Consider the following 61,881-nt stretch of genomic DNA (forward strand, 5'->3'; position numbering starts at 1 on the left):
ATGGGGGTGCAGGCTGGGACTTGGGCTGTGCCGAGGGTGGAGTCGATGGAGTCGACAGTGGGCTTCCCTCGGATTCACCCCTTGCCCATTTAAGCACCCAGCACCTGGGGCCCAGCCTGTCGAGCATTTGCTGAGTTGGCGGCTGGGCATTGGGGCAATCCTTTCTTTTGGATGGAGGGGAGGTTGTAGTCTCTGCCTACAACCTCCTAACGCTGGGGTATCTCGTTAAAGGGATGCTGGGGGAGTGGCCATGTCCGTTTGCCCGGGGGTCACAGGGCCGAAGGCACTCTCTCAGATGGCAATCCCTGCGGGGGTCACCCTATGGGATGTAAGTCTTAGGAACCCCCGCCTGGATTGACCACACGTCACTCCTGGAGGGTGGGACAGAAGTATTTAGATTGCCCCATGCCCAAGTCAAACCTCTTTCATCTGTATTCAATAAAGTTGTGGTCTGTTTTGACCCCAAACCGGTCTCATTGGTCTCCATGGGCGTAGGCAGGGGGGCAGGAGGGGGCAGTTCCCCCCCTAGAAGCAGGGCCGCTGGTGGCCAGCCTGCCCCGCTGCCCGCCGCCGCCCAGTGCCGTCTCCCTTCTCCCTGGCTGGCTGTGGGGCGGGTGGAGGGAAAGCCCCAGAGCCGCGCAAAGCGTTTGGCTGGCTTTCCCTCCACCCGCCCCACAGCCAGCCAGGGAGAACGGAGACGTCCCTTCTAGCTGGCTGGCTGTGGGGCGGGTGGAGGGAAAGCCAGCCAAACGCTTTGCGTGGCTCTGGGGCTTTCCCTCCACCCGCCCCACAGCCAGCCGGCTAGAAGGGACGTCTCCCTTCTCCCTTGCTGGCTGTGGGGCGGGTGGAGGGAAAGCCAGCTTTCCCTCCACCCGCCCCGGCGATCGTGGGGGAGGAGGGGACCGGAACAGCCCGATTTTGGGCTGATCCTGGCGCCCCCTCGCCCCTGCCGATCGCGGAGGGGGAGGAGGGGTTCGGAGCAGCCTGATTTTGGGTTGATCCTGGCGCCCCCTCGTCCCTGCCGGTCGAGGAGGGGGTCGGAGCAGCCCGATTTCGGGCTGATCCTGGCGCCCCCTCACCCCTGCCGATCACGGAGGGGGAGGAGGGGTTCGGAGCAGCCCGATTTCGGGTTGATCCTGGCGCCCCCTCGTCCCTGCCGGTCGAGGAGGGGGTCGGAGCAGCCCGATTTCGGGCTGATCCTGGCGCCCCCTCACCCCTGCCGATCACGGAGGGGGAGGAGGGGGTCGGAGCAGCCTGATTTTGGGCTGATCCTGGGGCCCCCTCGCCCCTGAACAACCATGGCTTTCCTTGCTCCACTGTGGCCCCTCCCCCGTGCCTTGGCCCCGCCCCTTGCCCCCCTAATTTTGATCCTGGCTACGTCCCTATTGGTCTCTTAATATTTGGGTTGGGGTATGGGAAGTCCAATGCCTGGTCCTGCAAGGGGCAGTTGGAGCCTATGCAGTTACAGATTGGGTAGGGGTGTATTGATGAAGAAGCAGGAGCCAGCCAATCAACACCATCTTTTGAACCATTTATCTGGAATATGTTTTTCTCCAAACTACTATATCAGACGGGGGGAAAACCAGTGACAAATCGTTATCATTCTTGGCTTTTTTATCCATTTGCAAGGCATTTTGAACAGAGGGCAGCAAGGTAAAAATATTTTTAATCTACCCATCACTGTAAAGTGCCTTCCCCACACCAATGTGAATGGTTCTGAAATACGGTAAGCTCTTTTGTCCTTCCTTTCCCCACTTTCCCCCATAGATCTTATGCCTGGCACAGCCAAGGTGGTGCCTTCCACATGTCAATGGACTACAATTCCTATCATTCCTGACCCTTTGCTATGCTGATTGGGGCTGGTGGAAGTTGTAGTCCAACCATGTATGGAGGGCTCCACATTGCCTAACCTTGCCTTATGCTCACCATAACCTGATGCCATCTACAATCATGTAAAACAGGAGGCTCTCGTCTAAAATATTCATCCTCCTCTGTTATGTAGGGACCAAATAATTCCATTATATGGTGCTAACAGTAAAATGAGAAAACATAATTATCTCTATAGAAAATTATTGTTGTTTGGAAAGCCCCAAAGTTTGAACAAACGAGGGCAGTTTCCTACATGATATAGTAGCAAGTTTTTACAGAGAACTGCAATTAATTCTGGATCTCTGAAGAGTGCATTGTGTTTGCAATGCATTCATATTTTAAATTTGTATATGGACTTGAAAACAAATACTCTAGTTCTCAGGCTCTTTTCAACTTTCCAGTCTCTGGATCGTCACTGATCTACAGTGCAAAACAAAATATAGTGGAATTACTTCTGCACATTATGTTTCCTGGCATTTAAACTTTTCTCTTAATGTGAACAGTTTTTATTGTTGGCAAATGCCTCTCTCTGGGGCCTTTCAAAGCAGGGAAGGTCATCCTGCCTTTTAAAAATTGCTGTCAACCTCCTCCTGCCACAAACACACACTTCACCACACTGTTACCACTAACAGACAATGTTTCATGTGTGAATGTGAATGGGGCAAAGTGTTTGCATCCATGTACCGTTCTGGCAATATTGTTAGCTGCTACTGCTGTTTTTCTTTTTATTTATGTATTTAGCCAGAAGATGCCTTCAGTGTTTCCCACCCTCATTGTGGCATCTTCCATATAAAAATAAGGAGAATTAGGGGGGTATAGCACCCAGTAGAAATGGGAAGTATGAATGCCCCTTCTGCCAGGGATGCGGGTGGCGCTGTGGGTTAAACAACTGAGCCTAGGGCTTGCCGATCAGAAGGTCAGCGGTTTGAATCCCCGTGACAGGGTGAGCTCCCGTTGCTCATTCCCAGCTCCTGCCAACCTAGCAGTTCGAAAGCATGCCAAAGTGCAAGTAGATAAGTACGTACCGCTACAGCGGGAAGGTAAACGGGCCGGCGTTTCCATGTGCTGCTCTGGTTCGCCAGAAGCGGCTTTGTCATGCTGGCCACATGACCTGAAAGCTGTACGCTGGCTCCCCCAGCCAATAACGCGAGATGAGCGCTGCAACCCCAGAGTCAGTCACGACTGGACCTAATGGTCAGGGGTCCCTTTACCGTTACCTTTACTGCCAGGAGGACAAAGATAGTGAAAGCGGAGTTTGGAGTTCTCTCCCCCCCCCCTTTTGAACTAAAAAGAAAATTACCGAAGAAGACCAAAAGCACTCTTGAACTAGTTTAAGAATAAATTATAGTGAGTGTCACAGTGGCCTGGGTGGGCAACTTCAGAGTAACGACTCCACACAGCTCTGCATTTTATCCTTTTATTGGTGCTGTGTATGTACAGTGCTCAAGGCAGTTTTATTTACAGATAGTGGTGCATGCTGACAGTCTTCCTCAGTACCTCCGAATGGCGATTCGCGCGTTTCCCCCCAGCAAAGTAATCTAGGCATGCTGAATCTCCGCCCCCTGCGCTTTTTACGCAATTCCGGAGTAGCTGGGATTGGCCTCCTCCCTACCGTCTCCCTGCTTCCTTGTTCCTTTCCCCGGCGGTGCCTGTGCTCCACTAAGGTACTCGTGCTCCCGTTTCCACTTCCTGAATCGCCACTCGAAGTCTCCCCCTCCCTGCTGGGGGAGGAGCTTGTATTCAGTATGGGAGGGGGCTCCCGGTATCTCTTATCCCTCACAGTGAGCTAACTGCTTTTAGGGATACTTTGCCTCCCTTTTCATTTCTGAAACAATTTTAGATAAGATGCAAATATACTAAATTGTGATTTTGTACTTGTTGTGTACCTTTTCTTATGTGATTTCATGGAAGAAGAAGAAGAAGAAGAAGAAGAAGAAGAAGAAGAAGAAGAAGAAGAAGAAGAAGAAGAAGAAGAAGAAGAAGAAGAAGAAGAAGCAGCTTGATGGATTTTGACAGTGCTCAGGAGGCTTGTAAGACTGTATACACTAGGATGTTTAAGACGCAGGTACAACTGCCGAACCTCCCTTATTATTTTTGCTACTGCCAGGAGGTATAACATTGCTACATTTATAGTCTTGAAATGTTGTTGTTGTATGCTGTTACATTTTGAATATATTGCTGCTGTTACTATGAAATTCTTCTCGGTAGATTTTGTGATGTTTCGGTCTCAGTGTTGTAAGCCGCTTAAGCCGAATTTGTGTGTGTATGGAAAAGGTAGCATACAAATAAAGCAATGCTGATATTCACTGATGGAAATAATTGAATTCTAGATTATTTACGAATTAAATCACCCTAGATAAGCAGAGGGGTGTGCTTTGCGTAGTGAAATACGTTGGCTTGCTTAAGTTGGTAAGAACATAATGCCTTCTCATTTCCAACCCCCCCCCCCCCCTGAGATCTGGATTGCATGGATTCATCATCCCTAAGGGTTGGTGGTCAGGTGACCCTTCCTTGAGCCATGCAGCAGGACAGGCCTAGAAGACGGCTATTTTATGAAGCAGTACGTCAGCTTGGTAACGACATGAGGCTCAAAGAGTGTTCTATTTTAAGACATCTCTACCAGCTACAGATTGGCATCTATCACAGTCACAAAAATGGTATGCATTTGGACATGCAATTCGGATATACCAGTAAGTCAGTGGCTATTCCTGATATATTTGTAACACACGTTTTAGATTTCCCATCAAGAGTGAACATAGTTCCCCAGCCCAGGACAGTTTCTCCTCTCTTAAAAACATAAAAAAGAGCCCTGCTGGATCGAGCCAGCATCCTATTCTCATGAAAGCCAACCAGATCCCTATGGGAATCCCAAAAGCAAGATCTGAGTGCAACACCACCCTCCCCACTTGCCATTTCCAGCATAGAATCATAGCATTGCAGAGATGAAAGGAGTCACAAGGGTCCTCTAGTACAGCCTCCTGCAATGCAGGAATATTTTTGCCCAACGTGGGTCTCTAACCCATAACCCTGAGATTAAGAGTCTCGTGCTTTACCAGCTGAGGTATCCCAAAGGCTAAAACCAAAGAGATATTCATAGGCTTGCTGCCTCAGATAGTGGAAGTAGAACATAGCCTAATAGGCGAGTTGCTCCAGCCTGTTGATCATTTTGGTTGTCCCTTTTCTGAAGTTTCTCTTGGCTTGTAGTAATATGGGACACCTTTTCTAATTCGCCTTTGTTTTGCTCCCCCCCCCCCATCTATAATTGGAATTCTTTGCCTCCTCTTTCTACACCAACTCCCATTTCTGTTATGGTGCTCCTTCTGCTTTACAACAGCCAGTCTCTTATTTTTCAGACCTCCTCTCCCTTTTCAAGTTATACTCCTCAAAATTGTTGTCTTGATAAGGTGTTTTGTGAACCACCCTACCACCATTCTTCCTGCTCCTCCACAGTCATCAGACTCAATCCTCAAAACCTACAACTCACGATTCCCTGGCCCCTTCTTCTCCCATCTTTTTAACAATGCCATTTCCTTTTTAGAAATGGTCCCTGCAAAATTCCAAAGCTGCTGTCTAATTTCTTGAGCTGAAAGTGGGAAACAAGTGGAAAAAAGCAGCACTGGAGTTCAGAGAAGGGGTTACAGTTTGAAACTGGAGATATACCCTGTTTCTCCAAAAATAAGACGTAGCCATAAAATAAGCCATAGCAGGATTTTTAAGCATTCAAGGAATATAAGCCATACCCCGAAAATAAGACATAGTGATAGGCGCAGCAGCAATGCCGGCTGCGGCAGGAGGAGGAAAAAATAAGACATCCCCTAAAAAAAGACATCCCCTAAAAATAAGCCATAGTGGGGGGGGGGGTTTGAAGAAAAATAAATATAAGACGGTGTCTTATTTTTGGAGAAACACGGGCATGACTGCTTTGTACAAGGAAACTTCCCACTTCTTACTATATTGTTAACAACAGCCATAGTAGTGGTGGTGTAAGCATATACATAAAGGCTCCTGACTCCTTTGGAGCAATCCTTTTAGGGGATGCAACAAGAATGGGATAAGGACTTTCAGTCTTACTCTACTAACTTGGGTGTTCCAGAAGCTGGCTGCTGTTGAATGAAACTTGTGTGGTTTTCTTCTCTCCTTTTAGAAGCAAGCTATTGCCTAATGTGGGAGTCTGAAACTGATGATGTACTTCCTCTTTTTTTCAACCAGAAAGGATCTTTCAGACAAATTTTGATTTTGAAACGCAATGATAAGGAAACAGCTTGGGTTCAGCAGGTTGAATCTAGACTTATCATTATGCTTAGAATGACCAATTTATAGCACAATCCTAGGCATGTCTTCTGTGGAACTTTCCCTCTGGTGAGTGGGCTTAGGGTTTCAGCCTTAAGTTTCATTGATTTCAGTGAGTCTGCGCTAACCATGACCAAGGAAGCGATTCTAACTCCCATTTCTGCTAGAAAAAACACTTTTCCATCCACTGGCCTGCTGCTCATGGTTGCCAATCCATGGCAAAAAAAAAAGACAAGAGGGCAGTAGGATTGAACCCTATCTGGAAGCAATCATTGCACCAGTGGGCTTTCTGCCTGTATGTCTGGCAGCCAGCAGGAGATTGGCTAAGTTCGATGAAAGGACACCTAATCCACATACACCCCTCACAGCCTGATGCATGGGGGAACCGAACTAGACAAGCCATTGACCGAAGCTAGCAGGCTTGTCTTAAATTCACCAGGTTTATCTGCCATCCCATCCCATTTGCCACATCTTTTGAGGAACAGAATCCTAGTTTGAGCAAGAAGAAAGGGTAAGGAGAGCAGGGGTTCCAGAAAAGCATTTCACCCATATTAATCACTAAGCTTAAATGTGCCATTGCAACACCATGAGTTTTGCCACAGCAAACAACACACCTTTTCTTTGTCGGAGGCCCTGCACTGGAAAGGGTTCCCTTACAGAGGACACAATGAGGGATTTGGGCGTGTTGGGGGGGGTCCTGCTTCAAAAGTTACCCACCTTTCTGTTTGCCCCCTTCAATACTTTTTACAGTGTTATGTGAGGTTTATGCTTTAATTGATTTGTGGGATTTCTGTTAATTTCTGGAACAGCACAGGTGCTTCCTTTTGCTCTTTGCTCTCTTGCTACAACAGAGAGGTTGTGTTAGGCCTACTGCAGCCATCAATAAAATGTATGCGTGTGTATATATATAAAGTATATGTGTGTGTGTATGTATGGGCATAGCCATGATTTTTATTAGGGAGGGCCAGGCTTTTTGTGTGGTGGTGGCAGTGGGGAAAACCTCAGATTTGTATTGATTTGGAGGGGGTGGCATCTGCCCCCGTTATGCCCATGTATGTGTGCAAAATCAGGGAAAGGTTGGGCGCTGAGACCTGGCGCTGTGCCAGACAGAAAGAAAAAAACAAAAGTGCTTCCTTCCATGCGCTTTTGACCTCAAGTGCCCAGAAAAATCTGCCAAAATCTTTCTAAAAGTATTTTTATTTATCTACTTGATTCAGGGGCGCAGCTGACCCCTCCCGACCCCTGGCTACTCCCATTAGTATATGTGGGTGTGTCCACACACACAAGTGTGCATGTACGTGTTTGTGTATAGATCTATAAAAATGCGTGGGCATGTGTGTAAAATCTGGGAATGGTGGGGCGTGGAGACCTGGCACCGTGACGGACGGAAAGGACAAAAAAATAAAAAATAAAAATAAAACCCAAAGCCCTTACCGCTCTTCCCTTCCTGCTTGTCCCTACCTCCCCTTCCCTCCCCTCCCTCTCTCCTCCCCACGCGAGCGGGGCTGAATGCCGCCCAGTCCGGCTGCGGATGACATCACCGCCCCCTTTCCCCGCCCACGGTGACTCACCCCCCCTCTGTGTTTGTGCCCTTTCCCCGCCCTCCCTGTGACGCGGCGGGGGGCGGGGCTCCCCTTGAAGCGGACGACGATGACGTTAGCAGCGCCTGGGGAAGAGAACCTTAAACGGTGAGGGGGGAAGAAAAGAAAGGGAGGGCAGGAGGAGGAGGAGGAGGGCGTGGCTTCGGAGGCTGACAGCATCAGGGCGGGGCGATGGGCGCGAGGCAAGTCCGTTGGGCTCAGCAGGGAGGCAGCCAGTCGCGCGCGGGAGCGAGCGGGCTGCAGCAGAAGCAGGAGCAGCAGCGCTAAGCGGGAGGCGGCGGCGGGGCACGAGCGAGCCCGAAGGGAGGGGGAGAGAGGAAGGGAGAAGCGGCCTGGCAGGCGAAGCAGCAGCAGCAGCAGGAGGAGGAAGAGCAGGGGAAAGGAGCGAGGCAGAGGGGGAAAGAAGGAGGCGGGTGGGCGTCCGCCTGAGGGGCTACGTGAGGGCAGCCGGCGAGTGGGAGGGGCCTCCTCGCTGCCGATCCTTCCGCTGCTCGTGTTGAGGAGGACCGACTCCCTCTTCTCCTTCCTCCTCCTCCTCTTCCTCCCGCGTGTGGCCCACGGCGGGGATGGCGGTGCTGGACCTGGCCCTGGAGGGACTCGCCATCTTCGGGCTCATCCTCTTCCTGGTGCTGTGGCTCATGCACTTCATGTCCATCATCTACACGTAAGTCAGGCCTCCCTCCCCTGTGTGAGGGTCTCTCCTACCGTTTCCACAAAAGGTGGGAAGGAAGGAAGGGGAGAATTTGGGGTGGTGCCAAAATATTGAGGACGGGCGGTGGGGGTCGGCCAGGTAAGTCCCGCCCTGTATAATCGATCACAAGCCCACACACCATTTGAATGGCAATGGTTATTCCCTTGTGGGGGGGGGGCTCTGGCTCCTTCAGATATTTTATATGGCGGGTGGGCAAAGGTGGAACTCTTCCGCCAGGCTCCTATGGGGGGGGATTGAGCTTCCTGGATCTCGGTGTGCTTGCCCCCCCTTTCAGAAACCTCCATGCATTCTACCTCCCTCTCTGGTTACATAGCTGAGGCACCTGCTTTGCCCAGCCCAGCCCAGCCCAGCCCATAGTACTGATAAAGGCATGAATGTTGCCCTGTAACCGTAGGCGTGTCCCCTCGCCTTGCTAGACTTGCATGTTTTTGGCCATCGCCGAAAGTCACCTGCTCCTTTTATGTGCATCCTGGGGGGGAGGGCAACTTGAATGAAAAATTGGGGGGCAGGTAAGCTCCGCCTGCATAACTGATGTGGCGCATGCACACCTTTTGAACGACAACACCCATCCACAATTTTATTGGGAGGTGGGCCAAAAGGACCTTGGGGCCCTAGGAGTTGGGTCCTATGGCTGTCCCCCTAAAGTGCCACATACCTCAAGCCGGCTTTCTGCTCCCAACTTCACATGCATGCTTTGCACACACCAGTGAACCTCACTTGTGCTCAGTGTATCTGTAGTCGCGCTGTCCCTTCGGATTAACATAGCCTGTGCTAAGCAAGAGCAGAGGAACAAGTGGAGTGCCAGCTACAGAGTTGAAGGTGATAGTCATATTCATAGTCCCCTTCAATTCGTCTTGTTTGCCAGGTCATTCCTGTATCACAATGTACATACAGTAATTTGAACTTGTTCCTTATGGCGTCTGTCCAGATGGCCACCTACAGAGTTGCCTTTATTGCAGTGTAGATGGTCTATGCATATGAATTCTTAACAAACGATTTTATGATACTGTGCTTTGTTGTTGTTTGCCTGTCTTACCTACTTAGAGGCAATGGCTATGGAGCAACCATGGCAGACTTTGATGATCAGTGCTCAGCTGCAAGCCTACCTCTTAACTCCCATTTCACAAAACTTATGCTGTTCAGTGGAATTTTATGTTGTCATTGTATCGGTAGCCTGTCTTTCCTCCTAGGAGCTCAAGGCGGTGCCTGTATTCATCCCCCCTTGCAGTAAAGATTATAGCTGACAACTTGTTTCTGGTTTCCTTGTTAGTGCTAATATTGCAGGCATGTGTGTGTTCTTCGTATGTGAAATAGAATAAATGATTTCAAAGTAGGACATACAGTACATGTTCTCCTTCTCAGTGAGGAGCCAAAAAGATGTGACAGTGCAATGTTATATACTATACACATTTTTGGGTTTATCACTGAAGAGATTGCTACTCATAGCTATGTTGCAGTGGAGGTGTAAGCAAATGTTGGAATATTGATACATTATGGAATTAATCTCGTATTGAGAGAAAATGTGGCTAGAATATTTTACGAGGTAAAATATGTTTTGTTCTTGAGAAACTGATTTGGTGGTGTGTTTGAGGAAGAAAATAGCATATAGGGGGAAAAGATTGAGAGATTACTATTTGTTAGTGTTGATTCTTACTTGAATGAAGCACTGGATTTCTCATGCCTGCCACTAATTACTACAGATGGATTCCTGAGTTGCACATGATGTGTTGAAATGAATCCAGTGTCACTAAACTTCTCTTTTGTTTGACATTTTTGGGGTCTCTATTGAAAAATTATATGGCTGTATATGTGTGTTTACAAGACTGTAGTAGTAATGATTTGATCATAAAGCAATAATTAGTTTGGAACTGTTTTTTTTAAATGTCCTGTAAGCCTATTCATGAGCCTTAATACTGTGATTGTGACAGATTTCTCTGGTTTTCCCAGGAAGCCTCCGGATGTAAATGCAATACACCACACTCCTCTTTACTCTGTCATAAACTTTAGAGTAAGGAGTGTCATCCTTCTGGTACAACAGAATTCTGCCTGTGCAATAAAATTTCTTCTTAAGCCTCCTGTGCCCCCAAATTTGTTTTGCAGGGTTAGAGAGGCCTCCAGAGGTGATTGGGGGGGGGCTACAAGGGGAGGGATGTCTTGTTGCAACCTGTGTTGTGTTGTTGGCTATTGCCCTAAAAGTGCTTGCCAAAGCTTTCTCTCTCTTTTTCCCCTTTTGGTTTGCTGAAAACTGCTGTGAAAGGCAATAGGACTTCAGCTGCAAAATTACAACAGGGTGCCATTAAACAGACCTGCTAATTGTGAACTTTTTTGGTGTGGTGTTCAAAGGAATGAAATATTCCTTTTCATTTGGTGTGTATTACACACTAATAAAAGTTAATGCATTGTGAACAAAAATATCCATCATTGTCAAACATCTTGGATGACTCCAATTATCATGCAGTGTATATATGAGTACGGCTGCAGAAAGCAGTTGAGGAATTGCTATACAGTACAAACAACTATGCCAGTGGGTTTGTTACTCGCTCTTTAGCATGCTTGAAATTTCCTTGAGCACCATGTGTATGGCAACCCATGCATGGTGGATATATGAGGGCAGGTAGCTGCTAGCATGCTAGGTTTGTGTACTGCACAAAAATAAACTTATGCATGAAAATGCATATGTCCCTATATGTCAGTATTGACCTTTTACTGTTAAAAGATTTGCTTTCAAGGAATATTAGTTCTAAAGTCCTGTCAGTGACTTCTTCAGTAGTTTATCAAGCAGCTTTAAAATTAAAAACAAATCTGCTAGTGCTTCTGCTGTACAGTATTTTCTTTAAGTCTTCAAGGAAGAAACATATGTACAATGTTTCCAGAAATAATGGTTGTTGCAATAATACCGGTACTTGCAGCCAAGTACTGTAGCAAAAACTGTATCATATTTGTAACTTGAACATCTTTAAGATAATTTGTAGCATACCACTCTCCTACTATAATAGCTAATGGTTCTATTTTAAAATGGATAAAATCATTGTTCAGGTGTAGAACAGTGGCCTAAAATGGGTATGTAATGCTCAGGGAATAAAAACGTTGGCTTCTAATACTTGTTTTAAATACTTTTCACATATTAAGTTATATAGTGGGTCTATTCGAAATTGTGACTCTTTCTATACTGTATATATTTAGATGTATTATCTACCCTTTTGATCCTGCATTTTTTAAATGTCACCCCATTTTGGAATCCTTTTAATTTGGTATTAATAGGGCATGGATTGTGTTGTCATTAAACAGCATAATCAGGGGACCATGCTTGCAAACACCATAAGCTGCATTTAAAACCATCACCATACAGTTTTGTGTACTTTAAGCTACAGGATGTGTGCAAGTAAAAATAGGGTTATCTTTATACAGAATTCCTTCCATGTAATACTGTGATTCACTGATAACGGATTGGGGTGGGGAAGAGCTTGAATTAAAACAAAATATAGGACAGGGATACAGTACTAAAAATACAATTGAGTACTAAAACACTCATCTGTAGTCCCTCTGTAGGAATGGATACACTCCTTTGCTCTGGGTTTCTACATCCATGCTGATCAGAAGCGCTTGCAGTACTGATCTGTTTGGGATATGAAGAACATCTCACTTAGCCCCCCCCCCCCTCAAACAGATCATTGATGTCAGAGCTGACTATACATTGTGGTGATAGTAGCTCTAGTACAGTAAAGTTCAAAATGAGCACACCCCACCTTTAAAGAATAATAATGAAAAGTGGCTAGTAGTGATTACTGCAGGGGTCCCCAAACTAAAGCCCAGGGGCCGGATGCGGCCCAATCGCTTTCTAAATCCGGCCCACAGACAGTCCGGGAATCAGCATGTTTTTACATGAGTAGAATGTGTCCTTTTATTTAAAATGCACCTCTGGGTTATTTGTGGGGCATAGGAATTCGTTCATTTTTTTTTTCAAAATATAGTCCACCCCCCCCCACAAGTCTGAGGGACAGTGGACCGGCCCCCTGCTGAAAAAGTTTGCTAACCCCTGGATTACTGACTACAGCAGAATAGTGTTAAGGGAATGTGGTTTACTTAATCCTTTCTCTTAAGGCATTTAAATGCTCAGTATTATCCCTCAGTTGCTTTTCCCTCTAGGAGAAAGATAACAAATCTTAGTGTATTTTGCCCTGTGGGGACTGGAGATAAACAGCTTGAAAGGCATGCAGTTTATGCAGGGGGAAAATCACCTGGAGAGAAAGAGCCCCTACCCCAAAGGTACTCTGTTCAGGATTGTATTCTCCTGCAGCAGCTTCTCATTTAAGAAAAGTGGAGGGTTTATGCTTCACTATATGAATTTGGTCAAAAAGCATATGGATTCCTCTTGCAGTTTTCTTTTACAGTTAATATTTCTCTAGCATTAAGAGGTAATTACTGGTGGCAAATAAGTGGATGCCGATATAAATCTAGGAGGAAATATGAATAAAAATGGTAACTCTACTAGCATTAATAAAGCTTGAGAATAGTTTTTAAGGAAGAATATATTTTTTAAAAACCAGAATGGTACTTATATAAATTTACCAGACTCAAAAGGCTGTTAATACAGACAGGAGATGCTTCTGAACAGTAAAGCTCTTGAAACATTAAATGAATGTCTAATGTCTCGTAAGAAAGGAAAATGTGCTTCCCTACATAAAGTACTTTGACTTGTGTAATATACTGCAACATCACTAGTTTCGTAAAACTATATTTCTGAGCATACCATCTTGCTAAGGTGGGACTTGTGAACAGCCGTCTGATTTTTTTCTATAGCAGTTATTTTTCACATGTACTTTGTTTGTATGGTAGCCTAGAAAATAAATACCCCCTTAAAGGTGTTTATGTTCAGTAGAGGCTTAAAGCATCTGATTTTTAGTTGCTGCTCTGAGTGTTGGAGAAAGGGGGGGTGGGAATGGAGTGAATGAATAACTAGCAGAGTTTGGCTGCCTACTTTGCAGTGCTGGGGTTGCTTTGCTGCTATCCTTTGAGCTGATCAGTTCCTCTGTAGCAGCATGTGTTGCTGCTAATACCGCAAAGTCATATTTATTGCAGACATACTGTGCAAGGGGCTTTATTTGGTGTAGAGGAGGTAGAAGGTGAATAGAGTCTCAGAATAGCATTCTAAGGGCTGAGAGGAGCAGTCCTGCCTATCAACCTTAAAAGTACTGTATTGCTGAACAGTTTTGGGCCATCAGTGATAAACTTTCCTTGAGCTGAAGTCAGGACTCCAGTAACAATCCTACTTGTGTTGAGTAAGCAGTATTGTAGGATTGCAAATAACTGCCTAACCCTCCGAGCAGCATTAGAAATTAGCCAGGTGTGCTTTGTGACTAGTGTGGGTCCAATTGTGACCACGTGGAGATCTCTGGGTGCCAGGTTGGCAACTGACATCTCCATCTGGCTGGCCTCTCCAGCTTTCTTAAGCAGGTAAGCAGAAGAGCTTATTTATTGCATTTATATCCCATCTTTTTCTCCAAGGAGTACATGGTTCACCCCTCCCCCTGCAGTTACCGTAATCCCTACAACAATTCTGCGAGGTTGAGGCTGATCTTCCAGGTCCTAGTCTGACACTCTAACCACTCCACCATACTGGCCTCCTAGGGTACTTCTGCTTTGGGGCAGCTATATGAATTAAGCAGCTAAATAAATATGGAGAAAGCAAAATGTCACTTGGAGAAGAATCTGAAATATTTTTCTTGAAGCTTGAATTTGTTTTATTCTGGATTGCTTTATTTGATGTTTTAATGTGTTGTGTAAACCACTTTGAGATTTTTTTCTTTAGAATATAAAGCAGTTTAGAAACAAAATGAATAGCAATAAAAATAAAAGGTGCCTAGACATTTCATTGTGACAGCCACAATGTTTAGGGTGCCATTTAGTGATTAGCTTATGTTGTTTAGTCGTGTCCGACTCTTCGTGACCCCCATGGACCATAGCACAGTCTTCAACTGCCTCCCACAGTTTAGTCAAACTCATGTTTGTAGCTTCAAGAACACTGTCCAGCCATCTCGTCCTCTGTCATCCCCTTCTCCTTGTGCCCTCCATCTTTCTTATATATCTAGTTTCTAATACTGCTTCTGGTAATTTTCTCTAGGTGGCCGAGTGAGAGAGCTCTTGTGCAGCCCCACCCCATTTCCCAGCCCCCCTTGTAGAAGTAGGGAAACTGCTTGGAGGATAGTGTCCTATTATATGTTCTGGATTAGGTAGATTGGAATGTTTCCCTTCTTGCAAGTGTGAGAGAAATAACTAAGCAAGTTTTCTTTAGAGTCCTTCCTGAAGATTGCATAAAGGGCTTGCTCCCTCTGTCTATTCTAGGCTGTGGAGGATGGGAATGTTCTTACATGGTTCCTCCAGAATGGAGCTCCATTTTAAGTAGAATTCTACATACAATATGCTGTTATAGAAAATTATATTGGGGGGGGAAGCAGGACACCATTATTAATGAACAGAGAGGGGGGACAGAATTTGACAGCTGCAATACCCAGAATCCTGTTCAACGCCATCTTCCCAGTCTCTGCTCTGCTTCAAAGACCTTCACCCCTCCTGCTTGGACGCAACCCTGCCTTAAGGAAGGCTTAAGTATCTGCATATGCACAACAGTTAGCATAAGCTCACACATTCCCCTTCTCCACCTTCCCCTCTGCCCCAGACTCCTTTAGATTATCACTACAGAACCTTTTGCCTTAAATTATGCTAGATTCTCTCTGTATTAGAATTGCTGTCTTATTCATGACGTATGCTAGGATCTCTCTGTATTAGAATTGCTATTTTATGTCTCAGACTACTACCTTTTGCATAGAATTCTCTGTATTAGATATGTCTCCTGTAAAAGGAATGCTGCATAACCCATGCATGACCCCAGCCCACCTGAACCTTGCCCCATCGCCATCCTGATTCAAAAGACACACATAGACAAAGATGGATTAACTGGGACAGTTTATTCAAACCTCCAGAAGTGTCACCTTTTACATAATCCCAGGGATCATCCTTGCGTGACCTGGGGGAAAACACCTGACGGATGGACCCCAACCCCTCGGCAATCTCAACTCCCATCTAGACTGATCAAACAAAGGGAAACCCAGCAGCAAAGGAGAACAATTTACATTTCACCATATGAAGAAATAGTCATATCAACACCCAGTTAATCCCATCAGCACCCATTTTCCTTGTCTTTCCCGCCCCTCCCAGTCCAGGGATTTCCATGTGGGGACAGAAAGATATAAAAGGGAGATGCACCATTTCCCAGGGTTCCTTCCTACATTCTTTGAGGCAGCAACCCTACAGCTGTAGTTCTTTCTTATCTGTAATAAAAGGATCGGTTTGTTTTTCCTGACGGCATTCGTGTGTAGTAAGAATAGAAGGTTGTACTCTCTTTATAGCAGGATTATGCACTTCTGGCATTTCCATTCCTTTCTGACTTTCCATGTCTTCTAGGATGCTGTGGCATAAGAGACCAGCATCTTTTAAGGTTTTATTGTACAGTTTCTATTTCCTTCTGAGATGGGGTTATGGTTCTAGTTATTTCTTTTTTTCTGCTTCTGAGCTAATGGAAGTTTCAGAATTTATTTACACCCATAAAAGAGCATCAGGGAAAGGTTGAACACTCTTGCTCAGCACTATTGCTCTAGTCAAATTCATACTCTCAGTGGCTGCTTTCAAAGTTGTTTCTAAATGCAAAATTAGATAGCTGATTTTGCTCCCACAAATTGAGCAGTTTGACCTTTAGTTCTCTACTAGTGCATTTTGGTGTTCTCCTTTTAATGCCATTGTATAGTTTTTACTGTCTGCAAATCTATCCAGGATTAGGTGTTTTTTAATTTTTTAAAATGATAATCTTAGATATTTAACTTCATTTTCTAACTTTTACTCTGCAAGTCTGGCAAGCATACATTTAATTAATTCAATAAATTATTGGTAAGGATACGGAATACCATCAAATCCTTACTATTCCCACATTCATCTTTCCCAGTTTGTTGTGTATTACATTTGGTACTTCCATCTTCATGTAATTTTGGTTAGCTCTGTAATTTCTCAAGCTTGCTTATGAGAATGTTATCTGGAACTGCATTAAAAAAACTTACTGGGATCTACACACATTGTATGAACTGAATTGCATAATGGACCAATTATTTTTCCAAGGTAAATGGGCTATTCTGCCACATCAAATGGTTTTGATTACTAGTATTCAGTTTCATCCAGTGTTTGAATATTAATATTTCCCTGGTATCTTCTAAAGTAAAATAAAATTACTAAGTCTCTAACTTTTGGCTTTTCTTTTTTTTTAAAACCCTGTTCCTGAGACCTTTAAGGTATCATATATACATAATAGTGATTCCAATTCAGATGAATTCAGATTTTCCTGATGCAAATGTCCTTATCATTTCATGATCATCTGCTTCTCTCTGAGTGTTCTTTTGTAAAGGATGAACCAAAGTAGGTGAGAGTCCACTGTTCATTCTTTTCAGCATTTCAGCTCCCTACAGTTCACCTAACCATCCAGTATATTCTCTAGTCTCCTCCTTTGTTTCTAGCATATTTCTAAACACTTTAAACACATATTTTTAAACACTATTTTTAAACTTTGGCCTTTGGGTAGTGTAATACTTTTGGGGGAAGGTATTTTCCCACCAGATAAATCCCAGTTTTGTATTGGTGTACTAGTGTCCACCATTCCTTCCCTATTCAGTAACATTTTTTCTCTTGAGATAATTAAAAAGATTCCAGTCCTAACTGCATTAGTTTTATGCTGTAATTTTCCATGTGGGTATAATTTGACATGTGCTGCTTCAAATATAGATTTATTCAAAACCTGGCAGACCTTTTTGAAACAACTTAACAGTAACAATATAATTTATATTGTGCTTTCAGATGTTTAGTATAGCTTAGATAGTACATTACTGTTTAGTATAGCTTAGATAGTACATTACTGTTACTATCCCCCATGCTGCGAATTGGGAGAGGAGGTTGAGAATAGTGGCTTGCCTAAGCTCCCTAGTGATTTCACTAGGGACTTCCTCATTTGCATGCACCAGCTCTATGGAAAATTTTTATAATGAAGATGAGCTTGTTTTCTACAGAAATCTGCTGCTTAGGAGGTTTTTTAAAATGGAATTTTGCTTGCATGTTTCACACACGTGTACCCTAAGTATGAGCTATTTACCAGAATATCAAGAAACGGCATAGGGGCTTTAGAACAATATTTTGGGGTTTGCGAACTTCTGGAATACTATCCTACGCCTTCGGTGTTATGCAAGTGTAAAAAAATCAGGGGGCTCAGTTTGGCTTTCAGGCTGACAGTGTGTTGAGATTCCAGGTTCTGTTATTCTACCACTTGTCATGCTTTATATCTATGCCATTCCTTTTATATCTTATATATGCACCAAATTTGCGTGAAATAGCTGTTGTCTTTAAACACTGATTGGAGAGTTGCATTAGATCACATCAAGGGCTAACACGAGCCCATAGGCACTTCTTCCCTTTTTGGAATGCTGTGTCCTCAGGCTGTAACACAAATTGTTTCTGAAACTCTCCTGGGTTCTTTTGAACATGACTCTCTTTTCCTATATAGGTGCGGTTAAGAAAAGTGCACCTGTGTACACTTGTGTGTGTTTTGCTAATTATAAATATCTGGCAGCTTTGAGTACACAATGAGGATCCATGGGAAAACAGCATTGGTTAAGGGAGAAATTGCCCTTGGACGAAATTCACCTTTGATCAATGCTATCCACCTCACCCATTGGTTAAAGGGGCACGCCCTGCTGTAGTTTACAGATTCTGATGGACTGATCCTCTATGGCAAAACTTTATCTCCAATACAGTAATGCTCTTAAACTTTGAAGGGGATTGGTCCTTTACAGTTTAGAAAGCTTTGGGGAGCATTGGACAGGTTTCTTAAAAGATCATCCCTTTTCAACTAAGGCTAAAGTGTTTGCTTCCCTTTGTCCTCACTCCCAGTCCAGGCTGACTGTAGGGTGGAAAAAATGCCAGTTTTCTGGAAAATGCAAAGTTTGTGCTTTACTATTGAATCACAGCCCTTCCCTATGATTTAATGGGCCTTGCTTCTGAATAGAATTAAACATTGATTTTGGTGTCCTCCCTTTAATGTTTTGTATGGAATTACATTTGAGTGGGGTGGTTGTTGCTGTTCTAATTATATTGTACTTTTATAAACTGTAACCTGCCCTGGTATTTTTCTGGTGAGCGGGGTGGGCAAGAAATATTATTACTACTAATAAGCATTTGATTACACCCTTAGTTCCTCATGCAAAGGTTTTTAGTCAAGCTACAGAGCAAGGGTGGGGAGTTTGCGGTCCTCCATCCCTGACAGTTGGTCACAATGGCTTAGACTGATGGGAAATGGGGTTAATATAATCTGGAAGGCTATATTTCCCACCCTGATATAGAAATTTTTTTGTTCCACTTCTCCTTGCTACTCAAGAGGTTACTTATGGGAATGGGTCATTTCCCACTGACTCTTCCAGCTGACACTTAGGTAAAGTTAGTTGGAAACAGGTTTTTTTTTAATTAAAAAAAACTTTCAAAATAGGTCTTTTTTGTATGTATCCTTTCATCCAGAAAGGATGTAGTAGCTTAACTGATTTGTTTTAAGTCTGTGTGGGTGAAAATATGTGATAGTCACCTCCTTTTTACACTTTGCAACAGCTAAGTCTTGTATATCTTTCCATGAGAAAAGTGTATCCCTGAACTTTATCTTGGAGCCAATCTCAAATCCAAAGCCTATCACAGAAATGCCCTGATATTGTTTGGTAAAATAATTTTAATTGTAGGCTGACCTGCTTATTATAAAGGTGCGCACACACCCACAAAGTCACTTGACTTTGGACTGTGGTTATCACAATATGCAGAATGATGTGAAGTTCTTGGGTCTCATTAAGCTGTTCTGAATATACTATAATAGGTATATTATTATTGTGAGTCTTTCAGTGCAATTCAAACCCAAGATCTGCCAGGATGAGTGAGTTTGGATTTGGGTCTTGGGCTTGCCTGGCTAAACTGGGGCTATGATAGCTTAAATCCCTCAATTTAGCTCATCCAATGGAACTGAGCACTGGCAGAACATGGCCTAAATTCCTGAAAGGGCATTCTGTGGGTAGGGCCAGGAGAACCTTGCACCTGTTTTTAAACCCTTTCGGCTCTGTGATGTGACGTAGCAACACAGTGTAACTTAGCCAACACCAATGGTGGTATATTTCAAATTCCTCCTGAACAGAGTTTGGAACAACTAAGTGCTGCTTTCTGTAGTTAGGATTGGTCTGTTGGTCACTCACCCCCAATGCGATGGCATGTACAGTATGGACACAAGGGAAGAATTGCCCTATTAACTTTTGTGTTGAGGAGTCCTTCTGCATGCATCACCTAATGGAAAATTGTCTTCTTCAGAACATGGCGGAACTGCTGATGTAGGGAAATTTAGATGATGCTTAAAATGCAGAATCTCGAGGTTACAAACTTTGAATGGTTTTCAGATAGGTATTACTCACAGTAGACCTGTTGGAATTAGTGGACACAGCTTGGCCATGTACATTCATTTTAGTGAATCTGCTTGAAGTAAACTTGGTTGAAATACTGCCCTCTTTGCATGGATAATGGGTATGAACTAGGGCATGGTTGTGCAAAAAATGTGCCAATCCTTAGAGAAATACAGGATGTTCTGTTGTTACAACAGCCTGTCCAAACAAAACTTTATTAGTAGCTATGCTTCTATTAGTGTTTTGTGTGGAACTGCTGCACCTCATGTTCATGAGGCATCCACATATCATCCAAGTATTAGACAGTCTTCCTGTGCTTTCTCTCAGTTTCTTCCATCATTTCTCATAGTGTACAAATCTGACTTATTTGGAGAATTGAAACAGTAATGCAAACTCCATAGGTGTAAGTGATTCTTATTGCTATTTTCTGCCTCACCTTCAGGTGTGCTTTCCATTTATATAATGTATCAGGAAGGTGAACCTCTAGCACCTTAACATGCCTGCACTCTAAACTTTGTGATGGGCCATTTGAGCACCATATTTATTTTCAATCTAAAAATAATTTCTTTATGGTCAGCTGACCACGAATAAAATAAAGTTGTGGAATATTAAATAAGTAAGGCGGAGGGGGGAATCAAAAGGCAAAATCAAAAGGGAATATTTGATTATCCAAGTGAAATAGCTGCATATAGGAATTTTGCAACTTGCCCTTTGATTGAAGAGTCCTCCAGTATAAAAAAAGATAAACAGATTCTTCAGTTCTATGGTATAAACTGCATTTAAAAAGATGTACACATAACTGACACACAATAAAGTGGCAGTTAAATTTCAGGCTGGCAGTTGGAAAGAATGGTAGAGTCAGATAAAATGATTATTTTTTGTAACTGATATTGTGAATGATGACAGCGAACTTGAGTCAAGAACAAAGAAAGTGGATTCTAAAGCAGTGTATCTACTTTTGGGCCACCCTGTACTGTATTTAGGAGTAGATAGTTTAAATAAGGCACCCCATTCATAGAATTCAGACATGGCAAACCTAGTAATGAGGGAGTTTTAGTTACGGTAATTCTAAAACTCTTTTCTGGCTTTAATCTCTCTCCCAGCCCTGGCCCCTTGCAGTAGAGTCGACCTTAAGGAAAAGTGTGTTAATGTGTGTTTGAGACTGGCAAAAGGGACAAATGCTTCATTTCTTGTCACCAATATTTTAGCAACTTTTTTTCTTAATTGAACACTTCTTATCTACAATTCCACTCCAAAACATATTGAGCACATTGAGTAAATGACTAGCCACTTAATCCTGGCTGAAATGGGCAAGGATGTGACTACTCTTTTCCTCTTGGATATCCTTGTGGAAAGAGACACTTCTGGCAGGGACGTTGCTACAAAGGGTGCATGAAAGAGGGTTGATATTCTAACCACTATATGTAAGGTTTTTTAATGTTGGGCTTGCTGGGTTTCATGATTTGTGATGGAAACTTTATGAAACTTGGTTCTTTTCTTTTAGAGCACACAAGTCCTTTAAAGCATAAATATGTGGGAGGACTGCTAAAAATGTTTGTAACCTAAGCTTATTTGTGAACCTACCGTACTTGCAAGTCTACTAATTAGGCTCCATCAACTCTCTGCATCCCAAATTGCTGGAACAGTTTTGCCTCAAATTTACTTATTTAAAGGCATTTCTAAACCACTTATTTACAAATCTCTAAGTGGTATTCAAAAATAACGTAATATAAAATATCATCAGAATCATAAAACAATATCAGAAAGACCATAAAATACTTTTAAAAACAGACCATCTCATCAATCTGGCACATAAGTACCTTCTTTTGACCACGAGGGGGGAAATGGTACTCGTATCTCAGTTCCAGATTCTGTTTTTCACATTTCAGTTGTTCTAAAAACCAAAAGATGTTAATAAATGTGTGCATTATTGGGATAAAGCCATTTTTTCAATGAGTTTCTATAAGCAGCTAAAAAATATTATTGGAAAGCTGACTTAGCTGTAGAAATAACTTCAGGCAGACTGTGTAAAAGGGGGGGGGGGTAAATTAATGGTTGGGTTTGCGGGTCCTTTCATAGTTAACCTTCTGCTACATTTTAAGGAAACCTCAACAGTTATTTTGCAGATGTATATACAGACATCTAATTTATGGCAACTCCCAAAATGTTTTTGTGCTCTGTTCTAGAAAGTTACCAGCCTCTGTGCATGCAACTTAAAAACACAGGACTTACTAACATCTCCCTTTTTTCACTGTGAGCCTGTTTAAAGTACAGTATAGATATGGATTAATAACTCATGATTAATATAATCACTAGGATGATTTTGTACCAAACTAGATGTGACATAAAATGCCACTAGAGATGGCTGATAATTAATTATCAGAGCAGGTGTGGAGAGGAAATTTAACACTTTTCTTCAATGCTTAAAGACTAGAGGGGAAACCCTTTTCTGAAACCAGTAGTAGGCCTAATTCTTTGGGGAAATCTGTCATTGTATAGAGAGGAAATATCTATTACTGTCAAAAACTCATTTCAGAGGAAGGATTCAACATAGGAGCAAACTAATTGGTTTAAAATTCTTACCTCCTTGGACAACAATTGTGATTTGCAAAACATTATTTCTGCAAACAGAAATGTGATTTGCAGAATATTATTTCTGCAAACAGTTCTCGTTTCAGCTGTTGGAGCTGGAGAGCAATGGTCCCATAGCACTGATTGACTCTATAGCTTGCTGGGCACTGAAAAAAGAGAGACCTCGACTGGTCCTGTGCATCCATTCTGCCCTTTGGGGTCCTAGTCAGATAAGTGCAGTCAGGTGTGTGTGCTGTACATAAACTTGTAGAATTGTTGGATGTGGTGTTTCCCTTGCGTCCTAACCTGCTATTTAGAGCACACCAGCATGCAGAAAGCTATTTATGCAGTCTCCACTACAGAAACTTAACTGTAATTAGCCTTACATCAAACTGTAAATGAACAGCAAAATACGAATGTTTAAATAACCACACTGTTCCTAACCAGCATTTTCCTTTTTATAGGCACTTACACCTAAACAAGAAAGCGACAGACAAACAGCCATATAGCAAGCTTCCTGGTGTTTCACTTCTGAAGCCTTTAAAGGGTGTTGATCCAAACCTTATCAACAACTTGGAAACCTTCTTTGAACTGGATTATCCCAAAGTATGTATCAAAAGTCTCTCCCCCCCCCCCCGTGTGGTGTAGTGGTTAAGAGCGGTAGACTTGTAATCTGGGGAACCGGGTTTGCGTCTCCGCTCCTCCACATGCAGCTGCTGGGTGATCTTGGGCTAGTCACACTTCTCTGAAGTCTCTCAGCCTCATTCACCTCACAGAGTGTTTGTTGTGGGGGAGGAGGGGAAAGGAGAATGTTAGCCGTTTTGAGACTCCTTCAGGTAGTGATAAAGCGGGATATCAAATCCAAACTCCAAACTCTCTCTCTCTCTCTCTCTCTCTCTCTCTCTCTCTCTCTCACACACACACACACACACACACACACACACACACACAATCCTATCCTCTTGGACTTCTCTCTTGCCTAATGGAATATTAAATGCATAATACTTCAAAGCAGCCTTCTCCAACCTGGTGCCCTCCATTGGTCTCATCAGCTCCCATCAGCCTCGACCAGTGTGGCCAATGGGCTGGGCTGGTGCGAACTGTAGTCCAGCAACATCTAGAGGGCACCACACTAGGTAGCGATGGCTGCTTCAGAGATTGTGTGTGTTTGTGTGTCCTGTAACCCTTGTGGATTACTGTCAGAAGTTTTGCATCTGTAACGATAATCAAAATAGGTTGTAGCATGTATCTAATTCCCTACCGATAAATGAACTGAGCAGTTTGTATTCTATGCCCCCACTGGGTAACAGGCCTTTGCTGTCAGAGTGCATAACAAGCTTACAGTTGTCCCTGCATGGTTTGTTGGACTTGAGCTACTTTAATTTCAGTATTCTTCTCCAGTACAGAATACTTTGTTTCTCAGAAAGATCTTTTGCAGAATAGGAATAGAATTGACAGGAATAGAGTTTAGAATAGAGAATAGAGCCCACAGACGGTCCGGGAATCAGCATGTTTTTACATGAGTAGAATGTGTCATTTTATTTAAAATATATCTCTGGGTTATTTGTGGGGCATAGGAATTCGTTCATTTTCCCCCCAAAAAATATAGTCCGGCCCCCCACAAGTTCTGAGGGACAGTGGACCGGCCCCCTGCTGAAAAAGTTTGCTGACCCCTGTTTTAGATGAATAAATCCCATATAAATACAGTGTTACCGGTATGTAAGTTCACAGATGTTGAAAGTGTCTTCCCAGAACTTGTGATGTGAGTGCTGGGTCAGTTGTTTCCCTTACTACATAAAACTTGTTCAGACCTGCCTACTATATGCTTTGAACTGTAATTTGCTGGCCAAGTGCTCTTATTCACATCTGTCTTAACTGATACTGACCTACATGAACTGAAGGAATTCCCCTGGATGAGCTAAGCACCCTAGCATATAAAGTTACAAGGTGCTACCTGGAATCTTGGCAATATATGACAACCCGTCAGTTCATTTTCTGGGATACAGATGTCTTGTTCTTAATTTCATCTGTCTTTTCCCTTTCTTTGTAATTGTATTTTTCTTTGTTTTATCTAGTGTAAAACTGTGGTAGCAGTGATTGGCTTGTTTCCTAAGAGAAGGGGGAAAGTCCTAATATCATGAAGAGCTAATTTGAATAAGTGCAGTATGAGAAGAGCCATACTTTATTTCTTTTTAGATATTGTATTATATTTGACCCAGATTCTAAACTTTTATTTACTGCAGCTTTGTATAACATCACAAGTTTCATAGAATTGTAGATAACCCCAAGGGTCATCTACTCCAGCCCCCTGCAATGTAAAAATCAACATTCTTAGAACAACATTCTTCAGGGTTGTTGTTTTTAAAATGGAAGTATTTATATAATGCCCTCTTTATAAAAACATTTAAAAGAGCACTAAAAGCAATTCAAAACAATAATTAAAACCATTGGCAATCAAAACAGCTATATTTGCCTGTTAGCATAAAGTCTTCTAAAGATACTTGAAAGTCAATTGCACGGTTCCTCCCAAATCTCCTGGAAAAATGTTTCACAGTATGGGACTGTTGACTTTAAATTCCTGGCTTCTGGCTGAGGCTAATTGGGCCTTTACTTTAACATGGGGGGTGGGGGTGGGACTAACAGCACTCCTCCAAATAATCTCAGTGACTGAGCGAAGATAGAAGGGCCCAAGCAGTCTTTAAGGTATTTTGGACCTAAGTTCAAATCCAAGTGATGGCGACATTTATTGTAATGGTAGAATTTTAGAAAGGCGTGTCAGTTAAACATTATTGTCTGCTATCAAAAACGCTGATACAGAATGTTAAGATCAACCATCCCCATTTATGCAAAATCAATACTTTAGGATAATTTGCAGTGTATAGCTTATGTAGAATATATCTAGCCTTGTTAGCTTACCCATGTTAGGCATGCTTATTATTTTTTCAGAAGCTTTTTGGGTAAGCAGTATTGTGATATTTATGTTAAAATCTTATTCACCTCAGCTCTCTCCTGGGAAAGTAGTTGAATAATATCCTGAGTAAAATTAAGTCTCCATGCCTCTTGATTATTTTTCCTAATTGGATGGAACGATATAGTCACATCCTTAACTGAATGAATGCATTTCATTGGTTTCTGGAGGGCAAGGGAAAAGGGCCTGCATTTAGTGGCTGCATTTGTGAAACCATAAAAGAAAACATTATCAAGAAGAAAAGGAAAGCACTGGCACATTCTGTTTTATAGAATGGATGTTTTCTAGCAACTTATCTGAATGCTGCTGTTCTAGGATTTCTGTGGTGTAGGACTAATGGAAAACGATTATTTTTTTAAATTCAACTGTATGATCAAGTCAACTGTAAGAGAGGGAAACTGTTGGGCAAATTATGGCAGCAGCACACATAGAAATTCTGTCAGAAACGTAAACCTGTGAAGTTCCATTTGTGTTTGTAGAAAAGCTCATGTCTAAGGTTTTCTAGAGGAAACAAATGTCATCTGCTGATGGGGAAAACCTTAAGAATATTGCTTTGACAAACAAGATAGTGTAATATCTAATATCTTACACCCTTCTTTTTTATTCTTGTCATTAAACATTAAACTGTTTCTCTCTCTCTCTCTCTCTCTCTCCCTATTTGCACTGTATCTCTTTTCACAGTTTGAAGTGCTTCTTTGCGTACAAGATCATGATGATCCTGCCATTGATGTGTGTAAAAAGCTCCTTGGCAAATATCCCAATGTTGATGCGAGGCTATTTATAGGTGAGTGAGAAAAGAGTTCTGTCATGCTGTTGCCTTTGAATAGATTGGACCAGTTGGCACAAAACCCAAAAGACTTTTTAAAGAAAGCCTAATATGTTAAAATGCAAGTATTGTTGGTCAAGAACAGGCATCCCCAAACTGCGGCCCTCCAGATGTTTTGGCCTACAACTCCCATGATCCCTAGCTAAGAGGACCAGTGGTCAGGGATGATGGGAATTGTAGTCCAAAACATCTGGAGGGCCGAAGTTTGGGAATGCCTGGTCAAGAAGTATGTAAAGCATTCTTGCTGCAGAGTTGAAGATCAGTAAATCAAATTCAAACAGCACTGTGCAGGTGACTCCTTCCATATAAATCTAGAATTAAAAGATTCCTACCATTTTGAAATGTATCCCTGTCATACACTGTTCCAAATGGAAATAGCTTGAATGTCCTATTTATCCATCCATTTTTGTATGTGTATAATATATATCCTTCAATACATCCCAGGACATTTCACAGTGAGATTTCACAGTAAAGTACAATTATATAATTAAAATAGTACAAAACAATTTTTAAAAGAAATTGAGTTTTCAGGAAAGCATCCATGTAGCAGTAACCATTCTGGATCTGTGTTGACAATGGCTGCTTTCTTTAAATTTTAAATTTTCTTTAAATTTTGTATCAGCAAGTTCTCTGTTGTAAAGGGAAAGGGGGGGAACCTGACCTGCAGTTTCTCTTCTCTAACCATTCCGTTTGTAAAACGTCTTGCAAGTATATGTGGAAATCAGCTGTGGAAATGCAGCAAAAGTGTTTGCAAACATGTTTGCTATAAAGGATGATATTATTCTCAGCTTTCCAACAAAATACACTTAGTGGCAAAATAGAGAAGTTGACCGTGCCCCTTATTGCTTATTGTATTATCAACTGAGCTGTTTAGTAAATACTGTAGAAGATGATGGGCTTGATTTGTACAGGAGCACCATTTAAGAGATGTGGATGCACTTAGGGAGATGCTATCTTATCCATGCTTATGTCTCTGTGCTGCTTGCTGCAGGCATCCATAGACGTCTGCAGATTATGAAAACATCCTAGAGCTCTATCACTGATTCCCATTTTTGTTTGCAAAGTAGTATCACTGGTGAAACTAGGGAATTTTAAACTGCGGCTTAATGGCTTTGTTGTGTGGTGGTGGTTTAGATAGCCGTATATATTAATTAGTTTGGTTGTGAAGCACAGTTTTAACATTTCTGTTCTCACCATCTTCATTACAGAAATGTAGTAGTAGTAGTAGTAGTAGTAGTAGTAATAGTAATAATTTATTATTTATTATTTATACCCCGACCATCTGGCTGAGTTTCCCCAGCCACTCTGGGCGGCTTCCAACAGAAAAATAAAATAATCTATTAAACATTAAAAGCCTCCCTAAACAGGGCTGCCTTCAGATGTCTTCTAAAAATCTGGTAGTTGTTTTTCTCTTTGACTTCTGGGGGGGGGGCACGTTCCACAGGGTGGGGCGCCACTACCGAGAAGGCCCTCTGCCTGGTTGCCTGTAGCTTGGCTTCTCGCAACGAGGGAACCGCCAGAAGGCCCTTGGTACTGGACCTCAGTGTCCGGGCAGAACAATGGGGGTGGAGACGCTCCTTTAGGTATACTGGACCGACACCATTTAGGGCTTTAAAGGTCAGCACCAACACTTTGAATTGTGCTCGGAAACGTACTAATAATAATTTAATAATAATTTATTATTTATACCCCGCCCGTCTGACTGGGTTTCCCCAGCCACTCTAGGTGGCTCCCAACAGAATTAAAAGCACAATAAACCATCAAACTTCCCTAAACAGGGCTGCCTTCAGATGTCTTCTAAAAGTCAGATAGTTGTTTATTTCCTTGACATCTGATAGGAGGGCATTCCACGGGGGGGGGGGGTGGCACTACTGAGAAGGCCCTTTGCTTGGTTCCCTGGAACTTGCTTCTGGTGAAAAAAAGCACTGCCTGGTTCAAAATATGCTTACCTGAGAAGAGGCACCATTTTGTTGCAGAAAAGGGTGGTATATTTTAAAGCAAAAAGAATGAAACAAGCACCTGTAATTCTGTACTGTACATAGCTGACCAGCTGCCTCTGACTATGAGAGAACAAAAGGATGCTGTAGCCCTGGTGGGCCCTAGTGTCAGCTGAGCTGCTGATGCAGGATCCGCTGATCCAGGGCCTGTTTGCTGCTGTCCCCATATGCCACACTCAAGGGGGTAATTTAGGAGGGCTCCCAACCTCAGCCGTAGTTTTCAGCCCTCACTGCACTACTGAGCAGTATATTCTGAAAACATAAGCATGATTTGTGCAAATAACTAAAATTTTCTATTTTTCAGGTGGGAAGAAGGTTGGAATAAACCCAAAGATTAACAATTTAATGCCAGCGTATGAAGTTGCCAAGTATGATCTCATATGGATCTGTGATAGTGGTATAAGAGGTAAGTGTGTACCATCAGCAGTAGTAGGTTTTTTAAAAAAAGTTTCCTAATTACATGCTCTTAAAGATGTTGCTGCTGTTTGAACACTATCCATGTACATAGCATTTGACAGAGTAAAGTAAAACAGGAAAAAAAGACAGCAGAATTTAGAATTCAGATTTCAAAGTAACTGGTCAGTAGTAGGGCATAGACAGAAAGGGGTAGAGGAAAGCAGGAATAGCATGGTTCCAATGTGAAGTTGTGTTAAGATTAGAGTACTTTGACTTTAGGCATTATAAGGAATGGCATGTAAATGGAAAATAAGTTCTCTCAATTCACAGTTCTGCTGCCAGCTTTGCTCTATGTATTACATTTGGATGAAGCTTGAGTAATAAAACTATATTTTCTTGAATCGGCATTAGAGTAGAACATCTTGCACCTTACGTTTGCTGTATCTAGTGTAGCAGATGCATTTTGTGAAATGTTTTTTATGGCCCAAGTGGCGATGTGGTTAAACCACTGAGCCTAGGGCTTGCTGATCAGAAGGTCGGCGGTTCGAATCCCTGTGACGGGGTGAGCTCCCGTTGCTTGGTCCCAGCTCCTGCCAACCTAGCAGTTCGAAAGCACGTCAAAATGCAAGTAGATAAATAGGAACCGCTACAGCGGGAAGGTAAACGGCGTTTCCATGTGCTGCTCTGGTTTGCCAGAAGCAGCTTTGTCATGCTGGCCACATGACCTGGAAGCTATACGCCGGCTCCCTCGGCCAATAATGCGAGATGAGCGTGCAACCCCAGAGTCGGTCACGACTGGACCTAATGGTCAGGGGTCCCTTTACCCTTTACCTTACTATTGCTGCTTCAATAAAGATCTCATTATGGTAGGTGTCAGCAGGCTGGCCAGATCTTTGGAAGACACATTACTTAACCAACTATCTGACAAAGTCTTCTAGATCCAACACTCCTAGGCCTGAGCAACACTTTAAGCAGTTGAATTTGAATTTTAGAGTTTGCCTCTTACTCTTAAATTGAAGTGTCTGTCATGGTTGTCTTTATCTTCTACTGTAGTGGGGGACAGACTACCAGCCCACATGCCTCCTTACCTGCCCTACACCTGATGTCATATTGGATTTGAGGTGTGGGCAGATAGAGACATGGAAACATGGGCTAAAGCGGTGCTGATCAGCGATTGGCAGTGCTTACAAAAAGCAGAGCAGGGCTTTGTAAGTTCCACAGATCAGTTGATCATCAGTGCTTGCCTTAAAGTCCATTTGCAACTGTAATTTGGATTCAAACCATGCTTGCAAACAGAGGAAAATGTCTGCCTGCAGATGCAGTTTGAATCCAAACTGTGCCTGAGGATGGGCTTCAAAGAGGTCCTTTAAATGTGCACTGTCAGTCAGCTGATTGGTGCTGACAGCATACCTGTGAAGCAGCATGCTGTCGGCACTGATCAGTAGTTGATGCCAAGAGTGATCCCTTTTGAAGTTGTTGCCTGATACTATTTTGTCAGGTGATTGACAGGTGGGTGGGGGGAGGTAAGGATCCAGGTCCCAACCCTGATTCTAGTATTCCCCACCCCCACCCCGTGATTTCAACCTAATACTCATATTCAGAATATTGTAACCAACAAAGAGTAAAGGATTTCTTGAAATTATCACTATTTCCTGTTATTAGTTTGCAAACAATATGTAATAGTCTACTGCTGCTTGAAAACTTAGATATTATTGAGAAGACCAATATTTTAACATACATATAAGGATTGTGTCTAGGGTGTTGCTCAACTGATGGTAAAACTTCCATCAGCAGAATGGGGAGGGAAGCCACTTTAAGCAATTCCCTTCTCCCCTGAGCTCCCTCCCCCCAATAAATCCTCAGCATTGGGTTGGATGCCCTTCAGAGCAAATTTAGGGATGGGGAATAGCTGAAAATGGCTTCCTTTACCATTCTGTGGACAGAGGCTTTCTGCCAGTTGAGAAACACAATTGGGATGTAGATCCATAAGCTTTTAAAAACTTAAATGGATGTAAACCACAGTCACATTTCATTTTTAGTAACGCCAGATACACTAACTGATATGGCCAATCAAATGACTGAAAAAGTTGGACTGGTCCATGGCCTGCCCTATGTTGCAGATAGACAGGGCTTTGCTGCCACTCTAGAACAGGTGAGTTTCTTTTTGTCCTCTTCATTTCTTTCCAAATTATTCCACTCCTCCTATTTTGTATACTTAATTTCCATGACTTGGTCACATTTTCAAGCACAAAAAGGATAGAAGAAACACTGCTATTTGCGTAGGAAAAATGTGCATGACTGATAACAGGTTTTTGGTCTTTCACTTCTATTGTAATCCGAAACAGAATTCCAGATTACTTGTTATCGTTGAAGAACAAACTCATTGAAATGTTTTATTGCTTATAATTCCATATAGAAAAAGGATAATAGCAGCAGCCCTTTCATCTGGGCTTTCAAATAACATTTAAGTGAGAAATTCATTTGAATTCATCTTTTTTCTCTTGTCCACATGTTGTTTGTTTTGTTCTTCTGTGGCCTGTATTTTTGTGTAAGCAATATATGGCGTGAGAGACCATTAGTATATCCTATTGAATTCTGATCTACTGGTAGTTAGTACTACAAAGCCTGTAACATTTCCTTTAGGTGAATTATATTTGTGGACATGACTGAGATTTTGCTCAGGGGCAAATATACTAGACTTAATTTATGTGCAGTGGCATGAAACAGTAAAGGAACAAAAGTTTCTTTAGCGGCAGCTAGTCTAATGCTAGCTGCCTGCCGTGCTATGGTCCATGGGGTCACGAAGAGTTGGACACGACTAAACGACTAAACAACAAAGACTAATCACAGAGCATTTGTGGCTTGCTTGATTTGATGTTTCGGTTCTTTTTGTGTTGCTGTTCTAACTTTTATGTCTTAATACTTTTTGCCATGGAATGCCTGTTTCAGACCTGACACTTTATGTCAAACAATGTATTGTTTAGTGTAATTTCAGATGAATGTTACTAAGTGAAAAGAAACATTTTGAGGCATTTCTTTCCTTGTCTGCATCCAACTCTATCAATCACACCTCTTTTCCTCATCTTATCCCTTGTCATCCTTCTCCATTTTTTCTACTAGAAAACTCTTGTTATAGAAATTCTGCTCAGGCTACTGTAGCAGGTGCTACAGCTTCTATCCTGTCTGAATAATGTTGACCTTCGTAGATCTATACCTGCCATTTTAGCATGCGATAGATCTTTGATGCTCTAGCTTTATGGATCTTAGAAGGAAATTTCCTGAATAAGGAAATTTGCATTTGGGATTCCTGCAGTGCTTGCAGCAGATGTTACTATAGCTATAAATGGTTGAATAAGGGTAAGATGTTTCTTTTCAGAGCAAAACTTTGCAAACAGTTGCAGAATTTCAAGATGGCTAATAATGCTACCGTGTTTCTCCGAAAATAAGACACCGTCTTATATTTATTTTTCCTCCCCCCAAAAAACCCACAAACAAACCACACTATGGCTTATTTTCAAGGGATGTCTTATTTTTCCCCTCCTCCTCCTGCCATAGCCGGCATTGCTGCTGCACCCATCACTATGTCTTATTTTCGGGGTATGGCTTATATTCCTTGAATGCTTAAAAATCCTGCTACGGCTTATTTTATGGCTACGGCTTATTTTTGGAGAAACAGGGTAATTACATACTAAGGATGCATCTATTTATGCACTGATTAAAATTCATAATGATTGGTAAGCAAAGAATGCAAGTCTTAAAGAAAAATGCCATGAGAGGGGAGAACCATAGATGATTACTTAGCCCTGCCTTTTTCTTTTAACAGGTATATTTTGGCACTTCCCATCCAAGGACATATATTTCTGCCCATGTAACTGGTTTCAAATGTGTAACCGGAATGTCTTGCATGATGAGAAAAGATGTATTGGACCAGGCTGGAGGACTTATAGCTTTTGCACAGTACATTGCTGAGGATTACTTTATGGCCAAAGCGATAGCTGACAGGTAAGATGATATTCAGATAAAGTTCTCCTTGGAGTACATTATTTCAAGCTGACTGCATGCTTTGCTTAAATTTCTTTGCATACATAGTCAAGCCCAGCCATAACCCACAGCCTTCATGTTAGTGTGGTTCATACCTATTGGATTGTATCCATTCTCAAGCGTAGGCCCATTAAAATGAGTAGCCGTGATTAACTTGTCCATTGATTTCAGCAGGTCTACTGTTGAATATGATTTGTTTGAACACAACCCAGTGACTTCTGAAGCCTAAGTAGTACAATGGAGCACAGTTACCAGTGTTAAAAGGAGTGAAAGAGTAATTATTGACTCACATCAACATAATGCTAAACTGATTATACTAATCTGTAAGCTATTTAAATAAAGGTTCTATGTTCAGTGAAGCTAGTGAATCATTCTTTTAAACCTGTTTATAAGAAAGAGTTCACCCTCTGGCCATCTCTCATGGATGCTATAGCTGAGTTTCCTGCATTGCAGGGGGTTGGACTAGACAACCCTTGGGTCCCTTCTGACTCTTATGATTTTATAATTCTATGAACCTCTTGAATAGTGTACCAAATGGTTCTGGTTGGTTCATATAAAAATAATTTAAACATATCAACAGTTTCAAAACCAGCAGCAATTAAAACTTTCAAGACAAACAAGCAAATGCATTTTTAAAGCCCATTTAAACAGTTGTACAGAAGAGGCCTCATAATTCGGCAGGGAGGGAGTTCTGTAACCAAGGAACAAGAGCTGAAAAGACTTTCTCTCTTCTGCCTGCCAGCTTAAATTGATGTTTCTGTCAGCCCTATAATTGGAGCCTCTAAAGCTGATATTAACATATGGGCTAGTTTACACAGGTGAAGTTACTCTTTCATCTAACTTAGTTCAAAAAAGATACAGTCGGTACCTTGGATCCTGAACACCCTGGTACTCGGATGTTTTGGCTCCTGAATGCCACAAACCTGGAAGTGATTGTTCTGGTTTGATAATATTCTTTTGGAAACCAAACATCCAACGGGGCTTCCGTGACTTCTCATTGGCTGCAGGAGCTTCCTGCAGCCAATCAGAAGCCACACTTTGGTTTCTTAACGTTTTGGAAGTTCAATGGACTTCTGGAACAGATTCTGTTTGATTTCCAAGGTACAACTATGTCTTTAAAGCAGAGGTGGGAAACCTCTGGCCTGCAGGCCTTATCTGGCCCACCAGGCCATGTGCAAAGTGCCCATGTGGAAGGTGATACAATCAGATGATTGGTTTTGTAGAATGCTTTGAAACTAGTTTCACAACATTCAACAATCAGCTGAATGTCACATCTTGATAAAGTGTTCCACAATGGAGTCTTGGAGAGCACTTTGCTGGGTCTTGCGAAACCCACTGCAATCAGCTAATTGTGGAGACCACTGCAAACTTGCAGAGTGCTTTGAAAGGCAGTTTGTGAGGCTGCGCATTTACAAACACTGATTTCAAAAAAGTCAGGTGACTGGCAAGTGAGTGGCTTTACCCACCTATCAAGTTTGGACCACAGGGTGGGGGAAGAGAATCATCTGGTTCCCTAGCCAAACCCAATTCCATCATCAGTACTTTGAACTGAGCTCACCAGAAAATTCCTGGGTGTATCTACTTACAACTTTACAGATTAAATCTGCTTTGGAAAAGCTGCTACTTGCAAACTATATCTGCTTCTGTGAAAAGAAAAGTTATAGCTGTTTTATAAATTCTCCGTTATTGTGAATGGGAATGAGAACAAATTCATCTTTAACAGATCTAATTCTGTCCCGAATAATAAGTTGAACTGAAAGGACAGAGAGTGACTGCAAAACAAATTGGACAGCTTCCCCAAACTAGAGATACAAGTAGAATCTTCTGATCTTTGCATACCCCTAGTAGTAGAGTAGTAAGCTACATTCAGAAGTACTGCTAACACCTATAATAAACATTTAAGAGACTTATTCAGTAAACGAATTTAGTGTTTGTCCTTGACAAGTGTACAGAAATAAAATGGTCACAAGAACTGTTGCCTGTTACGTATCTTGGTTACATTCTTGGTGTGCATTCATTTTCAGGGGCTGGAAATTTGGAATGGCCACACAAGTTGCAATGCAGAACTCTGGTTCCTATTCAATTTCCCAGTTTCAATCCAGAATGATCAGGTAAAAATTTGAACTTTTTATTATTTCATTTTCTTTTTATTATTTCTTATTCTTTTTATTATTTCTTCAATTGTAGGTCATAGTTTTGATCCCGTCTGCAACAGTGCTAAATACCAGTTTACTATTTCACACGTTTTATGCAGGAGTTAGCATTAAAAGCAATATAGAACATGAGATTGTCTGAAACATTAATTAAATAATTACAAACTTAATTGTTTGTAGCATGGAGCGCTTCTCTTCAAGGTTCCAGCCACTTCTCCCTGCCCCACATTCCTATTTCCCCTCCTAAACAAGGTAGCATTCTGTGCTCCTTGAGCAAGCTCAGTCATCGTTCAGTCATCGTTTTTTAAATCCGTTTTTTAAATCCATTTTGTGTGTGTGTGTGTGTGTGTGTGTGTGTGTGTGTGGAAAGACTTGTGTATGATCTTGGCTACGTTTAATTATTTAATTCTTCCATTGATGTCCCTCCCAGCCACCCAGTTGCCACTCCCCCCAAACCCCCCCCACACACATAAGAACTCTGCTGGTTCAGGTCAAAAGCCTGACATAATCCTTTTCTCACAGTGGTCCCCCAGGTGGCTATGGGAAGGCCCACAAACAGGACCTGAGTGCAACAGTGCTCTCCCCACTTGTGATTCCCAGCAACTGATATTCGGAGGAATGGGGCTAGTCTTTGAGATTCCCCTCAGCTTTTTCCTGGCAGATTTTTCTGTACTTGGGCATAAGTCAGAGTTACCTTGAGTCTGTTAGTACTTTTCTATTATGTATTAGTGGTGGTATGGCTACATGAGTATGGGAAGGCTTGGTATTGGCATATAAATACAATCAGATTTCAATTTTCGACTGACAACCTGCTGGTTTTTTTTTTTACCTTTTTCAATATAGTGTGATTAAAATTGTAGCAGTCATTAAACTAATGATAAATCAAGTCAGTTTCATTAATGAGCCCTTGTTTAGTTTATTTTGTAAACAAGTCTCAAGAATTAGAACAGAGGAAATCACTTATCTCTTGATTAGGTAACTCTGCCTTCTTCAATTAAGTGCATTGATAGATGGTGGTGTCATCTATTCTAAATAGTTTATCCTGCCTGATCTATTACAATGATTCACACAGTGGTAGTAACCTTGTTTTTGTTCCACACTCTTACTACATGTATTGACATTGTCAAAGTGATCAGTTTCAGTTTTCTTAGTTTACTAGATCTTGGGTAAATACATTTGATGTCTTGTTCAAAAGGAACACAAGGGAATAGTAAAGAGAACCGGCACAAGCAACGTTGACACAAACCCCTACACATACATTAAGTAAATTAGAAACACTGCCACCCGACCCCACCCCCACCCCCACTCACCATACCCCCTCCACTTCTTTCCCCCTTTTCTTCCTAATGTAACAATAATGTCTCAACAAATGAAACTGTAGAAAATGTAACTTTAAAAAAGAGACATTGCACATACTTTTGTAAACCAAGAAATATTTAATAAAAATATATTATACCGTGTTTCTCATAAGACACTTCTTATATTTATTTTTTCCTCAAAAAAACACACTATGGCTTATTTTCAAGGGATGTCTTATTTTTTTTCCTCCTCCTCCTGCCGCGGCTGGCATTGCTGCTGCGCCTATCACTATGTCTTATTTTCGGGGTATGGCTTATATTCCTTGAATGCTTAAAAATCCTGCTATGGCTTATTTTATGGGTATGTCTTAAAATATGAGAAACAGGGTATAATATTGGATCTCTCTTTAAAAAATCTATCTTAATCCATTTTAACCTAATTTGTAGATGGTTATGCTGTATCATAATGACCATTTTCTCTTTTATCACTGATTAGGAGACAGTGCCAGTCCTTACATAGCCAGAATGGTATTTTCATTTGAAAAAAGTGGATATATACCTATGCCATCCTGCAAAGTCTCACTGTATAGAAATGAATCAGCTTAAAGCAGAGAGAGAGAGAGAGAGAGAAATAAGTTAAAGGACACTCTTCTCAATCCTCTTATTTTCAAAAGAGATGAGGCTTTTCAAATATAAAATGGGGAAAGCATCTGTTTTATAAATGTCTACCTTGAGAAAGTGTTTGGGTCATGCAGCTACTTAGGAGTGAAACACATCTTAATCAATAATGATGCTTTCATCCATGATAAATTAAGGGCTTCCCACTCAACATGAGTGGGATTCAACCTCTTCTGGAGGAGTTGTACCCTCTCTGAAATGTCCAGCATTGTCATTAGAGGCTCAAGTATCATCTTACCAGGGCCGTCTTAAGCGTATCTGGTGCCGTGGTGCGAATGTCCCTCTGGCACCCCCCAGCCCCGTTTCCCAGTGCGGCTGTCTGGCGGGCGCCGCGTGGCTGCCGTGGGCACAGCCGCACAACGCCCCCCCCCGGCGGCCCGCTGCATTGCGCCACCCAGCCTTGCCTTAGAGCCAGCCCTGCATCTTAGGCTGGTATCCTGGCTTGAAGCCTATTTAGGGGTGGATTCCTGTCACCATGCATGATTTGGTAATGACTTGGATTGCTGTAATGTATTATATGGAACTTCGGCTGGTGCAAAATATGGTAGTGAGCATGTTACCTGTGAGCAGGCATGATGAATGCAACTCACTGGTCCTTTCTTGCCTGCGCTTGCTTCAGATTCATTTCTGGGCCTAGTTTATGTGCCGGTTTGGACCTATAAAGCCCTGCACTGTTTGGGAACTCAGTACTTCCTGTATGTACCTACCTGTAGTGCAAAGACCCTTCTGTATCCTCTCTCAATCTGAAGCTCAGAGGATGGACAGAAAAAAGAAGGCATTTTGATGATGGCCTTACAACTCTGAAATGTGTTCTCTAGAGAAGCTTGGCTGGTACCCGCATTAACATCTTTTTGATGCTGTGTTAAATCCTGTGCTACTGTTGGTGGTTTTGTGTACATAGGTATTTGAGAGCTGTTTTATCTTTGTACTCTCTATATAGTATTGTTTGCTGGGTTTATTGTGCCAGTTTTGCATTTGGGTATTTATGTTGACTGTGATTTTATTATAGTGGGTTTTTTATGCTCCTCCTGGATAAATTATTTTATAAGAAGTCTTCTAAATAGAATAAATATTCTTGAAAGCAAGTCCCACTGTGTTCAGTGGGAATTTTTCTCAAGAAAGTGTGTGTAGAATTTCAGCCTTTTTAACAGTTATTAAACAAAAAAAAACCAGGGCATTTGTCTCTTGTTGGTTCTTCAATTATTATTCTCACTTCCTCCTATGTTACATTGGCATTCAAAAAGACAATGTTCATTCTTAAGATCTGTTCAAAGTGCAGTACAACAACTTTCAAATACTGTAGTAGCTCTCCTTCCATATTGATTCCTTTGTATGCTCAAAGTGGTAGAATTCCAGCTGTTTTTCCTTCACTTGTTTAGCAGTCTGTACTAGCATTTTCCCTGGCTTGTCTCCACATCCCAGTTATTTTTTGTGTTGCGCATGCCAAAGACTAGGTTAGCTCTCACCTTCAGTCCCCAAACACAGAAATGCAATGGGGAAATAAGGTGCAGGTGTTCTGCTGGCTGGTAAAAATCTTAACTCTTCACGCAGACATTTCCGGGCACTGGGCATTCATACCAACGCTACTGAACTTTGAATATGTTTGTATATCGCTGCACTGTGTTGATTTTATTTTGTTAACAACCTTGGTATTTGCAATAGAAAGGTATTCTATAAATGATCTTAAATAAAATAGCATCTTGTTAATATAACTTGACATGTATTGTCAGGTTTAAAATACATTTCCCCCCTTTTAATTTTAGATGGGCCAAGCTACGGATCAACATGGTTCCAGCCACAATAATCTGTGAGCCAATATCGGAGTGCTTTGTTGCAAGCTTGATAATTGGATGGGCAGTTCACCATGTGTTCAAATGGGATATAATGGTGTTTTTTATGTGTCACTGTTTGGCATGGTTTATATTTGACTACATTCAACTCAGGGGTGTCCAGGTAAGTTGAATTGATCAGAGTGTTATATTTAACTTCTGTACTGTTCTAAATTAACTGAAATCATTGACATAACTTTCCAAAAATGTGTTAGAACTTTTTCATCCTGATTAGAAGCCGTATTGTAAATAGCTGTGTATAGAGGTAATGAGAGCTGTATTCTGACATCACTTGGAGGAAACTGTGCTGGCAGCCTCTTATGTAATTAACGCTTTCACTGAATGAATTGGCTGGCTGACCAAATGGTATGCTCATTAGACAGGCAAGATTATATTTAAACTTCAAGAGTGATAAACTAATTTGCTGGCAGGCCTCACTGAAACAGTGTTGCAAGCATAATACCTTCTTTATGCCAATACCCCTCTGGGATGTCAGTTCTGACACAGTTTTGTGAAGCTTCATTTCTTCTTCAGCTACTTTCTCTAGTCCTTCTACTTCTGAGTACTGTACATGCAGAAGGTCCCAAATTCAGTTTCTTTTATCACCAATTGAGAGGAATCTCTGGTAGCAGGATTGAAAGACTAGTGTTTAGCATTTTGAAGACCTTCTCAACTCGAGTGAACAGTTCTGAACTAGAAAAACCTATTCCTAAGGAGAATCAGTAAACATCAATTATGAAATGCATGTATGCCCTTGGAAAGATTGCTTATCCAATTGAGTTTAGCCTGATTTGCATGTCATGCTCAGTCAAACCATAGCCTACTGCAAACAAGTCAGTGTGTGTGATCTGGGAGAGAAATTGCGGCTGCTATCCTCCGCTGCCATTCTGTTGCTGTGCAGCCATGGATTGTCTTAGTGTGTCAACCAAATTTAAGCTCCTGGTTTACTGTTCTCCAGAGTAACTATGATATGTAGCCAAAATTTATCGTATGGGTTACAGCATATAGTTTGTCCGGCAGACAAGTTCAGACAGCATATTAAGCCATGCCATAACAGTGTGGCAGTAGAATGGCCACGGAAGACAGTGTGTCCAATATAGGATGGGGGGGGGCACCTGGCTTGCTAGTAGCAAATGTGAAAAGTATCTAGCAGGCTTAACATGAGTCAATAGCTACTGCTATTCTAGGCTTCATCAACAGAAGTCTAGTGTCTAGTGTGGTGTTAAGGGAATTAATAGTACCACTCTATATTCACTTGATCAGACCACACCTGGAGCACTGTGTCCAATTTTGGGCACCACAATTTAAGAAGGATATTGACAAGCTGGAATGTGTGGAGAGGAGGACAACCAAGATAATCAAGGGTCTGGAAACCTTATGAGGAATGGTTGAGGGAGTTTGGTACGTTTAGCCTGGGAAAGAGGAATCTGAGAAGAGAGATGATAGCATCTTCAGATATCTCAAGGGCTGTCACATGGAAGATGGAGCAAACTTGTTTTCTCCACCCTGGAGGCTAGGACCCGATCCAAAGGATTCCAGTTAAAACAAAGGAGATTCTGACTAAACATCAGGAAGAACCATCTCATAGTAATAGCTATTTGACAGTGGAATGGTCTCCCTCGGGAGGTGGTGGACTCTTTTCCCTTGGAGGCTTTTAAGCAGAGGTTGGATGCCCATCTGTCATGGATGCTTTAGTTGAGATTCCTGCATTGCACTAGATGACCATCTGGGTCCCTTCCAACTCTACAATTCTATGATTGTAGTCTCTTCCAGAGCCCATGTGTTCACACTGTGCCGTGGTTTGGCTTAGTGTGATGTGTGAACCAGCCTATGTTTCTCAAGTGTTAGCTTGGGTTTTGCATGGAATTGTGGCACCATAGTGTTGCAGAGCTAAAGAGCAATTGCTTAAGTTTTTCTGTGTTAAAGTAATGTTCTTTTTGATTTAGTTATGTTCATTAAATAATTATTTATTTTAATTGTTGGCATCGTCACTAAATGTGAACATCTGTTTGTCTATTCCCCAGGGCGGTGCTCTGTGTTTTTCAAAACTTGACTATGCGGTGGCATGGTTCATCAGAGAGTCTATGACAATATACATTTTCCTATCTGCCTTGTGGGATCCTACTATTAGCTGGAGGACAGGACGCTACAGATTACGCTGTGGGGGCACAGCAGAGGAAATTCTGGATGTATAGCCACAGCTTTGTGACTGTGTGTTTCGAGAAAATAAAAAGGAGAAAAAAAGAAAGTATTATAAATTATGTTTATATAAGATGCTTTTAAAAAATCTACCTTCAATAGTTTTATTACCTGTATGTTTTCATATCTGTTCTTTAATTTATTTTGCATGGCACTTGCATCTGTGAAAAAGTACATCTGTAGTCTTGGCCAAATGGTATCTTGTTTTTATGTACAAAATCAAATCAAGAGAATTGGTTTCAGGACTCATTTTGCTTGGGAATGTTCTGCAGCAAGTTCTAAAGACAGTATCCTTCAGTATAGTAAAAGCTACTCTCTGTTAATCAAAGGACATAATCCACTGGGAATAAGTTCTACACTAGTCCCCTGGAAATGCAAGGGAGCTGTGCAAGAGCGCAGCTATGACTCTGTCCCCAAGGGCCTTCTGTCCACTGGATTTTATCCGCTGAAAGGCTAACAGCATTTTTATGTAAGTGCAGTTAGCTTTGGGAAGCACAAGTGGCGGGGCACAAGGAGAGATGCCTTTTAGATGATCTATGCCTACCTCTTGTAGTTGCTGCGGAGCAAGTATAAATAGGTAACTAGGCCTTACAAGTTGAAGCTGGAAATTTGTATCTATGTGTGTGTATGTATATAGATATATATTAAACAACTTTGGTCTCGCTGCAATGAGCCAAAAGTGGACAGAGTTTGATGTTGTGGGTGGGATGAATTAATGGTTAGCTATGCCTAGAGGGCATCTTTTTGGCCAACTCTAATTGGTTCTGTCTTGAACCATTTTTAATCACTGTGCTGTAATTAGCCAAGCTAATCTCCTTCATTCCCATTTTGACTTTTTTTTAAAAGGGTGGTTTTTCTTTTTGTTTTTGTGTGAGTGAATGTTTGATAGTTATGGGGAGAGGGGGAATGCATTTCAGAAACATTTCACATACGAGCTATTTTCTTACAAACTATGTCTTCTTAAGAATGTAATTTCATGATGCAGGTATTTAGTATCTTTTTAAGTGGGCATAGGTCTCTCTCTTACACTAGTCATCCTTAAATCTCTGATTGCAATAGATACTTGTCAGTATATTAAAATGCAAGATGAGTTTGCTGTTACTGATATGGAATGGTAAGCTTTAACTATCAAACTAGGTCCGCTCTAGGCTTTTTTTCTTCCTTTAGTTAATCTGGTCTCTCAATTGTTTTTTTTTTTATATTCAAGTTGTAACAACTGAAAAGACTAGGTTATAAGCAAGTTGTAAATGCATGCTGTCTCTTATCCTGTTTCCTCCTGTTGGTTTGTTTTTCACTGTGGGGTAGCCTTTAATGTGGTGAACTGGACTTGTTTAAAACAGACTCTGGTTGCAAAGCAAAATGGAGAGGGGCACAACATAAGCCTTTGTTTTCTTTTTATAACCGTATTTATGTTGCTTTTTCCTTCAAATGGACATGGCATGCTGTCACCATAAAAGTACGCGTATTCCAGTATGGCAGCTTTAAATCCTAAGTTTTGGTACTTCTGTGACAAAGAGCTTACTCTGTAGCATATTAGCAATAACTCTGAGCATTTATAGAAGTACATTTTTTTCCAGTTTACTGAGCCAGTCCATTTAATTGTCCTGTACACATACTGTGTAATATAATAATGTGCGTGTGTGAACACGCATGTTTGTGTGTAGACAGATCCTATGAAACATTCCCTAGACCAACACCTTTCATCCTGCATTCTCTTTATTTGCCTTATGACATTACATAATATGTTTTGAAGGGCATCTTATTTCCACGAACAGAGGCTTTTTAATGTGTGTTCCATTATTTACATGTGAATTGGGAAGAAATTCCCGAGGAAGGCTGCACACAGCAAACTTAGTCTGGTTATGACCCACTCAAGTTGCGTTTTTGTCATCTTCATTGTTTTATCACTGTTGTCTTGATTAATTTTGCTTATAACGTTTGTGTGGGGTTATTTTGTGTGAAGTTTGGTTGATGCCATCCATTATACTGCTAAAGTGAAGCTTAGCTGGTCTAGCTTGATGCTAATCACCATGTCAGCAGTGTAACAGAAAAACCAAAAAGGCCTGACAGACTTCTGTGTGTGTGTGTGTGTGTGTGTGTGTGTGTGTGTGTGTGTGTTGTCACTATGAAGAATTGTGTCAAATAGGTGTGCGTGTGTGTATATGTGTGTTTGCATTAGTGAAACCTTTATAATTAAAGGAAACTGATGCTTCACTCAAATGAACAACTTGATTTCTTATATAAGAAATCCAGGTTGATTATGAAATGGAAATACTTTGAAAATATTGTAGTACGGCACTGTGACAGAACAGAGCAATGGTTCACAATGGCTAATTTAAACTGTCTGTCAACATGTTAAGAATACCATGTTTATTTAAAATCATTGTCTTGTTTTTTGTTTAAAAATAAATTTTGAATACAATCAAATGTTTTGAGAAAGTAAATCTATTTATTGCCTCTCTCTCTCTCTCTCTCTCTCTCTCTCTCTCTCTCTCTCTCCATTACATCCTTTTAAAGGCTTTTCATATACAACATGTGTGTGACTGTTTCATTAGAAGACCAAGACCTAGTGTACCTTTTTCAATTGCTTGTGTGCATTCGTGCCAGCTCCTGTTCTAATTCTGTGGCCTCCATAGTTGGGCATTTATCTACGTTCTGATTTAAGCATCAGGTGAAATGCTGTGGGGTTTTATGTTGTTGCATCTCAAGGAAGTCACAGCATAACTGAGGTTTCAAAGGAGCAAACATGTATTATCTTTACAAGTCCATGATGCAGAGAAAAGGGCTGAAGAACATATGGTTATCTTTAAGGGGGTGGGATAGTTTAAGGAGGGTGCAAAACATTCTACTAAGGTTTGGCAGAAAGAGAAGAGTATAAGCCTGCTGGCAGAGTCCTATAATTTTTGTTAATTTTTTGTTGTACACAGCACCTAGAGACCTGTTAGGTAATTTCTAAATAAAGTATAATGACACCTTGCCTAAAGCCACTCAATGACTGCTGTAGTTGAATTGGTATTTGAATATCCAGACATCTTCCTTTTATGCTAGGGAGAAAGGTGACTGGGAAAGATATGAAATGAACTACAGTTCACTAGCTTTTGAAAAAGAATTTTTTCTCGCTAATACAGAGATTTTAGAAGCAGCCATTCAAACAGCCAGTATGCTTTTGGGGGGTGAGGGTGGGGGGAAGAGTTGTCTTTAGAGGTGCATTTAGTAGCCAAGTTGGTTATAATTCATTCTTAGTACAGTGGTACCTCGGTTTACAACCACAGTTGGTTCCGGAAGTCTGTACTTGAACTGAAGCGTACTTAACCAGAAGCGAACTTTCCCATTAAAAGTAATGGAAAGTGGATTAATCCGTTCCAGACGATGGAAAACAGCAATTTAACATGAATTTTACTGTCTAATGAGGCCATTGATCCATAAAATGAAGGCAATAATCAATGTACTGTACTATAAAATAAATCAGACAGTATTTTAGGTGAAAAAAATTAGTTTAGGTGAAAAAAAAAATCAACATTTATTTCTTACCTGGGCTGATGATAGTCATTGTTTGGATGGGGGCTCTTCCACAATCACAATGCCTCCACGGAGGCCGGGCCTTCGTGGAGCCATGGGAGCGCCTCCACAACTGCGACCCAGTCTTCAGGCCTTTTCGGAGGCCTCCATAGGCCTCGGAAACCTCGGTTTACTTCCGGGTTACAATCGTTCGTAAACCGAAAATTCGTAAACCAAGGTGTTTGTAAATCGAGGTTCCACTGTAGGCTCTGCTAAGGAGAATTGCATATATATATTGTAAAGCCTGGCACATCAAGGACCCATATCTTCAATCTGCAACCATAAAAAGCCATGCTGCAGTTGGGGCCACTTTGTGCTATCCCAACATTAAAAGCCCACCTAGCTAAAAGTTTGCACTTGTTTCTGGAAGAATGCCAAGGAGAGGCAATGCTGGGATCCAATAACATAGTTGGGATGCAACCTTGATGTGCCTGTGTGGAAAGTGCTTCCCCACGAGTGGGTGCGTCTCAAGGAGGTCCCTTTTGCATCTTGCAGGGCTGCTCCAGAGGGTTGGCTGGCCTTGGGTGTAAATTGGCAGGTTGAGGCTGAGAGCAGAACACTCTCGGTTTGGATCTGAGCCCAATATCTCTATGAAGCACATAGAAGGCTTTGCAACTTAAAGCTGGTGACCAGTAATGAAACCAGATAATGTATGAAAACAATAAAACAAATTACAAACAATAGGGAACTGTAACATAGGACAATAGTTGTCTTGGAGGGTTTATGGAATATGTAAAGAAAACACCATATCTTTGGCATTTCCTTTTAATTTGAAACAGGGTGAATACATAAAGGAGGACGCAACTTGGAGAAATCCACATCCATGGCCAGAAAGCATACAAAATCATTTCACCTGTTAGTGAAAGAAAAACAGGGAAGCTGTGCACCTATTATCATATGACCGGTGCCATGAAAAAGAGAGATCTTAAGCTCTTCTAGCTATTGGCTGTCTGTCTCTTTGCAAAATCCCCCTGTTAAAAGCTTTGTTCCACCTTACTGCTTAGCCCTTGCTTTTTCATGACTCTAGTCCATAATACAATTTGCTAGTCTCTTAAAGTACTGTAGGGCTTTTCGTTTACACAATACCCCTCCTAACATCTGTCGAGTTACATTCTGCCTATAACAATGAGGCCTTCTGTGTCCATTCTTAGATCTAGCTAGTGAACGGCTGCATTATAGAAGTCAGACTGTCATTATTTTGGGCATTCAGCAAGCCAGCTACGCTTTATTGGAAGCGTGCAGTAAGAGCTGCTGGGATAATTTTTTCCCTTCAAGTTTTAAAGGGAAACAAGATACTGTTCTGGATACTGGAAGCTTTCAATTGTGTTTAACATTCTTCTTAAAGGCTTTTAAATGATAACGAATTTCTGAGGGGACTTAAATGACTTCTGGGAAAAGTTTAACCCTTCCTGGTTTTTTCTCTTTCTAGAGAATGTGAGTTCATGCATCACATCTGGCTCTTATGCCTGCCAGCTGTTGAGATGTATTATTTCCTTTCTCTGAAAGCTTTCAATGGCATTCCCTCCCCGTCCACCATGCCCCGAGCTAAGGAAGCTATGAACTATTGGGTGAGCAGGGGCCTGTAAGGGAGAGTAACCACTGTGTAAACAAAATTTTGTTTAAAGGTTCCTGGCTTTGCACAGTTGTTTCCCCTGACGTTGCCTCTTTTTAATGCTATAGAGAGAGAAAACCCCTCAGTAGATGCAGACCATTAAAAGATCTCTGCTTGATCAGACCAAAGGCTCGTCTAGCCCGCAGTGGCCCATGGGAAGCCACAAGCAGAATATGAATGCAATAGTGCACTCTTGCTTCTGATCATACTAGCTCTGATGCTGGAGGGGTATAGGCTCCCCTTCCTTTCATCTCCAGTGAAAGAGAGCCCACCAACCCTCTAGGCCCAGGCATCCCCAAACTTCGGCCCTCCATATGTTTTGGACAACAATTCCTATCTTCCCCAACCACTGGTCCTGTTAGCTAGAGATCATGGGATTTGTAGGCCAAAACATCTGGAGGGCTGCAGTTTGGGGGTGCCTGCTCTAGGCAATTGGTTCCATTGCCAAACACAAACGTCTCCTATTTAACTGGAATCTAACCTCCAGTGACTTAAACCCATGGAGAGCTAGCCCCATGCTTTTGAGGCAGCAACAAGCCTGTCTTTGCCCTCTGCTACATGGCAGCCCTCAGGTGTTTGAAAGAATGCTATCCGCTCCTTCCCCAGCCTTCCCAAAGCGGAACACGCCCAGTTCCTCCAGCCTTTCCTTGTTTTCCATATTGCTGGCCATCTCTGTTGCCCTCCTCTGAACCCATTCCAGTTCTTAAACCTGTGATGCCCGGAGGAACGCCCCTCCCATCAGATGTCAAAGAGAAAAACAGCTACCAGGCTTTTAGAGGACATCTAAAGGCAGCCCTGTTTAGGGAGGCTTTTAATCTTTAATCGATTATTTTATTCTTCTGTTGTAAGCCGCCCAGAGTGGCTGGGGAAACCCAGCCAGATGGGCGGGGTATAAATAAATAAATTATTGTTATTATTATTATTTATACAGTCTTCCCATGCCTGTTTCTTTAAAGAAGAGGCAGGACCTAAGGTGAAGAACGTGTGTATTGATTGTAGCTGGAAAAGAACAAATTGAACTACAAAAGCACGACCATTGTATGTGAACCATTATTCCCCTCCTCCTGCCCACACTTGTTCCACGTACCCTTTTTATCATTTCCCCATGTGATACAGGTAATCCTGCTAGCCAGGCTTTAGATGACTGATAACTAGCAAGTACAGAATGTGAAGCAAAGTGACCCATGGAAAGGCAATTGAAGGGTTACCAACAGTTGCATTTATAGCTCCTGCACCTCAAGGCTCCCGCTTTCAGTGCATGAAACTGAAAGGATTTTTGAGAGCCTGAATATTAATTGTTCGCTTCCAATATGCCTTTGTTGTAGCCACAAAAAGAATCTTAGGTAATTGAGAACACGGACTTCAGAAATGATGCTATCTGAAAGAGCTCGCTCATAATGGCAAGCCACAATAGGCTCTTTGACTAAAGGGAGCCTGAGCTGCAGGGTGGATAGAGATACAAAGCTTGGCATTCCTGGGAAAATGTTGAGTGTTCATTTTAACTGTTAGATGACATACCTAGGTTAGAGTCCTGCGCATGCTTTTCTGGGCAAAAGCCCAGTTGAGCAGAGTGGGACTGGCTTCTGAGTGGTGTGCGGGTTGCCTTACTGCCAGCAATTTGCCCTGGGAAAAGTCCAATGCTGCAATAATAACCTCTTGCTAGCAGACTTGACAGAGCAGTACACCCAGCACTGTATCTGTAACCCAAGTGTTCATGCTGATCAAGGCAGAAGATTAAGGGGGAGGGGAGGGGAAAATGCCCCTTTGCTGTGCAGCAAAGAAGTCTGGGTTGGCCCTATCAACTCCCCCAAATTCTGTGTTTTTTGCTAAAAAAACAGAGCTACAATTGTCAGAGTTGCCTGGGAAGATCCACTGTAGACAAGTGGAGCAGAGGGGGAACACCCCTTTAACTTTTGTGATTGCAGTCTCTTTAGGAGACATGCCTGGTGTGGTGTTGTTAATACATTTATTACTCCCCTCTTTTCTCTTGAGGGTGGTTCCCTTCATACCTCAGGGGGGAACTGCTGGGAACCTTACCTCTTGCCTGGTTAGCAGGTTCTATCTGCTAGGCTCAGTTGCCTTTCCGTCGTTCATAAATAAATACAACTGTTGAAGTTCCCTGGACTCCATGTACTTCCTGGGATTAGGGCAAATCCATTGTAAGGTTTTCCTCACACAGTGAGGAATTCCCACATCAATCTCTGACTTTTGTCTTCTGGGTTTATGGGGTTTTCCCTGTTGTTATTCTGTCTCTCACAGCTACAATAAACCTACCTTTAAAATTATGGACTGGTCATTTCTTCGTCAGAGGGCAAACGGGCAAATTTAGCAGGGGGGGGGGAAATACTTTTTCCCCCCCCTCACTGTATGTGAGCCTGTCCATAGGTTTGAAAGACTCCAACCCATCATGTTAGCCCCTTTTCCTGCTGTGTTCTTTGTTTCTCCGGACACTTACCCGCCTTGCCCCTCCTGACTCTTCATTCCGCATTTCCTTCCTTTCCTGGTTTCCACAGCTGAGCTAGCTGCTGAAGCAGAAATCTGCTTTTGCTGTGAAATCTGTGTTGCCTTGGGGAGGCAGCTGGGGAAAGGCAGGCGGCAGAGCCAATGCCTCGTTCCCCTTTACAGCTGATGCCTCTGGCAATGCCTTTCAGATCTGGAGTTGTAGCAATTTGGATTCTGTGGCGGGGGGGGGGGGGGCGCAGCCACTGCTGCTCTATTCTTGGAGGCGGAAGTGTGAAGGCTCCTGGCAAGTTAGGGGATTTAATCGGTAGGCTAGAGCATTATTAATGTCTTATTTCCTCTGGGAGACCACAGGACCAAATGGAGCTGTCAGCTTTTAAGAAAGACTCTCGGGAAAGTTCACCGGCAATAACTCCTCTCATAGGCCAGATGTTGTTACCTTTCTGTGGAACTTTGCTTAGCTGGCCATGTGCAGAAATAAACCTGCTGCCATAGCTAGGACAAGACAGGTGACTTCAGTGTCACTCCAGGCTCATTCTGTAAATTTTTCTAGCTTGTTCCCCCCATAGAGATAGAAAGGGAAATGGACAAGCAGAATCTGTTCTCCAGAAGCACTGAGTAAAAAAAGACACCCCAACAAAGTTATGCTTTGAAATTCACACTTTTCTGAATTTTGCAGCACACTTCTCCAGCCAAGAAATGTGCCTGCTAGGGGAAAGTGCACAGAAAACACACTTATTAGTGAAAATAACAAAAAAACAAGTTCAGATACAAATAGCAGAGTTGCAGTTGTCAGGATTGCTGCAGTTGGGTGAGATTCATGAAGTAAGACAGACAGAAGTGAGGAGGGTGGCGTTCTCTCGTTACCCGGCCTGAGGAAGGAGGAACAGAGACAAAACGTTAAGTTTAGATGTCCACAGTGACCTAAAGGTGCATGGTCACAGTTGGATTGCTGGCTGGCTGTTTCTTTGGGTGGTGGTATTCCAGACACTGGCATGCTCTGGTCCATGGGGTCACGAAGAGTCGGACACGACTAAACGACAATAACAACAAATTCCTGACACTGAAGCAGAGATGGCTTACTGCTCAGAACATCCATGCAGCCTTCAGACTTAGCTTGCTCATTTAGGGTTATACAAGCCAAGCCTAATTTCCCTCCTAGAAACCCTCCTAATAGGGTTAAGACTAAGGTAGGGGTGATATTCTCAGGTTAGACTGGCTTGCGCTTCCCACAAAGATCCTGGGAAATGGTAAACAGCATGCATGGTTTAGCGGTAGGGGGACAGGGAAGAGGGGCAAGAATAGCTCCCACAACTATCTTTGGCTGTGAAGCATCTTGGAAAAGAGGCGTGTGGAGCAATCTCCTGCGCAGAAGGCTTGAGGGACTGGGTGGGAACAGCCTTGGTGGTGAAATAGCTGAGCAATGGGAGGGGTTGTGAAATTTCTGGTTATAGAAGAGCAAGTTCCCGAAGGGTGTGGGTTGAAAAACAATAGGGTGATCTGATTCAGGTTAGGATAGAGCGGAGTAGAAGGGTCATAGTGATAAAAGGCAGGTAGTGAGCTGCTGTGTTATCACACAACGGAGAGTGTCGAGAAGGTTGCAAGAAGTCTCTGGGCTAATCACAGCATGCAGTTAGGATATAACTCTTTTTTGCCATTGGGGAGATGCAAATTTAGGCTATCCAGTTTTCAGGTGAAAGTGCTTGCTAGATGATGTTATTTGATAACTTCCCAGAATTAATTTAATGCCCAATGAAGGGTGTTTACTTGCATTACATGCTTCAGAAGTTCCAGGAGCAATTTAGGCATGCATGTACATGCCCAGTTATGCGTTTTTGTCACTCTGGGAAATTCACCGGTCTAGGGTAGGGTTGCCATATTTCAAACAGTGAAAAGCCAGACAGAAAAGTTGTTGAGCAAACACGTATCCCGGTTGGAGGGTATGATAAACAATCTTAAACTGGTTTAGCAGTGGGTGATTACAGCAATGTCATTTTGATGTACACCCACTGCCTTGGAAAGGGACAACACAGTTCTGTACATTTCCAGCTTGTTGGAAGGCAACCGTGGTGTGTGCCCATTGAGAAACACCTGAAATGTCACAAACAAGCCCAGCAATACCGGAACAATGAGAGAGAGAGATTTTTAAAGGGCAGACATTCTGTATGAAGCCCAGGGAGGAAAGAAGGGGCAAGATTGATCCAGCATTTGACCTGGGAGACTTGTATGTGAGCAAAGGAAAAGGCAAAATGACAGGTTCACCCATTCACAGTGTGTTCACTGGAAGGATGAATGGATAATGGTTTCCAGTTCATGTCATTGTCACATGTATTTATTCATAAATACGCTATGTCCTATTTCAGCATTAATCTGCAGGTGTCTTTTTAAGACCATACAAAAATGTGAATTTACCCTACTTCTGCACGTATCTAAATATATTTTTATCCTAAAAGGGGTTTTATTTTTAATGCATTTTGTTACTTTTTTTCTTTTCTTTTTTTGAACCACGGACTTCACAAAAGTCAAAGTGCAAAACCCGAAGGATAATTACATTGTGGCTTATACATTTGGTCCAGAAAGTGCAAATGAGGTTGGTTTGCTTAAAACCACAGATGACGTTGTTCTCCATTTTCAGAAACCTACTGAGACTGTAATGAGTTTGTATCTGTCTTGCTCAGGTTCTCTTTGAGACACTGCCGTGTGTGTGTGTGTGTGTGTGTGTGTGTGTGTGTGTGTGTGTCTTAGCTGTCAGCACCTTCATCAAACTACAATGTCTAGGTTTTTTTTTTTTTTTTTGCAGGAAAGCCATAAGTTAAGGTTACCATATTTTTTTTTCAATGAATCCAGGGACACTTTTCAACCTCCTACTAAAGAGATGGATTTTGTCAGGGGACTGATTTGTAAATCCGGGGACTGTCCCTGGGAAATGGGGACATCTGGTAACCTTACCATAAAGTATTATACTGATATTCAGACTTCTAGTGTAGCTATTGTCAGGCAGGTTAAGTTGAGAGAGGCTGATGCCCAAGGCTGAGCAGGGATTTCTGTAAAACACTGCCAAAATTTCCATCAAATATTGTGCGGTTAGGAAAATATGACTAGATAAAGAAGCTATCTCATAAATAGCTATCACAATTCCTAAAAAGAGGTTCACCTGGCGCCTTCCTTATATATCTTTAAGTATCAGGTGAAAAGGTTCCTCTTCAACAAGGCCTTTAGCTGATTAATATTCTACAGCCTTTAAAATTTGTATGTGGGAAGGGAGGGCTATTGTTTCGCTGTTTTGTTTTTCTTATTTTCTTGCTTTTAACCTGTATTTTGTTCTGTGAGCCACCCTGAGATTTTATGATAAAAGTTGGAATAATAATAATAATAATAATAATTCATGAGTTTATTATTGCCTTTCTATGGGCAAACATAAACACAAGCAGATGGGAGTAAATAGCTTGCTTGCAGTTGCATAACGAACTGCCCATGACACCATGTCTTTGAAACTTCCTATGTTCTTCTCTGTTAGCTAGCGAGCGCTCTGAAAAGCATGCTGTAATTGCAATGTATAATCATGAGATTGCAGAGAGAAATGCCACGACAGGAATAAGGTAGGGCAGTCAATTCATTGCCCTGTCCCCCCAAATACGGCTGTGTATGTACCTGCATGCACAATTACATGGATCAATTTAGCAGTGCGAGCTGGCTCGAGGGCAACAGTGGAGCAAGCCGATTGGGCGCCCGGGGCGGCACGTGTGTATGTATGAGTTTGAAACAATACCTGAAGGAGCATCTCCACCCCCATCGTTCAGCCCAGACACTGAGGTCCAGCTCCGAGGGCCTTCTGGTGGTTCCCTCATTGCGAGAAGCGAAGTTACAGGGAACCAGGCAGAGGGCCTTCTAAGCAGTGGCTCGCTCCCTGTCATAGCTGCCAAGTTTTCCCTTTTCTCACGAGGAAGCCTATTCAGCATAAGGGAATTTCCCTTTAAAAAAAAAGGGAGAACTTGGCAGCTATGCTCCCTGTGGAACGCCCTCCCAGCAGATGTCAAGGAAATGAACAACTATCTGACTTTTAGAAAACATCTGAAGGCAACCCTGTTTAGGGAAGTTTTTAATGTTTGATGTTTTATCGTGTTTTTAATATTCTGTTGGGAGCCACCCAGAGTGGCTATGGAAACCCAGCCAGATGGGAGGGGTATAAATAGTGGAGAAGGAACTGGCAACCCACTCGAGTATTTTGCCATGAAAACTCCATGGACATAAAAAAGGAGAAGCTTTGAGAAGAAAGTGAGAGTTTCCAAGGCTTGCTCTGGTCCATGGAGTCACGGAGAGCCGAACACGACTAAGACGACTCAACAAATAATAATAATAATAATAATAATAATAATAATAATAATAATAATAATAAAGTATTTATGATGTGAGAGCCAGGCTTGAATCTCCTATCATTCAAAAAACAACACCAAACCCTGAATCAGATTGAGGCTGTGTATGTCTTCCCCTTTCCTGCATGCCCTTCATGATAAAAATGACACCTTGTGCATTAGGCTACGAAGCTGAGCACCATAAATGCATCTCCACGCACCTCACCCCCGCTGAGCTAAATTGCAGCTTCTGGGGCAGTTTCAACCAGGAAAGCAATGCAAAGGGGAAAGATTAAATGCCTATCCTGCTGCGCTACACCTTCTCGCCATACAATGTGGGGAGTCTGTGACTGCTTTTAAGTTTCAAAACAAGTCAAGCAGTCCAACTGCAGATTTCCCATACTTAGTGGAGTTTGGTCTGAAGAGTGATGCAAGCCTCCTGTTTGAAACCGGGGAGAAACACCTCAGTCACTTCCAGGTTAGGAAACAAAGTTATGAACTCCTTGCCTCAGATGAAAATCCAGTGCTCTGTTGTCTGTTTCAAGGGTGGTTGTTGGATCAAAGCTCAGCTACCGTATATGCTTTTGAATTACGGTGCTGGAGGAGACTCTTGAGAGTCCCATGGACTGCAAGAAGATCAAACTGATCCATTCTGAGGGAAATCAGCCCTGAATGCTCACTGGAAGGACAGATCCTGAAGCTGAGGCTCCAATACTTTGGCCACCTCATGAGAAGAGAAGACTACCTGGAAAAGACCCTGATGTTGGGAAAGATGGAGGGCACAAGGAGAAGGGGACAACAGAGGACGAGATGGTTGGACAGTGTTCTCAAAGCTACCAACATAAGTCTGACCAAACTGCGGGAGGCAGTGCAAGACAGGAGTGCCTGGCGTGCTCTGGTCCATGGGGTCACGGAGAGTCGGACACGACTAAACGACTAAACAACAACAACAACGTCTCTAAAACAGTTGATGTCAAGAATTGTGTGCATGAATATTTTCTTGCGAGGATGCCAAAATCAATAATAATAATAATAATAATAATAATAATAATAATAATAATAATGATGATGATGATGTGCCAAAGCAACACCACCAGTTCAAAAATTGGACTTTTACAGGCCTTTCCTCCCCACTCCCCATATAATCTTTTTACTTAGTATGGGTAACACAAGATTCTCAAGTATGAATTAAGAATGGAAATAGATTTTTTTTATGTGAGTTGATTGCTTTGCCCTCCTGGAAGCATTCTGTTAGATTAAATTCATTTGTCTTGATTTCTGCTGTCTGAAAAACTCCTATATTGGGAAAAGCTCCAGAGCCAAGAAAAGGGGGCCCAGAGATGGAGCTTTGAAACATGGCAAAAGCAGAAGAAAGATAAGATTGGATAAAGCCTTGGAGTGTTCATTAAGTCAATGGCTATGCTAAACTGACTTCCAAGTCAAATAATCCTTTGAGGAGGAAAAGAAACTGGGAGGAGGCCACGAAGAGAATATAAGGCTAGCCTTTTTATTTACTCAACAAAGTTAGCTTGGCTACAGTGGCAGATTTGTGCAGCTTTCTAGTGGCATGTCCTTTGAATTTTAATTCTCAGTCTTTATCTCAGGAGCCATAAATTAACAAATTGCTCAGCTGGGCAATTGCAGTTGGCATTTACTATCCACGACTGCAATGAGTGAAACTGCTTGCGTCACTGGTTTTGAACATGAGTGCAATGCTTTCCCCAGCGACTATTTCCAGTGTTGCAGCATGGGAATATTGACATTCTAACGCAGGGGTCAGCAAACTTTTTCAGCAGGGGTCCGGTCCACTGTCCCTCAGACCTTCTGGTGGGGGGGGCAGACTATATTTTTTTTTGGGGGGGGGAATGAACAAATTCCTATGCCCCACAAATAACCCAGAGATGCATTTTAAATAAAAGGACACATTCTACTCATGTAAAAACATGCTGATTCCTGGACCATCCGCGAGCCGGATTTAGAAGGTGACTGGGCCGCATCCGGCCCCCGGGCCTTAGTTTGGGCACCCCTGTTCTAACGGGACCCGCTTTCATTATGCACGGAGGCCATCTAAGTCTCACCAAATACCCCCAGCGAGCTAAACACGCAATACATGGTAGGCTGGCATGGGAAATGATGTAAAGAACAAAATTGTGTTGCGCAATGACTGCATAAGAAAGAGATAAATGCAATGGAAGGATCCTTTAATTGGCAGCAGAGGTGTCTTTAGGTCAGTGGCATCATGCATGCTTTGCTTTTAGAAAGCCTCAGGTTCAATTCATGTCATGTCAGGCAAATCACAAGTAGGAGAAGGGCTGGGAAGACCTCCACCTCAAGTCATGGGGTGGAAGCCAACTAACTTGCTCCATCAGCGTAAATGATTTATGCTTGTGCACCAGAAACTCCCCTCTCCTTCCTGCACCCAATGCCCCCTAAATTTGTTCTGGATTCCCCACCCCCTGGAGCAGATTCAGAGACTGCAAAGGATGTGCACAGGGAAAGAGAAGGAGTGGAGGGATTTTCTGCTGCCCAAGTGAAAATCTTTGCACTGATGGAATGAGCTAGCTGGATACCACCCCTGAAGAATAGCCGCAGTCAGAATAGATACTTCCAGATGAGAGCCTTATATGAAAGTCCTTAGCAAAATTCATCAGCATTTTGCACATTTATTCTAGTATGCACGTTTTGTATGTCGTTTATATATATGTGTGTGTGTGTGTGTGTATATATATATTAATTAATATTTATACAAAATGTATATACATAAATACATACTTAACAAAGCATAGTTCTCTAATATTTATATTTCCCACAATATATTGCATTTCTGCATGTTAATGTCACTAACACACCCATTTCTATTCATACTTTATCTTAGTGTACGGAATTTTGTTCTGCATCGCAAGATTTGGAGAAGTACAAATTTCGAGGGATAACAGCGTTTCAGTTCACATACTGTTTTGGAAAGTACAAATTAGGTAGAATTGCCTTTAAGAAAGCACCAACTCATATTCCTCCCCCACCCCATGTTGTAAGTGGATGTCAGTCCTGAAGTTATAATGCCAAAGATTTGTCAACCACCAGTTCCAATGAAGTGGATTTGTTCACTATGAATTCTTAGGGTTCACTTTACATAAAATAAGTGCAACTCCTGCCATGTGTTAGGAGTCAAGTGGTGGCAAAGTTTTGTTTAGCCTCTGCTATCCCTCATCTCCCCCTGCATTCCTGTTTACCAAGCCCTCCGATAACTCTCGCCGTGACTCATCCCCATCCAGAATGTTGGTAGAAAACCTCTGCAGTGTTTCAGCTGTTATCGACCAGCTGAGAAAACAAGAGTGTGCATAGCAATGCCATTACCCCTGCTCTTACTGTATTCCAATAATTGGCTGTGGCTAATAATTCAGCAGTACTGGACCCTTGAATTCCCCCTCACAGCAACGTGGAAATGCATTGCGGCCCCGAGAGAGCTCATTTTACAGTGTCGGTTGCATTTTTCAGTAATTGAAAAGTGAGCAAAAAGGTGAGAAGGAATGCCATGTTCCTCCTCTGCTTGTGCTGTCCATTGCATTGCTGAACAACACAACAATCACATTCTTCTTCACAGACACAAGATCGTCGCTACAGTTGCATTACCCTTCGGAATCTACCACCAGTTCACCGTATGAGCTGAGGGAGGTTTAGCCATGAAGGAGTATTTAAACATGGGACAATCCCCCCTCCAACCATGAAGTGGTACTGCCCAGGAAAACCTAGCCCTAATGGCTTGGTTCTGCTGAATGTATTGTTATAGGGGTGTGTGTGGCGAAACCCTAGAAATTAATAAATTGTAAGCTTTTGGTTCTTTGGGCTGCAGAGGAATTCCTGGGCTAGCCTATGCAAAGCAACCTGGCCAAGCTAGGGCCATCAAGAAACAATATAGGGCTGATGAAGGCGATTGGCAATGCAAAAGAAATGTCCCTGCCTGTTGCCCTGAGGTGTGAACAGAGCCTGGGGGTTTGGAAGGTTGCCAGGTAACTGGGTGAGAATAAATTCCTTCACATGCACAACAGCAACCCTACCATGGAGGTCAATACTCTCAGCCCCAGCTTTCATAGTTTGGGCGGTGCGCAAGGCAACAGTGCATTGTGCAATAAGATCAAGGGCTTCTCCATGATCAGAGGCGTCCTTCCCATAGGGGCTAGTGGCTCATTGCGCCAGGGTGCCAGCCTCTTGGGCGCCCCAGCATTGGTGGGGTGCAATGAGCCACCAAGTCTTATGGCTCCTCCTCCTCCGGCTCCTCCTCTCCCTTGGCCATGGGAATCCCTTGCCCGCTGAGTCGCTGTCACCAGCGGGAGCAGCGGTGGTGGGAGCAGCTCCCAAGGGGCCTCCTCCACATCTGGTGCCCACTGCCCCACCACCACCACTCCCGGGGCACTGGCGGCGGCATGGCAACTGCCTCCTTCTCCTCAGGCCACTGGGCAGCAGCGAGAGCGCTGGCAGCGGGCTGTAGTCAGGCAGCCCCAACGGCGCCCTCTGCCCCAGGCTAAATTTTGGGAAAGGGAGGGGGCTCCAGAGGGACCTTTGCACCATGGCGTTGGATGTGCTTAAGACCATAGCTGCCAAGTACCCCGTTTTCCCCAGGAACCCCCTGTTTTTACTTACCTTTCCCCGGTGGTCCCCCGTATCACTTCGTCTCCCGTTTTTCTCTGTTATTTTCTCCTGCCAGCGGCCATTTTTTTTCTTTCCGATTTGCCCTTCTATGGGCACCAAAAATGGCTGCCGCCGGCTTCAAAAGTTGCATCTACACATGTCCAGAAGTGCATAGACGCAACTTCTGGTGTTGGCGGCGGCCATTTTGGGGGCCCATAGATGGGCGGAGCGACACCGGAAGTTGCGTCGACGCACTTCCTGACATGTGTACAAGTGACTTTCAAAGCCGCCGGCGACCATTTTTGGTGCCCATAGAAGGGCAAAGCGGCACCGGAAGTTACGTCGGCGCAACTTCCGGTGTCGCACGGCTGCCGGTCCCGGATTCTGCAGTCCGGGACTAGGAAGGTAAGGCTTAAGACGGCCCTGTCAGTGATTCTGCTTCTGTGCCTGGAAAGCACGGCTCCAATCAGTTTTGCATTTGCCCCATGACTTTCCACTGGAAAAATCTACTGCTTAGTGCTAAATCAGAATGAACCCGTGGGAAACCCCATTGTCGTCATTTCCAATCCAGTGCTAAACCATGGGTTTTCCTGGGGGAAAGCAGTGGGGCAAACGGAAGTGTGAATCAACTCCTATTTAGTCAGTTTGAGGCTGAGTTGTAGCCCCTCCACTGCACCAGGTGTTCAGCCACATTCCCAGCTCTGGTAACCAAACTTTTGTGACTCAAATTCTCTCTGTAATTTCAGTCAGGTAGGCTGATCTTCGTTTCCTACTCTCTGTTGTTGCGCGTTGAACAGCTGTCACGTTCTAGGGGGGAACTGATACTTGTATATGGAGAGCCATTTGGTATGCCAGGCTCTCTTGACCACAGTTATTTTTTATGAAAGCCTGTCCCACAGCCTGACAGAAGAGTAAATAACAGGGCTCAGGAAGAAAATATGTATGCAAACACAGCTTCTCACATCACTAGTTATTGGCTTGGACTAATTTTCCAGGCACAGGCAAAGTACAGCATCTAATTGGGTGAAATGGCCTTTTCGATAATAGTTTTCCTAAAAGGGCTTTCTGTATATACTGTACCTGCATGCAAAGTGACAGGGTCACCCAAGAATGACTGATGACACGAACGAAATAGAGGTCTGCATGCTAAAAAGAAAAATATAACAGTGCCCAAAGACATTAATTTCTTAAAAAAATAATAATTTAAAATTGGATCATCGGTCATTTTGATTGATTGTTCAAAATGAATATGTTTCAGCATCAAGATAGAAGACCAACATATGAATTTTCTATTGTTGTGAAAAATGTACTCCAAAATGCGTTGCCTTTTAGGAAGGACAGACGCGGGTCGGAAGCTCCAAAATTTGCCCTAAGTTCAGCTCTGCCGGGAAATGACAGAGACCACATGATGCTGTCAGGAAAAACAAACTGATCCTTTTATTACAGAAAGAAAGAACTACAGCTGTAGGGTCCCTGCCTCAAAGAATGTAGGAAGGACCCCGGGAAATGGTGAACCTCCCTCTTATACCCTCCTGTCCCCACGTGAAAATCCCTTTACTGGGAGGGAGGAGAAGGACAAGGAGGATGGGTGGTGATGGGATTAACTGGGTGCAGAGACTATGATTTCTTCATATGGTGAGATGTCAATCGCTCTCCTCCCGTTGTTGATGGGTTTCCCTTTGTTTGATCAGTCTAGATGGGAGTTGAGGTGGGGCCGTTCCTGGCGATTGCCGAGGGGTTGGGGTCCATCCGGCAGGTGTTTTTCCCCAGGTCATGCAAGGATGATCCCTGGGATTATGTAAAAGGTGACACTTCTGGAGGTTTGAATAAACTGTCCCAGTTAATCCATCTTTGTCCATGTGTGTCTTTTGAATCAGGATGGCGATGGGGCAAGGTTCAGGTGGGCTGGGGTCATACACGGTTCATGCAGCATTTCCTTTTCCAGGAGACATATCTAATACAGAGAATTCTATGCAAAAGGTAGTAGTCCTGATATATAAAGGTTCTGAGACATAAAACAGCAATTCTAATACAGAGAGATCCTAGCATATGTCATGAATAAGACAGCAATTCTAATACAGAGAGAATCTAGCATAACTTAAGGCAAAAGGTTCTGTAGTGACAATCTAAAGGAGTCTGGGGCAGGGGGGAAGGTGGAGAAGGGAAATGTGTGAGCTTATGCTAACGTTGAGACATGTGTGCATATGCAGATCCTTAAGTGTTCCTTCAGGCAGGGTCCCGTCCTAGCGGGAGGGGTGAGGAGATGGGGAAGATGGCATTGAACAGGATTCTGGGTAGTTGCAGCTGTCAAATTCTGTCACCCCTCTCTGTTCATTAATAATGGTGTCCTGCTCCCCCCTATAATATTCTATAACACTATAATTGTTTTAGCAACAGCAACAACAAAAAGGTGGTTATACATTCGTTTGTAATTTGCTTCTGTTTAGTACAGAGAGCACCTCCCCACATTGACACTGGCAGAAACTGACATTACAGACTATGCAAACTTGTAAAAGCTTTGTAGAGAGTCAACTCCCCATTTTTCAAACAATAGCTTCCTATGTCTATTTCCATATAAATATTAAGTTGTGACCATCAAAGCCAGAAAGCAAATGGTGATAACATTTAGCAGAAGAATAAATTAACATTGAGCATGAATGAAACAGTACGGTATTTAATATTGCCAATAAAGTGAAATAAAGTGAAAGAATCTATTACTAAAAGTTTAAATTTGGCATTCATGTCAAGTAAAAACAATGCACAGCATGTGGGAAGAGGGGAAGCTTTTGTTCACTCAAATGAAATTTAAAGAGGCCTTCAGAATGTTTTGCATCCCTGCCCGAAGGCTGCACACACACACACACACACACACACACACACACACACGTGAGATACCTTTAGAGCACATTCGAAGCACCCCCTCCCCCCCCAGTGAGTTCTGGGCACTGTAGTTTCTTAAGGGCTATTGTAACTCGGTGAGGGACAAACTACAGTGCCCAGAATTTTTTGAGCGAAAGAATTTGCTCCGAATGTGCTTCAAAGGTACAGAGTTTTGCAGCCTTAGAAGGGGGTGGGGGGTGGGATTCTGACTGCCATTTGCCCTCACTGTTCTCTCCTATCTTGCCTCCCCACCCCCGTTCCTTGTCATTGCTTATCGGCTTCACTTTTACCTGGCTCATTTTCCATTTCTCCCTTTGTCTTGCCTGGCTTCTTGCTGGCAGTTGCCCCTGGAAACACCCCTTTCCCTTGACAGGACTTCCCTCATGCTCTATCCTCCCAACTCCCCTACAGAGGACAAGACAATACCCTAAGCGTGAGAGGAGCCAGAGAAATACACCTGTGACCTAAAGACCCTGGAGATTTACCACCTGACTGTCTGTGTGCCTCTGCGTTCCCTGAGGTGGGCTGGATGAGCAGATCATCCTGATTTATGGCCTACTCCCAGCTTCTGGAATTTGTATCGTACTTTGCCTATGTGGGCAGATGTTGAAAGAACGAGCTTTTGCAGTTTGAATGCAGGCGGAATCATAGAACTGTAGATTTGGAAGGGACCATGCAGGCATCTTTTGCCCAACTTGGGGCTCAAACCCATGACCCTGAGATTCAGAGTCTCACGTTCTGCCAACTGAGCTATCCCAGGCAAAAGGGCCTTGAGTTTGAAACTCCCTGGGCAAAGTTGCTACGAGGCAGAAGCAGCTTCTAGATCCTAAGTTATCAGGGTTTGTCCTTATTTGTGAGCCTGCTCCCTCCCCATCTGTTCAACCTATGCATTTTTAAACAAAAAAATTCCTTCAGTAGCACCTTAAAGACCAACTAAGTTTTTATTTTGGTATGAGCTTTCGTGTGCATGCACACTTCTTCAGGTCTGTATCTGAAGAAGTGTGCATGCACACGAAAGCTCATACCAAAATAAAAACTTAGTTGGTCTTTAAGGTGCTACTGAAGGAATTTTTTTATTTTACTTCGACCGAGACCAACACGGCTACCTACCTGTAACCATTTTTAAACAGTTTGTTACAAGAGGCATAATAAAGTCTTCTCTTTTTGTTCCTTGTAAAGGAAGGTGGTTCTGTAAAATGCTGCCCTGGAACCTCTCAGGAGAGTGTGTCCAATGTTGCTGTGTGAACGGAAGATGAGCAAAGTTGGAAGCGTTTGTCCCTATATTAGCCAAGCTTGAATGTTAAAAGAGAACTGCTGCTACACAATCCCTTCACACAAAAGAGGGCTATAACATAAAAAAAATGTGCCAGTACTCATCATTAAGTTGTTACAGTTATCCACACTTTTCATAGCACAATTCAAAGTGTTGGTGCTGACCTTTAAAGCCAT

The 61,881-nt window shown here is 42.6% G+C and overlaps 1 protein-coding gene across 1 annotated transcript; it reads left to right on the plus strand.

Annotated features, from left to right (window-relative positions):
- The first annotated feature begins 7,987 nt into the window (after positions 1–7,987).
- UGCG (UDP-glucose ceramide glucosyltransferase) lies at positions 7,988–48,774 on the plus strand. The gene is made up of 9 exons (XM_035140764.2): positions 7,988–8,424; positions 23,024–23,165; positions 26,209–26,311; positions 28,655–28,756; positions 30,786–30,898; positions 32,570–32,748; positions 34,812–34,898; positions 38,680–38,869; positions 40,770–48,774. The coding sequence occupies exons 1-9, from the start codon at positions 8,327–8,329 to the stop codon at positions 40,938–40,940; spliced, it is 1,185 nt and encodes a 394-aa protein (XP_034996655.1). The 5' UTR covers positions 7,988–8,326; the 3' UTR covers positions 40,941–48,774.
- Positions 48,775–61,881: the final 13,107 nt, after the last annotated feature.

The sequence above is a fragment of the Zootoca vivipara genome, chromosome 16 (genome assembly GCF_963506605.1).
Source record: "Zootoca vivipara chromosome 16, rZooViv1.1, whole genome shotgun sequence".
NCBI classification, from domain to species: Eukaryota; Metazoa; Chordata; class Lepidosauria; order Squamata; family Lacertidae; genus Zootoca; species Zootoca vivipara.

Bases quoted from the DNA above. Each gene is read 5' to 3' on its own strand.
- UGCG (XM_035140764.2), top strand. From the start codon at position 8,327: ATGGCGGTGCTGGACCTGGCCCTGGAGGGACTCGCCATCTTCGGGCTC. The intron at 30,899-32,569 runs GTGAGTTTCTTT...TTCTTTTAACAG, and splicing joins TTGCTGCCACTCTAGAACAG to GTATATTTTGGCACTTCCCA. The intron at 34,899-38,679 runs GTAAAAATTTGA...TTTTAATTTTAG, and splicing joins TTTCAATCCAGAATGATCAG to ATGGGCCAAGCTACGGATCA.